This window comes from Papaver somniferum, chromosome 1 (assembly GCF_003573695.1).
Source record: "Papaver somniferum cultivar HN1 chromosome 1, ASM357369v1, whole genome shotgun sequence".
NCBI classification, from domain to species: domain Eukaryota; kingdom Viridiplantae; phylum Streptophyta; class Magnoliopsida; order Ranunculales; family Papaveraceae; genus Papaver; species Papaver somniferum.
Genome location: NC_039358.1, coordinates 65,738,796 through 65,810,884, shown reverse-complemented (window position 1 = coordinate 65,810,884; position 72,089 = coordinate 65,738,796). Strand labels below are relative to the sequence as shown.

At 42.5% G+C, this 72,089-nt stretch overlaps 2 protein-coding genes across 2 annotated transcripts; both read left to right on the top strand.

Moving 5' to 3' along the window:
* The first annotated feature begins 41,059 nt into the window (after positions 1 to 41,059).
* LOC113289647 (lysine-specific histone demethylase 1 homolog 3-like) lies at positions 41,060 to 49,274 on the top strand. The gene is made up of 8 exons (XM_026538974.1): positions 41,060 to 43,305; positions 43,916 to 44,057; positions 44,257 to 46,608; positions 46,714 to 46,807; positions 46,965 to 47,425; positions 47,516 to 48,229; positions 48,347 to 48,421; positions 48,536 to 49,274. The coding sequence occupies exons 1-8, from the start codon at positions 41,468 to 41,470 to the stop codon at positions 48,599 to 48,601; spliced, it is 5,742 nt and encodes a 1,913-aa protein (XP_026394759.1). The 5' UTR covers positions 41,060 to 41,467; the 3' UTR covers positions 48,602 to 49,274.
* Positions 49,275 to 49,709: 435 nt separating this feature from the next.
* On the top strand, positions 49,710 to 51,996 carry LOC113289639 (V-type proton ATPase 16 kDa proteolipid subunit). The gene is made up of 3 exons (XM_026538962.1): positions 49,710 to 49,888; positions 49,986 to 50,271; positions 51,494 to 51,996. The coding sequence occupies exons 1-3, from the start codon at positions 49,810 to 49,812 to the stop codon at positions 51,624 to 51,626; spliced, it is 498 nt and encodes a 165-aa protein (XP_026394747.1). The 5' UTR covers positions 49,710 to 49,809; the 3' UTR covers positions 51,627 to 51,996.
* The last annotated feature ends 20,093 nt before the right edge of the window (positions 51,997 to 72,089 follow it).

Below are 72,089 nucleotides of genomic sequence, written 5' to 3'. Positions count from 1 at the left end.
AAAACGAAACCTAAAGCGAACCTAAGCCTAAAATTTGGACTAGAAAGAGACCTATAGGGTATCGAGCTTAACAGGACAATCATTCGAAAAATATTGGTTACTCTTTTAAGCACACCTCGAAGTTCTTGAAGGTTTCTGCGAGTTGAATGCGTGACTGCGCCGCATTGGATCGGTGAGGTTTTGGGTATCAAAGCTCCACTGAGCTTCCCTCGCCTCGATTCAACTTGCTTAAACTCGGATTGATTCCATAGGGGTTTGCTCAAATTGTAATGAATTCCCTTTCGAAGGATTAGAAGCTGGTCTAGAAACAATCTAAGTGGAGCCATCATGCTTGTTGTTTGCTAGAAATCTTTAGGTTTGCTGTGGTAAAGTCGAGTCAGCCTACTGTGTGATTGCTAGAACCTTCTTGTTAGGATTTTTATTTCTTTTTGAATTCTTTTTAGTGTATGCCCGATTTTGTTAATAGGGCTTGGAAAAGAGATACTCTAGGTCGATTGATTAGCGAAAAACCTAGTAGTTCTTCTGATTTAAGCAGGGAGCTCGAAGACTCTTCTTTGGAGAGCCCTGTTTTTGGAAACTTCTGTTTTGAGAATCTGTCTCTTTGTGAGGATAGTACCGCTAGTACTTCTGTTGTGCCAGCGATGGCAACTTTGAAAGATTACATGTTCCCAACTAGGACCAACCGAGCTTCATGCATTAAATTGCCAGCCACTACGGCTAATTTTGAGATAAAACCTAGTATTCTTCAGATGATCCCTATATTCTTAGGAAAAGATGATGAGAACCCTTATTTTCATATTAGGGACTTTGAGGAAATCTGTGGGACAATTAGGATAAAGGACCTTACCGATGAAGTCTTGAAACTTAAGATGTTTCCCTTTTCTTTGAGAGACAAAGCCAAGACCTGGCTTAACAACCTACCGTCTGAATCCATAGAAACATGGCAGGAACTTATCGCTGCCTTCTATATGAAATTCTACCCTAAGCATAAAACTGCAGCTGTTAGGCAGAAAATTAGTGCTAGTGTGCAACAAGAGGGAGAGTCTCTTTATAGGTTTTTAGAGCGATTCAATGATCTCCTATCTCAGTGTCCTCACCATGGATTTGATAATATGAAACTTGTACAGATTATTTATGATGGTTTAGACTATTCGACCAAATCCATGGTTGAATCTATGTGCGCTGGTGAGTTCACTAGTAACAGTGGGAATCTTGTGTTGAACCCCCTAAAAGACTCTTGGTCAATAGAAGTAGCACCAATATGGTAGATACGAGTTTTGGTTCAGATGCTAAGTTTGCTGCTTTATCTAGAAGGTTAGAAGCTTTGGAAATGGGTCAGTCTAAAAATAAGTCCCTTGTTGAACCTAATAGAGCCTCTCAAGTCTCTAGTTGTGTGATAGAGCCCGATAATTCATTTTGGGAAGGTCAGGTTAGTGAAGAGCAATCCCATGTTGTCTATAACAATGCTAGGTTTGAGAACCGTCAGAAGTTTGACCCATACTCAGAAACCTACAACCCTGGTTGGAGAAACCATCCTAATTTCTCTTGGTCTAAGGGCCAGAGTCAAGGCCAGTCTAGCAATTCTCATCCTCCCCCAGGTTTTGGTTTTAAGAACTCTTCAGGTCAAAACCAGTTTCAGAACACTTCCGAGAAAAAGATCTCTACCTTAGAGGAAGCTATCACTATGTTAGTAAGTAACCATGACATGCTATCAAAGAACCACATGAGCTTTCAACAAGAAACTAGGCAAGAGTTGAAGAATAATTCCCAGAGTCTTGCCAAATTAGAACTTCAAGTAGGACAAATAACTAAGTTTATAAGTGAGAGAGAAAATGGAAGGTTCCCTAGTCATACTGATCCTAACCCCAAAGGAGAGAAATCGTACAATCATGTGAATGTTGTCACAACCCTAAGAAGTGGAAAGAAAGTTGACAACAAGGTCGCCATGCCTGATAGTGAACATGTTGTAGTTCACCCTGCTGAGCCAGAAAATGAGGAGACTGATAGAGTCTCCAAAGAGACCAATGAGGGTCCTGTTGAGCCTCACTTTGTTCCCAGAGCCCCGTTTCCCCAGATGCTAGTTCCGACTAAGAGGGAGTCCAACTTTAATGATATATTGGAGGTTTTTAAGCAGGTTAATATCAACCTTCCATTATTAGATGCAATTAGGCAGATTCCCTCTTATGCCAAGTTCCTTAAGGACTTGTGTACGCGAAAGCGTAAGCTCAGTGTCCAGAAGAAAGCCTTCATATCTAGTCATGTGAGTTCTATTATTCAGAATACCACTAATCCTAAGTATAAAGACCCAGGGTCCCCTACCATTTCTTGTACAATAGGTAAGTACCGTGTTGAGAAAGCGTTGCTTGACTTAGGAGCCAGTGTGAACTTACTGCCATACCATGTGTACCTTAAGCTAGGACTTGGTGAGATGAAACCTACCCAGATAACACTCCAGTTAGCTGATAGGTCCGTTAAAATCCCTCGTGGTGTGATCGAGGATGTTCTTATTGAGGTCGACAAGTTTATTTATCCAGTGGATTTCGTGGTCCTAGATACCCAACCTGTCCCCGACCCAGAGAACCAAATACCTGTGATTTTAGGTCGCCCATTCTTAGCTACGTCTAATGCAATCATAAACTGTCGAAATGGTATTATGAATCTATCTTTTGGTAATATGACTATTGAGTTGAATATTTTTAATGTCAACAAGCTACATTCTGAGCTAGATAGCACATGTATTGAAGAGGTGAACATGATAGGAACCTTAGTTCAGGAGTCATTACCAAACATCGTACCGGAAAATACATTGGAGAGTTGTTTATCCCATTTTAGCCTGGATTTCGACGATGATAGTAACATTGAACAAGTAAATGCTCTGTTGGATTCTGTTCCTATGTTAGATATTGATATATGGAAAGATAGGTTCGAACCATTACTAGCTTCTGAGTCTATCTTAATACCTTATTTAAAAGAGCCTCCTGAGTTGGAGTCTAATTATACATTTTTAGGCCCACCCGAGTCTTTCCCTGTGATTATAGCCTCCGATTTGGATAGTGATCAGGAAAGTAGTCCAGAGACCGTGCTTCAAGAAAATAAGGAAGCCTTAGAGTGGACCATAGAAGATATGAAGCAAGCTGAGGATGAACCACCTGATTATGACTTAGAGAAAGCAATTGACTTTTTTCAAGAACCCGATGGTCTAGAAATTAGGAACATTGTGACTAGTCATTGTAGAGGCACCCAAAATTCTAAGTTTGGGGGTAGAGATTGTCAATTATCCCCAATAGAAGTCCCTAACTTGGGACTCAAGCCTAGTGCATCTGAGGTATCGCTTGAGTGTATTCAGACTCCACAACCTGATCCTCCTGATAATGTCCAGAAAAAAATCCTATATTAGAGACCCGTTTTTCGGATAAAGCTGTTTGCCGAGACACTCATATGAAGCCCAAGTGGTCACCCGAGATAAATCCAGTTGTCTTGCGAGAAACTTTAGATCAGGTTGTGCTCTATCTGCTCATTTTTCTAATCTTGAGCATTTGTCTCCTATTCGTGGCAGTTCTATTTGGTCTTATGGACCCACAATTGTTTCGACTATTGGTATACGACTTTGGAAGGTGAAAATTCTTTTTGAGGTATTTGATGTCTAGCTAATACTATAAATTTAGCGTTTCCTGTGAGGCTCCCGCGTTCATGTGATACGGTAATATCCTTCCTTATTTCTTTTCCCTCCAGTGGTAATAGTTTCTCCTTGTTCATGCTTTTAATTTCATCTTTAGAACATTGAGGACAATGTAAGATTTAAGTTTGGGGGGGGGAAGAAACACTTTTTGTCACCTTTTTGCAATAAATAAACTCCAGAGCCTAGAAATTTATGCCTATTGAGGATTGCACTAACTAATCTAAGTGGATGGAAGCATTTTGATTGTAGGAGTTTGAGGAACCAATCTGATTAGATGGAAACATCTAAAGAGTCTATTCATAAAAGCACAGAGATCAGGTGTTAGAAATAACATGATAGTTTCACCATATCTCGTTGAGTCCTTTTCACTTCTATTTTTATTTTATTTTGTTTTTAAACTATGTTTCTCTAAGTGATACGTGGGGCCCACGATTCAAGTTGTTACCAATGCTAGGGTGAATTAGAGTGATTGAGATACCATGAAAAAAAAAAAAAGTTGAAAAAGAAAAAGAGAAAAAAAAAAAAAAGTTGAAAAAAAGTTGAAAATAAATAAATAAAGAAATTGAGACCAGACCATTTGACCAAAAGGAATAAATTCAATAAAGTCGACCACTGGTACCCTTGTATATGCCAGTTGTGTTAACCTAGAGTTAGGTTATCGACCACTGGTACCCTTGTATATGTCAGTGTGTTGATATTAGTCAGACTAGTATCTCAATCCATTAGGATAGGTTCATTTTGGCGGAGGCCTTCAGACAGATATGGGAAACGTCGTTCACTTAGTAAACATCAAAACCATCTATGTTTTCTATATCCATCTTCTTGATCTATCCATGTGATTAGTTTTGACTCCGAATATGATGTCCATAGTGCAACTATCTGATTGAGTAGAGCTCTGTCACTTTATATGAATTTTAGTATGCTTGAGTGCAAACTCGTGTACAGCAATTGGAATTTCGCATCAGGGTACTTCTTCCTGTAGTCAATAAGTATGCCAACCAAGGAGATTCTTTAGTGCCTTCCAAGGTTCTGCGTAGATAGCTAAGGTCTGGAGTACAGGTTTTGTGGGTATATCTCTGGTAAGCCCTCCCGAGACTATAACTCGGCCACTAGGGACACCTAGGGGTTTAAAGGCTTATTGCATACGCTAAATGCAATCGACGATGCCTGCGACAGTGAGTTAGAATTTTATTTTGTAGTTTTGATTTGCTCGGGACTAGCAAATAATAAGTTTGGGGGTATTTGATAGACGCATTTATGTGTCTAATTTATCTCAATTATATATATTGTTAGTGCTCGATATTGTACTTATTTGGATATTTTATTTATTTGTAGGTGTTTTTAGAAGAATAAAGTTTTGCGGCGAAATTGGCTGAAAATGCGGCGTTTGGACCTCCGTTGATAGAGTACCGGAAGCGTCCCAGAAGTGTACCGGAAGTACCCCAGAAATACCCCGGAGGAACCCCGAAAAAAATGCGGAAAATGCCCCAGAGGACACTTGCTATACGGACCCTTGATTTTGGATAAGGGGTAACCTAATTACTAAGGGGTGACCCATTTCCAGGCATCTGCTAAAGGGAGACCAGCCACAGATAAGGGGAGGTCAACTTCTCAAATTCAAAAGAAAATTTTGGCGGGAAAATTTTCTTTCACCAGACAGATTTAGGGTTGGATTTTCGGACGAGTTTTAATGAGATTCAATCACTGATTTCATGGGCTGGACGTGATATGTATATACAATTCTAGTATGGATGATTTCATGGGCTTAATTGGGCTAGAATGGCCGGGAGAAGTGAATCAAAGTTCAACAGGATACGTACTCTTTCGGTTATTTTCAAAGATTTTGTGAAGAATTTTGGGAGAGTTTTACGCTGGATAAAGATGTACCTAGTCTTGTTCAAGTCTTAAGAGAATTTTGGAGCGTAATAACTGGCCATAGGACGCGTACAAAGCAACAGAAAAGAGATTATTCTCTCAACTGCTCGAGAAGAAAAAAAAAAGAGAAATACTCTCGGATTTAGTCGAGATTTATGGATCTGTTGGGCTATATAAGTGTTGGTTTACATCAAAGAAAAGTTTAGAGAGAAAGAGGAGAGAGTTCAGAGCCGAAACAAGGAAGATACCATTGATTGTTGCTGCTGCTGCTGCGAGGAGGAAGAACGTGAAGAACAGACTCTCCAAGGCCGTCGTTTATCAACAGTGACATCGACTGTCATCTGTGGGTCGTAGTTCTTCAACGACAACAGCACTTCAGTTTTGTCGTTGATTCTGGACGCCTTTTGTGGGTCGCAAAATTCTGTTTTACATCATTTGCTTGTCTTTCTCTTCATTGTAAAACACTTTTGAGCATCAATGAAATATTTTGAGAGGTTTTCCAACATGATGAGCAGCTAAATTCTTGGTGATTGAGGCAATGGAGGATCTATTCACTCATGTTTGATTGGTAAATTCTTTTTATAAATTCTTAATTATTTATTTTATTTAATTCACTTGGATCAATAAAAAAAGAGATAAAAATGGTTTTCTTAATTAGTTGTGAATCAGTTTGATGTTTTATGCTTAGAATTAATCTTTGATAAATCATGCTTAAGGATTACAATTTAATATTTGGACACCTTATAGATTAAGAAGTGATTTAATGGAAAAAGAGCTAGATAATAATTATGAAATATTTTTGTAACCAATCAACTTGAAGTAATAGTGAATCCGGAGCCTTAGTCCATTTTAAATCTTGACATCACTCTTTGAAAATTAATTTGCTTTATTTTTATTAAAAAAAAAAAGTTACCTTCACAAGTTCGAAAAGAACCCCTTTTACCACTACAACTACAATCACTATTTGAAAAACCATCACACCCCTCTTCTTCCTACTACTTTTCCTACTCTCATCCCCAACCAATCTTTTCTGAACCTTCTGATATACTAACACAGCCGACGATAAATATTTATTGACATTAATATTCCAAATGTTCTTATTTACAGATCATTAATGATGCAAATTGACTGTATCACAACCATTTTAAATTGGTAAGATGAAATTATTAAGATAGACCCGTAAAACGAAACAAAATAAGTAAGTATTCCTAGTAGAGATTCATAAATAAAAGTCAATAATCGGAAAGGAGAGATACTGTGAAAAGGGTTTGTGAGAAAAAAAATGAGATACCTCCAAGGAATCCAGTACCAAATTTTTAAATCTAGTTTGCCATGTAATTTACCATATACGTCTTCTTAGAGTAAAAATTTAGTGCTCCTGATTTGCTTAATAATCATTTAAATGTTATGACATGGCTGTATTCATGTAATCAAGAACTCAATATCCATGCAAGGCGCAACCCACCCAAATCCTCAGTGACAACGGGTGGTCTTACCCGTCCTACATAAGGTGCATGTCAACGAAGTAATGGGAGTGTTTCATTTGTGAATCTAAAGGTGAAACTCCTTTACCTATGAGTTTCTCTTGAAAGTGAGATCTAGAAACTGATGAGGGAGGCCACTGCCTCCGATTGTAGCTTCTTAGAGAGGTAGTGAAAAACTCGGAAAGAACTGTAATCCATTATGGTAAGTTGAACTCTGATTGCAGCTTTTTATGATGACCTACATCTTCCTTCTTTGCATAAATCCAATGAGAAAAATCTAGAAAACCATTACTTTAAATTTTTGATCGACTCCTTGATTGATTAATTTGTTTGAATTATAAAGAGATGATAAAATTATCATGCAAAGCATGTTTTCTGAAAGCTTTCATGACATCGGAAGCAGTAACTTTAATTCTTAAGATTCCAATTACTCAGTTAGGCTACTTATAGATAACATGTCTTGTTCATCTTCTTCTGATCATTGGTGTTCAGCAACAAAACTTTTGACACCGGACTCCAATCCACATCATCCAGTATCTTGTTTCCACCACCAATCTTTCCTGCACCCCTCTTCTTCCTCCTACTTTCCTACTCCCATCCCCGACCAATCATTTTTGAACCTTCTGATATACTAACACAGCCGACGACAAATATTTATTGACATTAATATTCCAAATGTTCTTATTTACAGATCATTAATGATGAAAATTGACTGTATCGCAACAATTTTAAATTGGCAAGATGAAATTATTAATATAGACCCATAAAACGAAACAAAATAAGCAAGTATTCCTAGTAAAGATTCATAAATCAAAATCAACAATCGGAAAGGAGAAATACTGTGAAAAGGGTTTATAAGAAGAAAAAAAATGAGATACCTCCAGGGAATCCAGTACCAATACCAACACCAAAAGCAGGACCAAGTTTCCCTAACTCATTAGTCTTGATAACATGCAATTTCCATAGCACACCCTTGTCATTGTAGGCAAGCAGAAACACGAACCGGCGCACAAATATTTCGCCATTCTTCGATCCCAGGGTTTAATGATTCAACGCATTATATAATCTCGAGAAGAGAGGGGATCGGCGGACAGGCTTTGGGGGACAAAATCCAACACGCCCCTAATAGCCATTGATTTAATTATATAGAACGGTTTAAGATGAGAGGATACCAAAACAACACACGACTCAGATTTATTTGGTGATAACGAATCATGGGCGACCCATTTACTAACTTTCATTATTTCGTTATTCCCTTTGTCTTCTTAATAAAAAAAAATATAAACCAAAATCTCGACCCAATGCAGGAAGAAGAAGCCGAAGAATTATATGCTTGGAGAAAGATAAGAGTTCATCTGAGCTCAGTTTCTCCATTGTATAAATTGGTAGAAATCTAAACCCCATTGTTGTGTCTGTTTTTTTAGTTGAATTGAGTAGGAACAACGAACCATCAGAGTTTCTCTAAAAAAATCTTCCTTGTTAAATTGATTTGGGTGAGGGGAGGGGGATCTTATGTTGCTGTTGAAGAATTTTGCCTGAGACATGACTTCACTTTCATCAATAAGTTAAATAGAACCCGTTGTTGTCCTGTTTTAGATGCTTACAAATCACAATATGGGTTTTGTTATTTTATCAAGAGGCGAAGAAGACAAAATGAAAGTTAGTAAATGGGTCACCCCATGATCCGACTCTTTACCGAATAAATATGAGCCGTGCTTATTTTTGATCTGCTATCATCTCAGCCGTTCTATATGATTAAATCAATGGCTATTAGGGCGTGTTGGATATTGTCCCTCTGAGCCTGTCCACCTATCCCCACTTATAAGGAATGTTCCACATACAATTAGTGTCCCCATTAGGAAACCACGTTATTAAAGTTATCGTGACAATATCGGGAAACCAAGGGATCCGACGCACAAAAATATCCCTCGCTCAACTCACGATCCCCGCTGTCGGATGACGAAATCGACGGCCGGATATATCCGGATAGACAAACACCACTTTTTTTTATAATATAGACTAGGTATCACTCCGGCCTACGGCCGGGGCTCAACCTTTTTCGTTTTCGTTTTGTTGTTTGATCGGCTGGTCCGTATTCTACCAAAATCTTTTTTAGTCATTTGCAAAACTAATTAGATTATAACGGTCAAACATCGAGCTTATAAGTTAGTTCGGACTTGCGTCCCTAGTATTTGTGGTTGTGTTAAATTAGCCGGGGCTTACAGTCCCGGCCGTGGTCCCTTGAGGATACCATAGTATTTTGTTGATCGGGTCAAATTAGCCGGGGCCGTGGTCCCTTGAGAATACTATAGTATTTTGTTGGTCAGGTCAAATTAGCCGGGGTTTACAGTCCCGACCGTGGCCCTTAAACATTCCCTAATGTTTTGTTGGTCGGGGTTGTGACACTTAAATCTCGCACATAAATCTTTACCATGTTTTTTATTTTATTTGTTTTTTAAAAATAGCTTTTAGATTAGTTGAGGCTAACTTAAATTTTCTTGAGAAAGTTATGGTACAAATCATCATGTTTATTGGATGATTGAACGTTCGATGGACCAGAGTATATCTGGTGTATACGAATAATCTTCATGAAGGGTCATCCACCAAACATAAGCCAAACAGACCCTTAGCCATATGTTTTCCATGAAGATGTATTAGTAAGGAGATATTTGGTTGCATTAAACATAAAACCTCTTACCCAATTCACTCCTCTTCCTCTATTAGGTTTTCTTTCTTCTCCTTTCCTCTTTAGACCTTTTTTTTAAAAAATCATCAGCTATGTTTTCTTTTATTTCACCGTATCCATCCTTTAAATCATCCATAATAATAACTTAGTATTAATAACTCAGTATTATTATGATATAGAGAGACGAAGTTAAGAATTAGAAGTCGTTAATGGAGGGGAAGAACTATAGATAGAAGACCATCTGTTGGTGAAACCGTTAAAGAATGACACTCTTCTGTTCTATAAATACATCTACTTAGTGTTAGCCTATATTAACGGAAACTTAGTCAAATTAGGAAATCCGACGCTGCAGTCAAATTAAGAAATCCAAGGATCCGACGCCGTTAAATAATCTTTAGAATCATATTTTTATTAGAAAGTCAAGGGATCGGACGGACGTCTATATAGGACATATAACCGATCAATCTCCATCGTGGAATGACGAAATCGATGGTCGGATTTGTAAGGCTACACACACCACTTCTTTTTATAATATAGATAGATATTTGATAGTTTAAGGAGAAAGTATATCTATAAACAAAAATGGAAAAGACAGATGAAAATAAAATAAAGGATAGATAAAAAAAGACAAAGGGAGTACATTATGAACTGAACTTGATATAAAACCTTGAAGTATGAATTGACTTACATAATTATCTATGCTAGAAATATATTGATCTAGTGAGTTGAGTATTTAGCTGAAATAAATCAAGCTGAATAAGCAAAAGCATGAGATTTTTTTTGCATCATTATCCATGGAAAATGAACTTCTTCGCTTCCATAAAAAATAAAATAAAAATAAATCATCTTAGCTGATCTATGAGCATATAATTGAAGTCATATAGCTTAATCTCAAACCTTATAGCTAACAATAAAAGCGCGGGATATGTAATCCATATGTCATCTATTTGAGCTATCTGAGCTGAACTGCCAAACTGAATATTATGAGCTTACTGTCTGAACTATTATGTGTCACCAATGAGCTGACTTATAAATTGCATTTTATTTGTCGCTTAAGAGATTTTTTTTTTTTTTTTTTTGAAGCATGTCGCTTAAGAGATGACATACTCTATGCATCTTTACTTGTCACCTGTGAGTTGACATATTGTTTGAACTTTTTATATGCCACATATGAGCTGACCAATAAGTTGAACTTTTATTTGTCACCCAATGAGCTGAATTTTAATTTGAATAGTTATTTGTCAATGATGAACTAAAGCATGTTATCCGAACTTTTATATGACACCTATGATCTAACACAAAATATTGAACTTTAGTTTGTCACATTTGAGCTGACGTAAAATGTGAATCTCTATCTATCATGCATATGAGCTGAGCTGCTTTAATTCAATAATCTGAAATATGATCTTATCCGTCATCAATGAATTGACATACTTTAGTTCACTATCTTGTTGTCATAAGCGAAGGCAATGACTAAATACAATCCATTGTTTAACTATTTACAACCCTTAAAATTCTTTTATAAACCTTATCAACGTGGGTAGACAAAAACTCCCATTATCAACTTCCTTCACCAGCACCCAAACAGACCCACCTTTCATAATCCATCGTCAATTAGTGTCAATGATTTAATTATTTAATTTAATTTATTTTGTGATGGTGATCATGAACAGTCTCTGGAGTTTCTGGTGTAATAGGAATATAAAAATCAAGAGTGAATTCGAATGAAGCTCCGTTTATCTCTCCACTCATGACCTGTTGACGAAGATCATTATGTAGTGGTACTAAAATTGGAGAGGATATGATATAATAATCACTAAGCAGGTTATGCCCATTTGATGTATCTAAAGTAGTTGGGAATTTCCCTCTTCACCGGAATTTCAATATGTTTGTCAGATTGCACGGGAAATAGGGGGAGACTTTCGACCTTAGCATTTGCCTCTTCTTCGTAATTTTTATCAGTTTCCTCGAAGAGTTAGTGGGTAAATATTTTTCACGAGTTTAAAACTATAAAAGGATATACAGAGGCAGCCTAGCAAAGTATAAGGATATTGAGGATGATAAGTAGGCTGCTCTTGATGATAATTATCGTTATTATAATTCTCGATAATACTAACCCAACCACTTATGATTACCGGTAGAATTAGATCTGAGGTTTTGGAAATCCTGGATAAATATAAGTGAAAAGGATGAGATAATAAAGGTGCTGAGTTTCGTTTACCCACGTCAATAAGGTTTATAATATTTTTGAAAGACTGTATTTTATTTTTGTGTGGGTTATGTTTAGTCATTGCCTAAGTAAATAAGGGCATTGACACCGTACTTAATGTACATGAACCGAAACTCTTGCTACAACTTATACTTGAATATCGTAAATACTTCTTTGAGGCATATGAGAAACCCTCCACCTCGTCTTCATCAAATTTCAAAGAGTATATATGATAAACCACATCTTCAACATTCACATTAAGTCCTCCCCTAACTTTATCAAGTGACTCTTTTTAGACTTCTTTTGTGCGTCCTTGAATCGGTATTTTCCTGTCGTCGATTGGTCATAAATCCAATATTTCTTAGCTAAAATGAATTTTAATTCAGGGAAGTGATCGTACACCCACACCTATGAGAAACCGGAAAATGTTCGGTTAGCATTACATATTTAATTCTTAGCTGAACAGTATATCTCGGCTATCAAATCCAAAGTTCGGTTCAAGTGTCTATTTGAACTTCTGAACCAAATATTTTGATGTGTTCAAAATTTAATCTAGACAAAAAGATTCGCATAACAATAAAAAAGTTCGACTGCACGGTATTTTTTTTCTCAGCCGAATATTTCTCTGTGTCTAGATTTTGGTCTAGACTACAAGTGGTGTTTTTCCCCTTAACTGAATATTTTTTTGTGTTCAAATTTTGGACCAAACTACAAAGTTCTGCTACCTAGTATTTTTTTTTGTCTTAACCGAACATTTCTCTGTGTTCAAATTTAGGTATAAACTACAAAGTTCGTCTACCTGGTAGTTTTTTCTCCCTACCGAACTTCACTATGTTAACAAGGATCTTTTCATATTTTATTTGTTTAACTAGGAGGTTAATGTAGAATGTTACATGAAAGAGAGCGGAATACTCTCCAATTTGAGAAGTTTCAATCCTCGAAGCTTTCCTGACATTATTTTGGAAGAATGCAAGCACCGCCGTCCCCCAAGAGTAGTCATTAACCGCATCGAGGTCCTCTAAAAGTTGGAAATAACTGGCGTTTACCTTACTTACAGAAGTTTTGGAAAAGAAGGCTGCTTAGATGATACAACAAGTAATTAAGTGGTCACTTGATTCTTAACCTTGTCCTTGTCCATCACTAACTTTCTATTTGCTCTCCCAACTCTTTCTTCAAAATTACCAACTTGGATTCCCTCAACTTCTTCAATCGCTTGCCGTTTTTTTTATCATGCTCCATATATTCCATACCAAGTTCAGGCTCTCTAACAAAATGTCTGAATCCTTTTTTTTTTATTTACTCCGCTCTAACGCGTCTTCGGCCAATACTTCAAGACCTTCATAACTCTTCGGCTCTTCGGGTCTTGATAGCCTTATCTAGCGCATTTTCCAACCATTGGGAGACTGGTGATTCTCTTTGCAACATCAAGAGTGATAGCCATGTCTCTAAATGGGAGATGCATGGTATCCGTCTCTGGATCATATATCGCGGCAAATGCACATAATGTCATTTCACTATGTGTGTACTTTATCGCAGACTATAATTTACATTCTTAACTTTCGCCTCCTTATCATCACACTCCTCACTAATATCCCATCTAACCGTTTTTTGACGTCTCAAAAGTCGAATTGCATTAGTATGATCCTACAAAATACTTAACAAAATATAAGTCCAAAAAGTATTTAGACCTAGGATTCAATACCTTTGTGACAAATATTTTGGCAGTCCACGAGTGTTTCCAGCTAAACAACACTTTCACTCTGAAATGAAGAGGGTACTAAATACACCACAATCTTTTCGTATGAACCTACAATAGATACACCTTGTGTAATCTTACAGAAATAATAAATGTCAAAAGATTAGTTCAACAAGAAGTAACTTGGTAAATAGTTTAAATTTGTGATTGAAGCAATCTATGGGGCCATACCAAGTTTGATTAACGTACTAGTGTATTTATATTTTAATTATAAAGACAAGCAATATATTACGGAAGTAAAGTAAATCACACAACACACAAGATTTTGTTAACGAAGAAAACTTCAACGAAAAAAACTCTGGAACCTAGTCCAATTTAAATAATCTTACAATTAAGCCGCAATACAACTTTCCAAGGGACGATCAACAACGCTCTTCCGTCAGTTTTTATGCTTACTAAGTAGATGAGAATACAAATAATAGAATTTCAGTTTTGTCTGTAACACTCATCAAATGCTTTGCATTGAATTGTAAGATAGGGAAGACCATTTTGAGAAAAAAGGTTAAAACACAAGACTATCTCAGTACTACCATAAATATAAACTAGCGCAAGTTGCAGTTTAGTATAAGCAAAATTTACAAAAATGTCAGAAATTTGAAGACCCTCATTAATGCATAGCGACTTTGATTAGTGAAAACAAATCATATAATTACTTGTATGACAAGCCAAACATTGGGTCATGATGATCTAAAATGTTGTTCTTATTACTGTTATCATCATTAATCGAAGTGTCACATGATTTATTTATCAAAATACATAATGTTACATATATCAGTTTAATCGAATAGGGTCAACTTCCATAACCCATAATCCAAACCTACGAGAAAAACTTATAAACGCGTACCTTGTTTACCGATAATCAACTCATAACCGCGTACCTTTTTACTGATAATCATTATTGGTTATTGGATTTTCAATATGATTTTGTCTCTTGTTCTCATGATTACTATCATCAACAACATTTTTCAAACATTCACCTGATTTGATTATACAATAAAGAAAAAAACGATATTTACTCTTGTTTTCATGATTACTGTCATTAACAAAAAATAATAATTATGCATTAGTAATTGTTTTGAATCTTTGGGTAGTCCAAAAAATTCCTTTTACAAAGAATTCCAACAGGTTTGCAAAATCATCTGGCCGATTATGGGTTTTTTGTCTCTGGGTAAAGACTATGTATAGTAACCAAATGAGAATTGTCTAGTCTCATAATACGAATCTCACCTTTTTTATAAGAAAAAATATCCTTGTGTTGATGGTGGTTTTTAGCTTAGGGTTAAAATCGTAAAACTGTACAACTGGCATGATGTCACTATGACCATTAGCACATTTATTGAATCAATCAGCATGCCTACGTAAGAATTACCGGGGTACCCTTTTTTTTATGGGTCATGTTCCATGGCAGGACCCTTAACATCGACTGACATCATCAATGCTAAACCCTAATTCTCATGCTACAGCGCCAAGGCATGCCAACCATGCCAGCCGCACCACTGTGTCGATGGAAAACCATGCCAACCACATCTCCGCGCCAAGGCATGCCAACCATGCCAGCCGCACCACTGTGCCGATAGCAAACCATGCCAGCCACATCTCCGCGCCAAGGCATGCCGACCATTCCAGCCGCACCACTGTGCCAATAGCAAACCATGCCAGCCACATCTCCGCGCCAAGGCATGCCAACCATGCCAGCCGCACCACTGTGCCAATGGCAAACCATGCCAGCAACATCTCCGCGTCAAGGCATTCCAACCATGCCATCCGCACCACTGTGCCGATGGCAAACCATGCCAACCACGTCTACCGCGCCAAGGCATGCCAACCATGCTAGCCGCACCATACGCCAATGGCATGCCAAACCCTTGGCCCCACCATGCCAAGCCAACCGCACCTTGCCTTGGCCCCACCATGCCAAGCCAATCGCACCTTGCCTTATCCCCAACCATGCTAGCCGCACCATGCGCCAATGGCATGCCAAACCCTTGGCCCCACCATGCCAAGCCAACCGCACCTTGCCTTGGCCCCACCATGCCAAGCCGTCCGTGCCAAACCCTTGGCCCCACTATGCCAAGTCGTCCGCGTCATTTGCCTTGGCCCCACCATCCCAGCCTTCCCTATGTGGCTACCAAAACGAATGCGTGCGACGATCAACGGCCACCCTTCAATCCCAGATGCAAATCCTAGTCATCCAAGGTCGCCAAACAATGCATGGTAACCTTTGGCCTAAAACCCTAGTTTTTTCCACGCCAAACCGCGCCAAGGCATGCCATGCCACATGTGCCAATGGCATGCCAACCACCTTGTCGCGCCATACCATGCCGACCTTCCCTATGCGGATACCAAAACGAAGGCGTGCGACGATCAATGACCACCCTTCAATCCTAGATGCAAATCCTAGTTGTCTAAGGTCTCCAAACAACGCATGGTAACCTTTGGCCCAAAACCCTAGTTTTGGCCACGCCAAACCGCGCCAAGGCATGCCATGCCACATGTGTCAATGGCATGCCAACCACCTTACCGCGCCATACCATGCCGGCCTTCCCTATGCGGCTACCAAAACGAAGGCATGCGACGGTCAATGACCACCCTTCAATCCTAGATGCAAATCCTAGTCGTCCAAGGTCGCCAAACAACACATGGTAACCTTTGGCCCAAAACCCTAGTTTTGGCTACGCCAAACCGCGCCTAGGCATGCCATGCCACATGTCCCAATGGCATGCCAACCACCTTTCCGCGCCATACCATGTCGGCCTTCCCTATGCGGATACCAAAACGAATGCCTGCAACAATAAACGACCACTCTTTCATCTAAGGTGCAGATCTTAGCCGTCCAAGGTTACCAGCTAATGCATGGCAACCTTTGGCCCCAGTTTGGTCGCGCCTAAACAAATCCAAAACCCTAACTTTTGTCCGCGCCTAAACTAGGCCATATTAAAGCCATACCGATCATGCTTTCATGTCACTGGATACCAAACGAAGGGTTGCAATAATCAGCGGCTACCTTTCCTCTTAAGATGCAAAATCTCGACCGTCGAAGGTCACCACCGAGCCGGCAAGTCTCCCAAGCTCAACTTGCCAGACAAACAACAACGTGCTACATGTTTTCCATGAAAACACTCAAGATATCAACGCATGTCACAAACTGGGGGATGCTCATTGGGTATTGGTTTGGCGATTTACAGCATGCGGCATACACTACGCCCGTTATAAGAAAGTGTCATAAGGATGAGGCGGTTAGTAAATACAGGGAGTAATGGTGAAACACTTTCTTTTATGGTACATCAATTCTAAGCGTTACCGGTTACCACCTCCTCCCATTTACTCACCCGTTTTCCATTTCTTAATGAGACCAGAGTACGTTTCACTTCGACTTGTATAAATAGGCATTAGCTATTTCCACCGAACAACAATTTCAGGTCAGGAGCATACAACACTCAGAAAATATTTGCTAGCTTTCCATATGTTAGATTCCCACTTTCTGATACAAGTCGTAAAACAACTACTCTTCTAGAATCAATTATTCTGGTCTCAACACTCTCTTCGTTTCCCTCCCTAAAACCAACCCTTCTCCTTCACTTTGTGACTGAAGCAAGTCTGGAACGGCCATTTCTTGGTTTAGGCCGGATTTGTACAGATTGATCTCTCGAATCTAAAGTACTCCCTTGCAGTACATTGTTTAGGGTTTAAACTCGTTTCTCACCCACACACCCGAAATTACCAAAATCAGCAGAAATCTTTTTCACCCTCAAACAATTGGAGACCATAGTGGGAGATTGATCTTTCGGTCACGACGTCAGTTTTCAATCCTCGATCTCATACCTCGACCCAGACGTCAGGACAGTAGAATCAAACGATTCGCTCTGGAATCGACGACTCAGCTACCAGGCGGCTCGATTACCAGTCGTAACGCGGCAATGGACGACTGGGGACTTCCGAGGGGTTAGAAGCAAACGATCCGACCCGGGATCAGCGACACGACAAGGAATGACTGGGGACTTTCCACAGTCACAGCGATGTTTCCCATAAAACTCGGTCTTACATCCGGGAGATTCTTTTTTCACCAGAAGATCCGAAAAACTGAGTATGTCTTGCTAGACAAAATACATGGTATACTACCTCAAGTCTTCACATGGGAAATAAAAACCAATAGCCATATTTTCCCGTGCTTCATGCTTTCTTCTATCACACAACATTCACAGTTCCATGACTCTCATGAGGTACTCATGACACTTATGTTCATAACCAAAACATCATTAAGCTAAAAACGATTCAGTCTAAATAATAATTCAAAACCCTCAGGGTAACATTTGTCTACCAACCCAAAAATTCTGGAAATAAAACCATAAACTAGGCGTTTCATTTGCCTTTCAAAAAAAATAAACCTAAAATAAGAAGTTCAGAAGACAGAAATGCGTTCAAGGAAAGTTTTTAAACAATGGCTTGCTCTTCTTGGAGAAAGCCTCCTTCGTGCTTTGGAGAGCCGCCCTCTTCAACTTCAACTTCCTGGACAACTTTTCGACTTCCGCTTCCTGCTTCTTCACCATATCCGCATAAGGACTTTCGACTGTTTCGGCCAGCAACTTTTCAACCTTAGAGAGACCTTCAACGAACCAAGGAACGTTGAACTCTCACACGTCACGATGGAACCTCCATCTCGAGACTACATCCTCAGAAACAGTATGACCTGTCACGTTGCACATGTCGTCAATCGAAGACAAAGCTTCCTCCACACGCTTAACCAACGCAAATCGACTAGTAATTTTCTTGGTCGTGGCGATATGTCCGTAGCTTTCCCATATCTTAATGTATACCGCCGCATGTTTGGCTGGCACGCTAAATCCCCCGATCAACACATGATCCGGATGAGGAACCAGGTATGGAGGATTGAAAGTGTCGCCCGCGACTGCATCAGCGACATGCAAGGGATTTCTAACGACAATTGCACCTGCGGCCACTGGAGTACTCTCAATTGTCTGAGTCACAACGACGTTTTCATCTCGATCAACATCCATTTCAAGGTCACCCGGTGCGGCTGCCACAGTTGGAGACAAAGTTGTATCTCCGCCAGTCTCCATCTAAGGTCCATCTTCAGAAACGGCTTCCCCCTACGATATCACGGATTAGATATTTTCCAAAGAGAAAGGGAGAGGGGAAAGAAGAAAAACATGAGGGAGACTCACTGATTCGCTTTCAGACCGACTAGAGGAAGATTCAGCATTGTTGTCGGAAGAACTACTCTCGCCATCACTGGACTCTGAACTTTCATCCTTCTCGGGTTCCCCATTACCATGGATAGGCTCAGCACCGCCACCCTCCGTCTTGAGAAGCGATGTTTTCTTACTACTTGCAAGTTTGGTAAAGGCGTTCACGCTGCTGAGACCCTAGGCAAGATACAAATACGGATACTCAGAAAAGAAACAAGGATATACACGATCCAACTAAAGTCAAGAGGAAAATCATACGTACCCGCATAATGGACGAACTGAAAGTCGGTAGGGCTGTCGAAACTGATTGGGAACCATCTGCACAGCTTTTAGATCTTCGCTCCTTCACTTGGGGACTATCTGCATTCGGGCTAACGGATTTTCGCTTGAGCGAAGAAGGATCCCTCAGCAGTGGATGCTACGCTAAAACCGCAGGAGAAGCCTTATCGCGACGGTTTTCTACCACATCATTCACGAATCCATGGAAAACGAGAAACTCATCCTGCCAAAATGTGTTATATTTGGAGGTTGTTGATGGATTTCGTTCCGCAAGCAGGAAAGGGAGATTTTTACCCGACACAAGAATAGTAGCATTGAGAACAGTTGGAAACGAGACTTCTAGAACAACCGGCTGACGAACAAGTGGGACCCCTTGGTCAAAACCCATATGCCGAGACGCCCTATCGATATTGTAAGAGACTGCTTTGCAAGATCCTCGAAAGAAAGACGACACATGACCGGGCGTGCAGCTTCGCATGAACACCATCTCTCCAACACTCACATCCTCTTTATCAGAAGACAAAGACATGCTCGGAGCAGGAGAAAAGGTACTGATCTGAGTTATGGACGCATGCACCGGATCCCATGGACGAAAATGGACCATGTGCGAGTTGTCAAGGAATCCAACCAGGTTCTAACCAATCTTTGGGCGCCTATTCGACCAGTGCAGTAATCTAGAGCCACCCCAAGACTCGGGAAGCACGGCCAACGGTTTTGAAGCATACCTTTCACATCCACGCTTGGACAAAGGCGGCATGAATATACGAATCCACTTTCATATAACCATTTGAAGCGCACATATCCGCGACCAGATGATCCAAGTGTGTGTACAGAGAACCAAGAAACAAGTCGCCAATAGGGAGAACGACACCTTTTGCCAATTTTATGGCAAACTTGATAAGTTCCTGTCTTATCTCCTTCTTACCCGAACCGTCATCAAAAACATCTCTGGATACCAAAGAGCCAAGAATGTCGTGACATGAAGCGTATTATTCTTCTGATTCGGGTCCAACTCATCGGTAAACCACGGAGACACCCACCAGCCGTAGAAGCACCTCGTCTCGTTTTCTTTCCGAACGAATCCTTTTTATTTCGTAACCAGAGCGGCGCGCATTTCTTCTTCATCTGTAGACAATTTGACATCGAGGTTTCCTATTACGGGAAGGTTCAGCAACACGACCACGCTCTCTAAGGAGACAGTCATTTCACCCAACCTGCATATGGCCATGTGAGTGTCTGGACACCATCTGAAAATAAAAGCAACCAAGCCTGGAATATCTTTCCTAATTTGAAGCACTGCGGAACCCGCGACAGCATTAATGATCTGCGCCTTGGTCAAACTGGCTTTTACAAATTCCTGGTTCATCATGAATCGCATTCATTTATCAAAGGGACGCAATGGACTCACAGAGATTTTAAAGTCAATAGGAGAAGCATGATACTCTTTTCTCTGAAGACAAAACCTTATTACACCTCCTGGTCGAACCGACCGGGCCTCTCCTTCACTTTCCGGACCAGTCAGAAGAATCGACACATACTTGGGATGATTTTTCCTAATCGTGGCGGATGTTGTAAAGAACTCATCATCTATGTTTGACTTGGAATTGCCAACATCCTTCGGTACGATAGAACTTTTCTCAAATGACATCTTAACGAAAATTCTCTCACGCTACTTCCACCTTCAAAATAACTACAATGGAACAATACGAAGAGAAATTATTACGGAAAGTGCATGGAAATTATTTTATCAGACACAGGAGATCCATCCTGGACGCAAGCCAATTTGTTTCAAAGTCATAATGCGCATAGGCAAAGAAATGGGGACTGACAGACCCTGCATCACCACCTCATGCCAAGGCCGTACCCTGCAGCAGGAAATTTGCTCCCGACCGAGGAGGTGCGCCCCACCACGGGAATCATACACACGGCCACACCAGGAAAAAAGGAGTAAACCCTAGAGGCTAGGTTTTCACGGGAAGGGAATGACAATTACCAGCGCATGCATGCCTACTTTGCACGGTAATTGAGGCGGCCAACATCACTATTGTACCTAAATGTTACTACAAGTTCGTGCAAAGCATACCTACGGCTACGATTCATACCAACGCAGAAGGACAATATTTCTACAAGTTCATGAAAATGTGCGCCTAAAGCTAGGGTTTGCACTAACACAAAAAAACAAACAAGAAAAGCAAGTTAAAAAGAAGTGTTGGGAGACATACCTGGAATTCGCTCGTCCGCTTTACTGTTACCACGCGGCCAGAATAAAAAAAATATAGGTGTGAAATAAAAGGAGAGGCCGGCCCTCCTTTTCTAGACGTGATACTTGGGAGTTTGAATAAGGAAAAGACTTCCTATTTGAGTCAAGTAAGGAAAAGAGGCAACCAGGCCCGCGAAGACAAATCACCATGCCAAGACCACCGCGCCATGCCTTGGCCCCACCACGCCAAGCCGTCCGCCATGCTAGCCTCGCCAGAACCACGCCATGCCTTGGCCCCGCCACGCCAAGCCGTCCGCGCGTGCTTTGTCTCACCAAACCGTGTCATGCCTTGCACCGCCATCCGCGCATGCTTTGCCTCACCAAAACGTGTCATGCCTTGCACCATCGTACCACGCCATGACTTGTCACTCCAACACCAACAACTCTCCAAGCCAGCGTCATGATGTTCCCTAACAAGGTGATGCATAGCCAGACTAAGCCGACGATCTTCATCTCACCACTTCACGGTCTACACCACGAATAGAATTTGCGCAAGGCCGCCAAACATGAGGATCATGTACTCTCCTTACCTCTCGAAAAAGGTTAGTCGGACCTTCCTGACCATCTTTCCACGACTTGTCGTTTCGATTTTTATCCTTGCATGTCACCATCTTATGCTTACCTCGCAACAATGCTCATGTTCCGAGCTAAGCAGGAGAGTTAATGTTGATGGTAGTTTTTAGCTTAGGGTTAAAATCATAAAACTGTACAACTGGCATGACGTCACTATGACCATTAGCACATTTATTGAATCAATCAGCATGCCTACGCAAAAATTACCGGGGTACCCTTTTTTTATGGGTCATGTTCCACGGCAGAACCCTTAACATCGACTGACGTCATCTATGCCAAACCCTAATTCTCATGCTACCGCGCCAAGGCATGCCAACCATGCCAGCCGCACCACTGTGTTGATGGAAAACCATGCCAACTATGCCAGCCGCACCACTGTGCCGATGGAAAACCATGCCAGCCACATCTCCGCGCCAAGGCATGCCGACCATGCCAGCCGCACCACTGTGCCAATGGCAAACCATGCCATCCACATCTCCCCGCCAAGGCATGCCAACCATGCAAGCCGCACCACTGTTCCAATGGCAAACCATGCCAGCCACATCTCCGCGCCAAGGCATGCCAACCATGCCAGTCGCACCAGTGTACCGATGGCAAACCATGCCAGCCACGTCTACCGCGCCAAGACATGCCAACCATGCTAGCCGCACCATACGCCAATGGCATGCCAAACCCTTGGCCCCACCATGCCAAGCCAACCGCACCTTGCCTTGACCCCACCATGCCAAGCCAACCGCACCTTGCCTTGGCCCCACCATGCCAAGCCGTCCGTGCCAAACCCTTGGGCCCACTACGCCAAGCCGTCCGCGCCATTTGCATTGGCCCCACCATGCCGGCCTTTCCTATGCGGCTACCAAAACGAAGGCATGCGACGATCAACGACCACCCTTCAATCCTAGATGCAAATCCTAGCCGTCCAAGGTCGCCAAACAACGCATGGTAACCTTTGGCCCAAAACCCTAGTTTTGGCCACGCCAAACCGCGCCGAGGCATGCCATGCCACATGTGCCAATGACATGCCAACCACCTTGCCGCGCCATACAATGACGGCCTTCCCTATGCTGATACCAAAACGAAGGCGTGCGACGATCAACGACCACCCTTTAATCCTAGATGCAAATCCTAACCGTCCAAGGTCGCCAACCAATGCATGGTAACCTTTGGCCCAAAAACCTAGTTTTGGCCACGCCAAACCGCGCCAAGGCATGCCATGCCACATGGGCCAATGGCATGCCAACCACCTTGCCGCGCCATACCATGTTGGCTTCCCTATGCGGCTACCAAAACGAAGGTGTGCGACGATCAATGACCACCTTTCAATCCTAGATGCAAATCCTAGCCGTCCAAGGTCTCCAAACAACGCATGGTAACCTTTGGCCCAAAACCCTAGTTTTGGCCACGCCAAACCGCGCCAAGGCATGCCATGTCACATGTGCCAATGACATGCCAACCACCTTGTCGCGACATACCATGCCGGCCTTCCCTATGCGGCTACCAAAAAGAAGGCCTGCAACAATCAACAACCACTCTTTCATCTAAGGTGCAGATCTTAGCCGTCCAAGGTTACCATCTAATGGATGGCAACTTTTGGCCCTAGTTTGGTCGCGCCTAAACAAAGCCAAAACCCTAAATTTTGGACGCGCCTAAACTATGCCATATTAAATCCATACTGATCATACTTTCATGGCACTGGCTACCAAACGAAGGGTTACAATAATCAGCGTCTACCTTTCCTCTTAAGATGCAAAATCTCGACCGTCGAAGGTCACCACCGAGCCGGCAAGTCTCCCAATCTCAACTTGCCAGACAAACAACAACATGCTACATATTTTCCATGAAAACACTCGAGAGATCAACGCATGTCACAAACTGTGGGATGCTCATTGGGTATTGGTTTGGCGGTTTACAGCGTGCGGCGTACGCTACGCCCGTTATAAGAAAGTGTCATAAGGATGAGGCGGTTAGTAAATACAAGAAGTAATGGTGAGACGCTTTCTTTTATGGAACATCAATTTCAGGCGTTACCGGTTACCACCTCCTCCCATTTACTCACCCGTTTTCCATTTCTTAATGAGACCAGAGTACGTTTCACTTCGACTTGTATAAATAGGCATTACCTATTTTCACCGAACAACAATTTCAGGTCAGGAGCATACAACACTCAGAAAATATTTTCTAGCTTTCCATCTGTTAGCTTCCCACTTTCTTATACAAGTCGTAAAACAACTACTCTTCCCGAATCAACTATTCCGGTCTCAACACTCTCTTCGCTTCCCTCCCCAAAACCATGTGACCGAAGCAAGTCTGGAACGACCATTTCTTGGTTTAGGCCGGATTTGCACAGATTGATCTCTCGAATCTAAATTACTCCCTTACAGTACATTGTTTAGGGTTTAAACTCGTTTCTCACCCACACACCCGAAATTACAAAAATCAGCAGAAAGCATTTTCACCCTCAAACACTTTGACAAACTAAAAATAGTTCCATGTGATGGTCTGCCCATCATCAAACAAGGGTTAGAGCTTGCATCCACACTACTAGAGGTATACTGAAAGTCACAAGATAAAGCATTAAGGTTGTGGCCATGCCAACTGGCATGAGAGGAGATATTACCTCTTGCCAGTTAAAGCTAAGTTAAATGATTGATAATTATGATGTCTTTGAATCACACTCAGCTTGAAAAGAATAAAATAAATATGATTACTAAAGTCTTCTTCACTGCTTTGATAGCTAGCATGATAACCATGAGAATATCTACCTTGAACATGATGTTGAGAGAGATCGCTAATTCTCAAGAGGGTGGTTATTTTTTCGGCTGCTAATTCGATATCTATCTGCTGTATTTGTCTAGTCCAGCCAAAGGCTAGTTTAGTTCCTTCTGAGATTGCATCCTCTCACCGTGTTTTTTATTTCCTCTTGCTCTGATAGAATTGCCTGCAAAATCCTCAACTATTAGACTAGTAGTGAAAAAATTATTTTATGGGTCCTATATGGTGCAAACTTTTATTGATGGATGGGTTTCAATAATAACTATTAGTTTCCAGGCTTATACTATCTCAGTATGATATGATTGTTTGTTATCGAAGATAACATGTTTTTAAACTTCTGAAAAATTATCACAAATTAAGTATGCTTAATTACTATAAAAATTTAAGATAAAGATCTTGGAACTATATGTCAAACTTATAAGTTAAGCATTGTGATGGTCTATGGTTTTGTTAATTTTGACATGTTTACATGGATATGTAACCCACTAATCACAACTTGTGTGATAGTGATCTACTTTCATCTCGGTCCATGTAAGAAGTACATATTAGAATGAGTATTGAGCTGTGGAATTTCAGACACTTTGAGTTCATAAATGGGAACTAATTTTAAGCATGAAAATCAGAGATCATCAGTTGCTTTTATTTGGGTTCATCTTCTTCAGTTAAGTATTGAATATCAGAAGGAAACGATAATCTTATGGTTCTTATCAGTTAGGAACGAAGTTGGAAATTATCTTATCAATTGGGAAGGGGGTTGAAAGGCCTATTAAAGTAGATATAGCCAAAACTAACTGATAAACCCTAAATTAAAACCAAAACTTACCAGATAAACCTATAAATCCTTAGTTTGGAGTAGGGCTGCACAAAACCGACTCAACCCACCAACCAAACCCATACCCGCCTGAAATTACCCGCACCCGACCCAACCCACTTCGGAGCGGGTCGACTATGGATCACAGCATCAAAACCCATTATATGGTTGGCCGACTGTGGGTGATAGCTTCCCTCACCCGACCCAACCCACCCACCCGCCTAAATATTTCTAAGTTAATTCTAACCCTTAGATTACCTATCCTAGATGAACCATAGTCGTTAAAGTAATGATATATAATGCCCTAACCCTAGTCATCGCTAACTTCTCTACAGTTCCCTTCAGCGGCAACCTCTTCTCTCCCTCTCAGACTCAGTTTCTTTTTTTCACTTTCTCTTCGTTTTATAAATCAAATCATAAAATCACCAGCAGGAAATAGTAATGCACTGTTTTATCTTATGAGCTTTGAACAGTTGAACTCATTTCTTGTTATTGTTAGCTTTATCACTTTGCAACTTTGCACCAACTTCTTACTTCTCTGGGTTTTTATTTTGTAAACACTTTTAAGTAACTTCTTATGATGTTAATTGTCTACACTTGACTTGGGGTCAGCTTTTTGATAAAAGCCATTATGACTACTCGTTTTCCCGTAGCCTACGTGATGTGTACAACTCAAAGGATATGATACTAAGGAGTATCGATACCTCTGTTGAACTGATTAAGCTAAGCAATAAATGGTATCTAAGATCACAATAATAACAAAGAACATAAGAGTAATGTAAAAGCCTCTAAGTTATCATGAGACACAAGATGTAACGTGGTTCGACATTTTTCTACGTCCACGGGGTAATGAGTGATAGAATCATATTAAGTATGTGGTGGTTACAAAGATCTTAAATGCTTCCCAAAGTAATAGAGAGAACTCAAGTTGAAGTAACTACTTAAGTTCTAAACATTGAAGAAGTATAAGCTTAAGACTAGATCTTCTCTCCTAGATATTGAATCCCCTTAATTTGTTGGTGAAGCTTGGTATTTATAGCCTCTTCTGCTCCTGGTATATTTTTGCTGCCTTTGGGTCCATCATCTGCTGATATACCTTCCGTACCAGTGGTACCTTCGTCCACCGCATGCTTCTCCAGTTGTATCTCGCCACCTCAGTTGACCCACGTTCCTTTGGGAACTACCCAGCCTCAGTGCATGTTGTACCTTCGTTCACCGCTTGCTTCCGCCAATCGGGTTCTGACACGCTTTCTCTCTCCACGTGCTTTGACTCATGCGTGTAGATAAGAATCAGAGCATTTAATGCTGATTGGATGCGTCATCTACCTCTGTCCCTTTGCCAGCTGACCCTATGTAGACTAGCCTTTTTCTTCCTTTATCTTGACCGTTCACGTCCTTTCTCTTGGGATGATATAAAGCAGATCTGCGGAGGTATCCCTTGCTACTCAGGCTCCTCTGTCTAGTGAAGGCTATACAATTTTAGACACGTATGCGGCCACTAAGATCGTGACACGTGCTATGCAAAATATTGGTATTCAGAGTTTGCCCCTTTTCTTTCATCTTCCGCCGTTTGGTAGAAGTGGAAGGAAACTTCCGTTACGCCGCCAATTTTGCACGTACCGATTGGGTGGCCCTACATGTCCTTTTATGCAATAACTTCCCCTTGAATTTCGGGACATCCAAATTTTTTTGGATTTTCCAGCCGCCTATAAGAGGCGAACAAAGAGAAGGGAATTTCATTAACTCCCTTTCCTTCTTTTTTTTTCCGAACTGTCGCTCTCCATCACTTTCGTGGAGATGTTCTTCTGCTGTTAAATGCTCTTCCTCCTGTTTTCTTCTTCGATTCTCCTCGTACGTTGGCTTTACTGTGTCGATCGTACAAGTAAGTAATACTCACTTTCGATCATGATTTTCTTCTTGTAGTTATTGTTATACTTGCATGTGAGAATTTTCGCTCGTTCTTAACTGCTTGTGATGATTGGGAACTTGGGTTTTGTTCTAATTTGGCTTTTGATGTTAATTTTTCCATGATTGTTTCTTCGCCTGCCAGTTTGGTCGCGTGATCAAAGATTTTCGCTTTTGCATCATGATATGTTCAAACGAGTCTTTTTGGTTGGTTTATAAAACCCATGCCCAAAATTTCCCGTTTCTGCCCCTTTATTTGCCTTTTGGAGGTACTGTAATTTTTCTGCCGCCATTGTTGATGATGAAGTTTTTCCTGATGGTGTTAGGTATAATGAGGCTTTCGAAGAAACCTACGCGTAAAGAGCCGAGGGTGTCTTCGTCGACTGATCCTCCTTCGCGGATGGATCATCCTGATGTTACGCCATCCCCTCCTCCTGAGGATACTGACGTGCCTGTGATTGCTGATATATCTACGGTTGCTGAGGAGGCCGCGGAGTCTGGGGCTGAAGAGTTTTATTTTGAAGATCTTCCTCTTCCTCCTCCTCATTATGAGCTGCATAGGCTTCAATTACGTGGCAAAGATGGATACGGTCACTTTTCCCTTGCTGAGATTGCAAAGAACTTTCGTCTTCACAAGTTTGAGATCATTTTGTTAACAGCCCTGATGTCCTCTCCGAGTCTCTCATTCGAGATTTTCCTTACGATGAGAACAACCTTTTGATTAGTGTTGGCCAGCTGGCCGTTGGTATGTTTCTTCCTCTTTATAGTAGAAAGGATTCTTTCTATTATGATGTATTATCCACTAGGGATGACCCGGCGAACAAGACTCAAGTTCGAGGAATCTATCAGTATACTGGTAATTACTGGCGTGCCCTTCGTGAGTGCTGGTACCGTAGTAGGGGCAAGACCACCTTGGAGTCTTATGATCCCTTTGCTGAGGGGAGATCTAAGCGAGAAGACTATACTCCCGCCAACTTCAATGCCACCTATGTTGATGCTATTCAAAAGACTAACCTTCTTCCTTGGAGCGTTGGTCCTCGTCGCATCCATGTTACTGCTAGGCAGATTAGGGAAGGTAACAACCTTCGTTTGCTGGAGAAAATTCACAAAACCGGTTTGACTACGATCCCATACTCCGCTAGGCTGTCTTTGCCAAAGTCTGACCGCATTCGTCTTGTTCATGATGACCGCTGGGCTCGTACTCCCCTTCGTGTGGTTGGTCCTTGGGCCTATGGTTTTACCACTGCGGGCCCTTCGGTTCCTCGCTCAGCTCGTTCTCCGCCTGAGAAGTATGATGGTTATCAGTTTTGGGTTTTCAATCTTGCTGCTTCTCACGAGGTACCCTTGTTGTAGCGCCTTTGTCCTGCTTTGATAGCTTCGTCTGCTATGGTATCTTTGCTAACTTTAGTGTCTTTATTTCGATTGCTTCCAGTCTGCCCCTACTTCTTCTGCTGGGACTGCTCAAGGCTCTGCTGGTAATTCCGTGGCCACCAGGACTAGGAAGAGGAAGGCTTCGTCTGGTACACCTGCGGAGGTAAGGATCATACCTTTGTGTTTATATATTCCTTAGTACCTTTCCACTGATTCTTAGCTATCGCATGTGTTTCTTTGCAGTCTTCTCAGAGGAAGGGAAAGCTGAAGATCGTGGTTGATCTTGATGCCTTGGATGATGACCCTAAGGCCGCCGTTGAGGAACCTGTTGACGAAGATATGGAGGATATCGAGGATACTGGCTTTAGTCCTCACTTGGATGACATTGAAGAGGATTTTCCAAGGATAACCCTAGCCCAGTCCGAGCTGCTTCCGTTGAGGGTGAGAACCTCCCTGCTGGTGCCGGTCCTCAGTTGATCGAGCTGTTAGTATTCAAGCGCCTGCGCCTACGTTGTCTTTGAAGATGCCTTCGTTTTCTCCCTGCAAGGCTTTGCCCACCGTTTCTGCTACTGCTGGAGCTGCTGTTGTAGCTTCGAAGAGCCTTCCTTCGTCTCCCGCTACTTCCCTCCAATCTAGCGGTTCATTTGCTAAGGTGTTGCCCCTTCGGCGAGGGCTGGTAGCTCAGATTCTCAGCAGAAGAAGAAGGTTGTGATTTCACTAGCCAGCTTCTCCTTCGATGCTGCTCCTGCTTCACTAGGAGTGCGGTTGTTTCTACTGCCCCTGCTAGCAAAGCTGTTGGAGTTCCACCTTCGTCACCAGACTGGGCCATACTGGGAAATCTTCCTTCTGCTTGGTGATATGGATTTGGGCGGCTCTCAGGCTATTCCTTCTGTTCCTAGCTCTTCCACCATGCCATCCCTCCGTCGTGGTGAGGGTTCAGCTGTCGTGCCCCTTGCTCGCGTGCAAACGAACGAGGGTGCAGTTGCTGAGTCTAGCCAAGGTCGAATGTCGGAGAGCTTGAGCTTAGTAGCTATGATGATGCTATTCTTGAGGCCATCCTTCGTAATTCCAAGGGTCCCTTTGCTTTGGAGTTGACCATCATCATCTTGGTAGTTCTTTTGAGATAGCTTCGCAGTTGGATGTCTTGTCTGCTCAGTACCGTGCTGCCAAAGACTTGTTCTTTGATCCTGATTGTCTTCGCTCTATTCAAAGCTTTGGTGAGATCGACCGGGGGTAACATTCAAGAAATGGAAGCTTTTATGGATACCTACGCCAGCTTTCTCCCTCGTCTCTCAGCATTCTCGGTAAGTGATTCTTACTTTGTCGCCTTTCTTCTCGATTTACTCCCTCGCCTGCTCTCATACTGCCTTGTTTGCAGCTCTGCAAGCAAATCGATGTTAGTTATACCTTGTTTAAGGTATATAGGGCTAAGTGTACTCATCTGAGTGCCCTGCTGGAGCGTGCTCGTCAAGACTATGCCCTTGCTATTGCTCAGCAGCCTTCGTCTAGTGATGCTGCTTCAATTGCTAGGATATCTTCGTTGGAGGGTGACCTGAGGAAGACGCAGAGGTCTCTGGAAGCTTGCTTATTGGCTCTTGAGAGAGCTAATAACGCTGCTAAGGTTGCCGAGGAGGGTCGTAAAGCTGCTGATTCTGCCTTAGCCACTGAGTCCTCCAAATCTATTGGTTAGTTTTTTCCTTCTCCTTAGCTTGTTTCTTTACTTTGTGGTTGCTTGGTTCTGAGACAACCTTCGTCTGCCAGCCAGTAGTTCTAGTGAACTTAGATATCTCCAAGATCAAGTGGCTAAGCTAACCTCCGACGTCTGGTATTACCAAAAGAAGTCTGATAGGTTGATGAATGTGACCGTTCATAATGAGGCCCAGCTTTCCCTTGAGTCTGCCCATAATGCTGATTTAGTGAAGCAGATGGTTGCGCTTCGTAAGGAGTGTGACGAAGCCCTTAGATGGAAAGAAGGTCTTATTTTAAAGCAAAAGGAGGATATTGCCTTAGTTGAGAAACGTCTCTCTGCTCAAGAAGTTATTCGTAAGAAATATCATGCTGATTTTGAAGATGCTTGCGCTTCTTTAGCCAAGGTCACTGCAGAGCGTAATGTATTGACCTCCGAGGTCTGCTCCCTTAAGAACAAACTTGTCGACGCCGGCTCCGTGCCTTCTTCTATGTCTCATGCATCCTTAGTAAAAAGATTTGAAGAGTTAGAGAATGTGTACCGAGCTTTATCTTCTGAGAATGCGTCGCTCCGCATAGATGTTGACGATCTTCGGACTGAAAGGGATACCCTTTTGGATGATCTTGATACGGCTGAGGTGGACCTTGCTGAAGCTCACATAGTTTAGAAGAGTCCCATATCCATGCCGGAGGTAGCTTAGGATGACTATTCCCTTCGTAGTATTCCTCGTATCTTTAGTTGCTTTGCATTGTCTCTAATATCCTTCGTATCCGTAGGTCTCCAAGAGCAGCTGGTGGGTGCAAATGCTAAGATCAGCAACCTCGAGGGTCAGATATCCCAGTTGGAAATATCTCGCCAGTTTGATGTGCTGCTAAATTTAAGGCTGAGGCTCTTCAGCGAGCTAACGATCAACTCAGTGCTCAGCTTAGGGAGCTTCGTCAGAAGTCGGCTTCTGATCTGTCAGCTCAGGCTTCTGAGATGGAGGCGCGGTTTAAGCGTTCTGCCATCGATTATATCAACAATGCTTTTGCGGAGGCTGAGCTCCAAGCGGAGGGTGTCACCTTTCCTCGTCTTCCTTATCCTTGATTGTGTTATGCTGACTTCGTTTTTAACCGAACTCCTTTGTTGTATTATGCCCCCAGCTGAGGGGCCTTCGTTGTCTCCTTTCTTTTGAAACAATGCTCCGTTATTTGTAACTGTCGGACCTTTGTCACCTGCAACTTTTGGGGTGCGTTAGTCTTTTTGGTAACTCTATTATGGTACCTTTAAATTCATATATATATATATAGACGTATTGTGTCTAATTATTTGCACGTTCGAGTCATCACTAGGTGCTAAGGTATTTTTATCTTTTTAACCTTTGGTGGAACATTCATCGTCCTACGTTAGTATCCTTTGGCCAGAAGGTACCGTGGTGGCGAGGGTTCCTACGTGGGCAATATTTTTCCTGTAACCCTACGCGTTCAGCGTGATTGCTGCTTTACTTCGACAAGGTATCTCTCTTTATGGGATATATTGCTTATTATTTGCCTTTTGGAGGGATTCGTTTGCCCTTAGGATCCGAGATTGACATATGCGCAGTTATGTCGTGCCTTGTCTCATCGTCAATTCTGACGGAGGGTGTCTATTCTAACCCACTTTGTTTTAATCAACATACACTTTCTCTTAGCAAAAAGTTTCTTTCATTGATTAGTTAGGTTTATAATACCTTTGATCAGGGATAGAACATGGTGGGCTTCCGCCCCTTCCCTTCTTCTCCTGAGTGATAACCATTCTCTTACGGGTAATACTTCTTTAGGTACATTGCGTTCCAAGGGTGTTGTAATACCTCCCCTTTGAGGTTCCTTAGGTAGTATGAACCTTTCCCAGCAATGTCGTGTATGATGTAGGTCCGTCCCACGTTGGAGCTAGCTTTCCCCATTCCTTCTTCCTTTGGTATGGTGGTGTTTGACGTAACACGTATTCTTCTACCACAAAGTTTCTAAGGATTACCCGCTTGTTGTATTCACGAGCTAGACTTCGCTTATAATTACCATCCTTTGCAAAGCTACTTCCCGCCTTTCTTCGAGGTCGTCGAGCTTTTCTAGCATGAGGTCTGTTGTTAGGTTCTTTTCCCACGCTTCTGTTTTTGTCGTTGGCAGTATTATCTCCGTTGGAATGACTGCTTCGGCTACGTAGGTTAGTAAGAACGGAGATTCTCCGTGGATGCTCTTCTTGTAGTGCGGTAGGCCCATAGGACATTGTGTAGCTGTTCGCACCATCTCTTCTTGTATGCCCCCAACTTCTTCTTTAAGTTCATCGCTATCATATTGTTAGTGGCCTCCGCTTGTCCATTGCTCTTAGGGTATATCGGAGTGGACTTGTTTTTATGAATGTTGAAGGCATTAAAGAGCATATCTATGTTCTTTCCCTCCAATTGTTTGCCATTGTCAGAGACTATGGATGCTGGTATTCCGAACCTGCAGATGATTTGCTCGAACAAGAACTTGAAGACATCCGTGTCCCTAATTCTTGCCAAAGCCCTTGCTTCCACCCATTTGGTGAAGTAATCCGTAGCTACAATAAGATATCTTCTTTTTGACGACCCTTCTATCAAAGGTCCAACGATATCAACACCCCATTTGGCGAATGGCCAAGGGATGATGACTGAGTTAAGCTCCGTTGCTGGCGCTCTGATTTTTCTTGCGTAGCATTGGCATCTTTCACAACGCCTTGCTACATTCTTCGCATCTTCGTCCATGCTCAGCCAATAGTACCCTTGCATTTTAGCTTTGATTGCTAGTGACCTTCTTCCGCTATGATTGCCGGCCTCTCCGCTGTGATATCATGCAATATCCTTTTACCTTCGGTTTGTGAGAGGCATCGCATCAAAGGTCCAAGAAATGACCTTCTATACAATACCCCGTCTCGCAGGCTGTACATTGCTGCTTTTGACGTGAGTTTTCGTGCCTCCTTGACATCTGCTGGTAAAGTACCTTTGTCGAGGTATTGGTGAATTGGAATTCTCCAATCGTCCTCAGCTTCATCTTCATTTTCATCTGACATGGGTTTATCTTCGTCAGACTCCTCGGCTTCATTGTCTGGTTCCTCCATTCTTTCGTCTTCTTTTTCTTTTTCTGCTTCCCTCATAGCCCTGGTTTGGACAGCTAAGGTACCTTCGGTAGCGGAGGTTAATCCATCTATCGAAGGTTCATAAATTCTCCCAATTTGGATTGAGGTAGTATTTTTGTCCTTCAGCATTGATGATATGAATGCTAAGGCATCTGCGTGTCTGTTGTCTTTTCGGCAGACGTGCCTAAACACGACGTTGTTGATCTTCGCCGCATGCTCCTGTGCCAGCTTTAGGTACGAAGATAGTATTGGATCCAAAGTTTGATACTTGAGTTCTATTTGTCTAATGACCAGCTGCGAGTCACTAGTTAAACGAACATCTGACAAGCCCAACTCATGTGCCAATCGTAGGCCATGTATGACTGCCTCATACTCCGTGATGTTATTGATGTATTGCTCGAATTCTAACCTGAATGCATAGATGAGTCGGTCTCCAGTAGGGGTCGTTATCACGATCCCTATGCCTGCTCCTTCTCCGTTTGAGGAGCCGTCTACGAATATTTCCCACCTTCGTGCGTTCTGCGGTTCCAAGAGGTCTTCTGGTTCCGGCTTTTCTTCCTCCATACCTGGAATGTCGTCTATCTCCGCTTCGTCGTTTAGATCTAAGTCCGCTAAGAAGTCTGCCAAGATTTGTGATTTCTCCGCTTTCCTGGTTTCGAAGATTATATGGAACTGTTTGATCATGGCATTCCATTTTGCCACTTCTCCGTGCTGTCAAGGATTTGGCTTATCTGAGATTTTGTGAAAACTCTGATGGTGTGCGCATCGAAATATATCCTTAGCTTTTTTGTTGCTACTACTAAGGCATATATGAGTTGCTCCACCTTGGTGTAGTTACGCTCCGCCGAACTGAGTGTCTTGCTAACATAGTATATGGGCTTTTCTCCTTGCCCTTGGTCTCTTAACAATACTGCGCTTACAACGTAGCTCGTTGCTGCTAGGTATAGGGTGAGTGTCTCACCTGGCTCCGAATTTTGCAGGATGGGAACTGATGCTAAGTATTCCTTGATCTTGTGAAGAGCTTGCTCACACTCTTTGGTCCATGTAAACCTGTTTCCTTTCCTTAGCGTATCGAAGAACGCTTTGCACTTATCTGACAATCTGGATATGAATCTTCCCATGGAAGCTAAAATTCCGTTTAGATTTTGTACTCCTTTTAGCGTTTGCGGGGATGGCATCTCCATTATCGCTCTGACCCTTTCAGGATATACTTCGATTCCTCGTTTGATGACCAAGTAGCCTAAGAATTTTCCTGAGGTAACGTCGAACGTACATTTGTCCGGGTTTACCTTCATGTGAAATTTTCTCATGGCTTCAAATACCTCCCTTAGGTATGAGAGATGGTTTTTTACTTCTTTGCTTTTGACAAGCATGTCATCTACGTAGACCTCCAGTATCTTGCCTATCCATGGATTGAAGATTTTGTCTACTAATCGTTGGTATGTTGCCCCCGCGTTTTTTAGTCCAAAAGGAATCCTTGTATAACAATACAATCCTCGTGGGGTAAAGAACGCAGTGTGCTTCTGATCTTCTTCTTCAAGGGCTATTTGGTTATAGCCTGAGTATCCATCCATGAAGGATAATCTTTGATGACCATCTGTTGCATTGACCAGTTGGTCGATATTTGGCAGTGGGTAACTGTCTTTGGGGCACGCTTTGTTAAGATTGCTGAAATCGATGCAAAGTAACTTTTGGAACGATGACCATGATGGATATCCACGTGGGATATTTGACTTATCGTATAAATCCTTCTTTAAGTAACTATTGCAATTCCTTTTCTACCCCTTCATGGTAGATGTCCGCCACCTTATGTATGCGTTACTTGAATGGTGGTATCTCCGGTTTGAGCCGAAGGTGGCGTGAGATAAAGTTCGGATCAATTCCTGACATGTCTTCCATTGACCATGCAAAGACATATGTGTATTCCTTTAGTAACCTTTGTATCTGCACTTCCTCTTCATCTTCAAGCAACGTTCCGATGCTTAACATCTTTGGTTATGCCTCCGTTCCGATGTTGATTTTCTTTGTTGGTTCAATTGGCGAGGAGATGTGAGGAGTGCTTTTCTGTAATTGTTATTTGGTGGAGATGTCTGCACCTGGATTGGTGGCGGTGTTTGATTCTGGTGCTGAGACATCCTTGTGTGCGGAGGCGTCCTTGTGTGCGGAGGGTGTTGCGTTCTGCACTTCCTTAGTATTTGCTTTACGCCTCTTTCTTTCATGCTGCTGAGCAGAAACTCTTTCTTCGTTGAGTCGGATTTCTGCTAAATTTCATAGCCTCGCGTCTTGCTGGTCACCTTTGATCTCCATTTCTCTCATAGGTGTCGGGAAGCGTAGGTACTGATGATCGTTGAAGATGTTCCTCGTAATCTATGAACCCATAGTTTGCCCATGATCACATTGTATGGGCGAAGGTGCTTCTACCACGCAGAAGCGTGTGCTGGTTACTAAGGGTCCCACGTGTCCCTGCAAAACAATTTCTCATTTTGGTCTAGAGACTGCTCCGTTAAACCCATATATCGTGCAAGTGGAAGAATTCATCTGCTCTGCTGTCAGTCCCATACGTAGGTATGGTTCGTAAAATAGCACATTTAACGAACTTCCTCCGCCAACGAGGACCTTCGTAACATTCCATCCATGTATTGGGAGGGTGATTACCAGTGGATCGTTGTGCATTTCCACTTCTTGGTTGACATCTTTTGTTGAAAAGGTTAATGGTGTAGCCATCCAGTCCTCCCAAGTGCTAGAAGGTGGTCCGCTTAGCTTGAATACTTCGTGGGTTTCGACCTTCTTTCTGTTTCGAGCTAATTCGAGGATATCTTCGAGCATCTCTTCTTGACCTCCGTTGGAGAAGGTGATCATGTTGATGTATTTCCCATCCTGGGGTAGTTCAACCCTTTTCTTTGGGATGTCCTCCGTCCCTGTTGGCTGCAGTTGTACGTACTCCATGAATTTACCTTCATTAATGAATCTTTGAATCACATTGTGGAGGTGGTAGCATGAATCAGTGGTATGCCCATAGTATTGGTGGTATGCGCAGTACTTCTTAGATTCCTTCGTTCTGTCAGGCTGCTTCCCCTTAGTATTAGGGTAAGGAAAGCCCGGCTTTGATCCCTCCTTGCTGAGGATGTGAGAAAAAGTTGTGTTCATCTTCGTGTACACTTTATCTGCAAATTCTTCTCTTCCTTTGCCTCTTTTTCCATCTTCGTGTTTGGATCGCTTGTATCGAGAGCTGGCTCTGCCCCCTACTTCGTTGTGTCGCTTAGGTATCTCCGGAATTGGTTCCAGAGAGTTGGTCCTTTGCGGAGCTGCTACTGTCTTTGTTTGTGCCCTGGGGTTGTCCTTCTGGATTTTTTCGAGTCTGATGTATCGGTCTTGGACAACTCTGAGCTCGCCTTCAGAATCTAAGGCTTTGTTGTGGAGCTCCACGAAGATGGCCGAGGTTCTATCAAGTCCGTACTTATAGCAGTTTATGCTAATTTCTGGATTGACTTTCCCAATTGCTTGGCATGTCTTTTGCCATCTGTCTGTGTACTGCATCAGTGTTTCGCGGGGTCCGATGGCTAAAACAAATATCCTATCTAACCCAGCCTTTGTTGATTTGTTATACATGTACGTCTCCAAGAACACCGTGGAGAATTTCTCGAAGGAGTCAATTGAGTTTGCTGGTAAGTTGTCATACCATGCTAGTGCTGATCCTGTTAAGCTTGCTGGGAAGTATCCGCAAAGTACTACCTCGTTTTTCTCCCAATGGGCAAGAACACAAGTGTAATACCGTAGGTGTGCTGCGGGATCGGAGGTACCATTGTATGCTTGGAACGTAGGTACCGGGCATTTCAGAGGGATGGACTCCCTCAAAATGCGAAAGGATAGCAGAGACGTAGTTGCTTCCTGTAGTACCTCTTCCAATCGCGCGCCTGCGTGACCATTTTTTAAGCCTTGGATTTCCTTCCGCATTTTCTCCATTTGTTCCATGACCATGTTCACATTGTGAGCATCTTTAGAAAATGCTTCGTCGTAGTAGCTTTGGGAGGGTTGTATGTTGAATCCGTCTCGTCTGGATCGTGATGTGCTTTGTTTGCTCCTCTAGGTTGAGTCGCCTTTGGTGGTTTGGTATCCACCCTTCGTCTTCCTGAGATAGCTCCGTTGTCACGCCTCCGTTGCGGGGGGTGAGTTTGGGAACCTTCGATCTGTGTGTTTAACATACCTTTGAGGTTCTGATTCTCCTGAGCCATGTTGTGCATGGCATCTTCGTTTTCCTTGTTATGGAGTAACAAAGCTTCTATTTGTGCCGCCATTTGATCTTCATTGTGGGCTCCACCTCCCTGAGTAGTGCTATCGTCTGGATTTTCAGAGTTCTCCGCTCCTTATTCTATAATTGGCGCGTCTGGATCTATCTGAATTGGAGTTAGGTTTCCCAACCCTCGTCCCCTAGGGGCTAAGGTTCTGGACAACCCTGCGTTGGCCGCAGGTGGCTTTGTCGTAGTTGCATGCTCCGGTAACGGCATGCCGTATATTGGTTGAGCTCCTGATGTTTGCCCCATCCCTTCAGCAGGAATAGGTGATTTGTTAGCAACTGTTCTTCTTGCTATTTCACTTTGGCCGTCCTCCGTTTCATTTCTTTGGTTTGCTTGAGATGGCTTTTGGGATCTCCCTCTTGTGATAGCTGGTCGTGAGTTTATTGGTGCATCGGTTGGTTTATACATACCTTTGGTTCTTGGTAACCTGCGGTGACAGAAAAGACGAAAAATTTCTGCTACTTAGGTGCCTTCGTTAAAGTAGCAATTAATGCTCTGACACAGAAGATTGTTAAACAACTTTTTCAGAAAAGGACTGAAATAAAGCTTTTGAAAGACGGGTATTAAATGCTTATGACACCCTTGGGAAAAACAACCTTAAAACGTCCAAAACCAATGAAAAAGGGGTGTCAGATCTTGTGAAAAACAGGGCTATTAAATGTGTTAGAAGATCTTTTATCCTTAAAATCTTACTGAGATTCCTCTGTCAGTCAAAGGTTCTCATATCTGAAACGTGGTGTGCTGTTTTAGTAAAAAAAAACATTTTGGCGTTTTGTGAGTGTGTTTTTTGAAAGTTTATTGCGGATCTGTAGCGTGGCACGATTTTAGAGGCTATGAACTCCAAAAACATACACAAGAAATGGATGAATGAATCATTAGATAGTGAAATTCACCGCTGAAACACAGACCCCTTCGTTTCAGAAGATGTATAAGCAAAATATAAACTGTGTCTAAACTCCGGTGCGTGAGCAAAACACGGTGGGTGCCAAACTGGGACTACTCGTTTCCCGTAGCCTACGTGATGTGTACAGCTCAAAGGATCTGATACTAAGGAGTATCGATACCTCTGTTGAACTGATTAAGCTAAGCAATAAATGGTATCTAAGATCACAATTATAACAAAGAACATAAGAGTAATGTAAAAGCCTCTAAGTTATCATGAGACACAAGATGTAACGTGGTTCGACATTTGTCTACGTCCACGGGGTAATGAGTGATAGAATCGTATTAAGTATGTGGTGGTTACAAAGATCTTAAATGCTTCCCAAAGTAATAGAGAGAACTCAAGTTGAAATAACTACTTAAGTTCTAAACATTAAAGAGGTATAAGCTTAAGACTAGATCTTCTCTCCTAGATATTGAATCCCCTTAATTTGTTGGTGAAGCTTGGTATTTATAGCCTCTTCTGCTCCTAGTATATCTTTGCTGCCTCTGGGTCCATCATCTGCTGATATACCTTCCGTACCAGTGGTACCTTCGTCCACCGCATGCTTCTCCAGTTGTATCTCGCCACCTCAGCTGACCCACGTTCCTTTGGGAACTACCCAGCCTCAGTGCGCGTTGTACCTTCGTTCACCGCTTGCTTCCGCCAATCGGGTTCTGACACGCTTCCTCTCTCCACGTGCTTTGACTCATGCGTGTAGATAAGAATCAGAGCATTTAATGCTGATTGGATGCGTCATCTACCTCTGTCCCTTTGCCAGCTGACCCTATGTAGACTAGACTTTTTCTTCCTTTATCTTGACCGTTCACGTCCTTTCTCTTGGGATGATATAAAGCAGATCTGCGGAGGTATCCCTTGCTACTCAGGCTCCTCTGTCTAGCGAAGGCTATACAGTTTTAGACACGTATGCGGCTACTAAGATCGTGACACGTGCTCTGCAAAATATTGGTATTCACAGCCATTACATCCAATCTGTAAGAGTCTTAGTTATTTGTATACAAGTAAGTTTAACAGTGAGACTGTAATGTAATGTTCATTGTATTTTATGGTGGGTAACCCACCACCCACCCGATTCAACCCACCGTCAACCGACCCATTGTAATCTTGTGTTGGTTGCGGGTGACAACTTCTATTACCCACCATCAGTGGATTGGATGGTGGGTGAGGCCAAAACCGACCCAATCCAACCCATGTGCAGCCCTAGTTTGGAGGAGATGTTCGCGAAAAACTTCATTTAACAAATTTCTTCTCATCTATGAGAATCTCTTGCAAATGTTCTTCACTTTAATCTCCCATTTCTTACCAAAGAGATTTTTTAATATCTAGGTTAATCATTGATATCCATTCTTATTTTCTTTTCCTAAATACAATATCCCTGCTTCATGCGAGCACCTGTATCCATTCTTATTTCCTTTTCCTAAATACAATATCCCTGCTTCATGCGAGCACCTGTATCGGTTCTAAAAGTTTCAATATATTGCCCAACTTTATGACCTAGACTTGGAATACCTAGTTTAGTTCAGTAGGGGTGTTCATGGTTCGGTTCGGTTCAGTTCGGTTTTTCCCAAACCAGAACTGAAACCATTACTTCCGGTTTCTAATTTTCCTATCCAAAACGGTGCCATAAACCAACGGTTTCAGTTTTTAGTTTTACCATTCGGTTTCGATTTTACCATTGTTTTGTCAGTTTCATGTAACTGGTAGTTAAAAAATGAAAATAAGCAAAAATGAAATAAAATGAAGGATAAAAACATAGCGAGACAAAAAATTACACATAAAATTAAATATAGACTTTTATAGTGTAAGCATACGGATAAGATTAAACACATTTAATCTAAGGTAGATCTAACAGTTGATATTAATTACATTAAAACTAATTGGCTTTATGATTGGTATTCGGTTTTGTTTTCACATCAAACCAAAACCGAAGCCATTACTCTTAGTTTTTATCTTTTTAAACTAAAACCAACCATTAGTAAATGGCTGGGTCCGATTTTCCCCTAATCGGTTCGGTTGTAGGTTCTGTAATAGGGCAGCCGTGACACCCTTACGCCGTCTAAAGTATAGTGAACTGAGCCCAAAAATTATTCTGTTGTAGCAAGCCCTAGTTATTTGGACTACCAGTTACCCGAACCCAAAAACAAAAAAAGAAGAAAAGTTTTAAAAGACGAGGGCTTCTTTTGCTAACGACTAACGTGCGCACTTCATCTGTTCCCTACAGATCCCAACACCATTGACGAGACCAGACCGGAAGCTTCAAGCTCCGAACTCCAGATACACACAATACAGGTGTAGTAGTTAGTTAGTGTTTCATATATTCTTCACAACACACAAATAATTTATTGTACATCAACACCAAACCCTTTCTTGAAAACCCTAGATTTTTTATATATATATTTTTTTTGTAAGTTAGAAAATATCGATATCCTATTTCTTATTGGTGTACGTGTAAGATTTCAGATATATTTGAATATAGCAGTGGTGATGGGAATTGAATCTATTGATTTTATTTGGAGGTATTAGGGTTGATAAACATTTTTGTGTGTGGATGTTATAAAGGGGGATTGATGGTTATTGAGCAGATATTTACGAATGATGAGAGTTATTTGGTTGGTAAAGGAAGTATGGGAGTTGAAACTTTGCATGTTAATTCAGACATTAATGGTGGGTTAGTGTTAGAAGGAGAGGAGTTATTATCTTCAAATAAAATTAGGGTTGATGAAGATGATGTGAAAATGGATAAAGAAGCTAAGAAAAAGCCAATTCATGTTATAGTTGATTCGGGTGATGATGAACCAATAGGATCTCTTTTTAAGAAGCTTAAGAACCCTAAGAAAGTTAAGGCTGGATTAGGAGATGTTGGAAAGGTTGGAAAGGGTGAAGCTAGGGTTCGTGTTTCTAAGCACGACGATTCTGGTGAAATGGAAACTACCTTGGCTAGTTTTAGGAAGAAGGTGAAAAAACCTAAAGTAGGTCAAGATGATAGATCTGGGACAGGGAAAGGAAATGGTTCTGGTTTCAGTGATGTTGGGTTAGGCTCAAAGGAGGTGAAGGAAAGTTTGGTATGTAGTGGTGATGATGCTCTAGATTCATCTTTGGTTGAAGAGATTTTACAAGATAAGCCGAAAGGGAAACGGAAGAGATTCAGGGATCATGTGATGCAGAAGAAGAAGGGAGGAGATAATTCTAGTTTAGATGATGGGTCAGATCAGGGATCTGGCATGCAAAGATTACAAGAGACATCTGCGATGGAAGAGAAAGAGGGGATTTTATGTTGTGACAATGCTTCTGGTGATAGGCTGGATTCATTATCTGGATTGCTTAAAAAATCACAAACTAGTTTAGTTAAGAAACCTTTGTCTTCAAATCCTCAGAAACAAAGGGACGGAATTCCATCTTCTGGTGCTGGGTTGAGCTGTAGCTCTGCAGGGGAGGATTACAGAACTGATATCAAATTCTCAGCACCCAAAAATATACGGTCTAGCGATGGTTTAGTTAGCGTGCTTGCTTCTGTCCCAGAGATTAAGAAGGATGTTGATGAGTTTGCTACAGAGTCTGAAGTGATTCCTGAGGACCATACAGTGAAGCATGAGGGTGAGGGTTTCGGTGGATCCTGTTATGATTCTATGACACAGACAGAAGAAGCTCATGATCACAAAGCTTTATTGAAGCAGCGTTTGCACGGGGAGACAATTAAGACATTAGAATATACTAGCAAGAGTACATGTTTACGAAACACCAATGGCGATGATGATCATTCATCTGAATGTGTTCTAGAAACGTGTAAAGGGACCATTTTAGACTCTGGGGATTGTTTGAATCAACTTTATGAAGATACCATCGAGCAACGGCATGTTGAGAAGTTATCTTCTATGCACTGCCGAAGTCCATCCGAGTTAACAGCTAAATATGATCATGTAATACAACCTTCTGGAGAAGTTTTGGAGCATTCCTTCTCGTGTGCCACTAAAAGTCACTTTGCGGATTCTATCACAGAAAAGATGGAAAATACCGATAAATTTGGGAGTAGGTTTGATGAACATTCTGATCATGATGAAGATTCAGGGAAGGCGCTTCATTCTAGAAAAAAGGATAAGAAACAACTGTCACGCAAGATAAAAAAGCGTAGACATGGGGACATGGCGTATGAGGGGGATACTGCTTGGGAATTTCTTTTGCACGAGCAGGGGATTTTCGAAAATAACCGAATGAGTAATGGGGATCGGCCTTCTAAAACAAAAGACGAGTTCAGTGACCCCACAAATGCAGTTTTACAGTCCGATGATGGTCGTGCAGCAGCAGTATCGGTTGGTTTAAAAGCTTGTGCTGCTGGTCCAGTTGAGAAAATTAAATTCAGGGAGGTCTTAAAGCGCAGAGGTGGGCTTCAAGAATACTTGGAATGCAGGTCTGTTAACCTGAAGCCTATTTCATCATTTACTTTCCATTGCCGTCTTCATTTTGCATCATTTTTCTTGTTCAAATGTTTGTTCACACTCCAATGGAGTTCTTCCTTTTTCTGAAAGACTCTACTTTTAGGTTCAGATTAAGGCCATTGTGTAAATCTTTTACTTATATACTTATAGTAGATATATACTATATCAGGTGCAATCATTTTTTGGTAGAGGAAATGTCACACCTTTGCCCATTTCTTATTGGCTGCTGGAAACTTAAACTCTGCACATTGTTGGTTGAATATATCTAATTTCTGATTATTGTTACTTGGTAAATTTGGTGATCTTCCTGTAGTTTACCGCAATTTGCAATATGGCATCCCTTTTATAACGAACGCTTTGTCTACGTTCTTTACATTCTGAATATTAAATATCACTATTCCATTATTATTTTTTGGTTGGCTTTGGTGTCTTGGATGAGATGACTAAACTGAATCCTCAATGATCACGCGATAGTGGTTCTTCTAGCTTGCAATCCTTTTTGTTTGTATAACTCAGACTTCTTGAAGATAACAAAAGATACAAGCTTTAATTTTCTGAGATATGTTTGATTGTCAAATGCAGGAATCTGATCTTAGGCCTGTGGAGTAAAGACATGGGCCGCATATTGCCTCTTGTAGAGTGTGGTGTTCCTGAAGTTCCTTCTGAGGAGGAGCTACCGCGAATGGCCCTTATCCGTGAGATCTATGCATTTCTGGACCATAGAGTAAGTTTTGTACTTTTACTAAATATCTTCATTTTCTTTTTAATTTCTGTACTCTTTTAAAATGGAGTAGAGACCTCAATATCTTTGATTTCAAGGGCCTCGAGGCTCAGTTTGTTGAATATACATTTCGTATGGAGTACTTGATTCTACTCTTTCAATCTTCCAGCTCCGTTTTCTATTTCTGACAAGTTCTCTACAGGGTTATATAAATGTAGGCGTTGCTTCTGACAAGAAGGAAAGAATGTCTGAATCGAGATTGCTCACTGAAGCTCTAAAAGAAACTGTAATTGAGGAAGAATCTGAAGCTCCCCTAGTTGATTTGGATAATCAAATTGCCCTCGATGTTGGTCCATTCCAGAGTTTAAAGAACCCCATCGAGGCAAAGAATGACGCGTTCATCCAGCATCAGAGTTTGGAGAACCCCATGGAGGCAAAGAATCACGTTTTCATCCAGCAAGCAGAAGAAGTCCCCAAAGATAATAACCTTCATGTCCTAAGCTCAGGATCAGAATTGTCCGCTCTGATAGAATTCGAAGAATGTGCAGTTGATCGTGATCAGGAAAATGATTTCATAGATTCGAATCTGCCTAAAAAATTAGTCAATATAGAGACTTTGAATATTGATGATCCATCTAGTGAAGCAGTGGAATTCAGAGAGCCTCATATTATCTCTCCAAAGCAGATGAAAGATTCCTGTGGGGTTAACTCAGTTGTAATTGACCCTGTTGAGGAAATCACTACACAGTGTGATCTGGAAGCTCAAAAGAGAATAATTGTGATAGGAGCTGGTCCTGCTGGCCTAACTGCAGCTCGTCATTTGCAACGCCAAGGTTTCTCTGTTACGGTGCTTGAGGCTCGTGAGAGGTTGGGAGGTCGTGTTTATACAGATAGATCATCTCTATCAGTTCCTGTTGATCTTGGAGCTAGCATCATTACAGGTGTGGAGGCTGATGTTGCAACCGAGAGGAGACCAGACCCGTCCTCATTGATTTGTTCCCAGTTAGGACTTGAACTGACTGTTTTGAATAGCGACTGCCCACTCTATGATATTGTGTTGGGTGAGAAAGTTCAAGCTGATTTAGATGAAGCTCTTGAAGCTGAGTATAATAGTCTTCTTGATGACATGGTTGTACTTGTTGCTCAGAAGGGCGATCGTGCGATGAAAATGTCTCTCGAGGATGGATTGGAATATGCCCTTAAGAGGCGCCGTACAGCTCGGTCAATATCAGATGCTGAAGACCGGATTCTCGCTACATCTGAAGGTGGCTTTCGGACTAGAGTCAATGGTACTTCGGAGGATGTTTCATGCAGGACTGACTTTAACGAGGAAATTCTGAGCCCTCTTGAGAGGAGAGTGATGGACTGGCACTTTGCACACTTGGAATATGGTTGTGCTGCTTCACTAAAAGAGGTGTCTCTTCCTTACTGGAATCAGGATGATATTTATGGAGGATTTGGTGGGGCCCACTGTATGATCAAAGGGGGTTACAGCAATGTTGTTGAATCTTTAGGAGATGGGATCCAGATACACCTGAACAATGTGGTTACGGAAATCTCATATAGCACTGCAGAAACAGGAGGGCAACGCAGAAGTGTCAAGGTTTCCACAAGCACTGGTAATGAGTTTGTAGCAGAAGCAGTTCTTATTACTGTTCCGCTGGGTTGCTTGAAGGCGGAGACTATAAAATTTTCTCCTGCTCTACCTGAGTGGAAATCTTCGTCGATCCAGCGTCTTGGCTTTGGTGTTCTGAACAAAGTTGTTTTGGAATTTCCTGAAGTGTTTTGGGATGATTCAGTAGACTACTTTGGAGCAACTGCTGAGGAAACTGGACAAAGGGGCCAGTGCTTTATGTTTTGGAATGTCAAGAAAACAGCGGGAGCTCCAATTCTTATAGCCCTTGTGGTGGGGCAGGCAGCCATTGATGGCCAAAGTGTAAGCTCCTCGTACCATGTGGGCCATGCGTTAAGTGTTCTTCGTAAACTATTCGGCGAAGCTTCGGTACCTGAGCCAGTTGCATCAGTAGTTACAAATTGGGGCAATGATCCTTTCAGCCGAGGGGCTTACTCTTATGTTGCTGTTGGGTCATCGGGGGAGGATTATGATATTCTTGGTAGACCTGTTGAGAACTGTTTATTTTTTGCTGGTGAAGCTACCTGCAAGGAGCACCCGGACACTGTTGGTGGTGCAATGATGAGCGGTCTTCGAGAAGCAGTTCGAATAATTGACATCCTTAATACTGGCAGTGATTATACAGCTGAAGTTGAAGCGATGGAGTCTGCGCAAGAACAGTCAGATGGTGAAAGAAACGAAGTGAGGGACATATTGAAGAGACTCGAGGCAGTTGAATTCTCAAATGTACTGTACAAGAATTCTTCGGATAGACGCCAAATGTTGTCTAAGAAGGTATTGTTGCGGGACATGTTCAATCATGCAAAGACTACTGCCGGTCGACTACATTTGGCTAAAGAGTTGCTAAATCTTCCAATCGAATCTCTTAAGTGTTTTGCGGGCACAAAAGATGGACTTGGCATCCTCAACTCATGGATTTTGGTACATCTTTATCCTTGTATTCCTTTCCTTTTTATTCTTGTTTTGTATAATGTATTTAGATTTTGGAGAAACTTATCTTGAATCATCTGTTGCTTTCCAAAACAGGATTCAATGGGAAAAGATGGGACTCAACTCCTGCGTCACTGTGTTCGTCTCCTTGTGCTTGTGTCAACCGATCTGCTTGCTGTTCGTCTATCAGGTACATATCTCCTATTTTCCTTTGCATATAACAGCATGATCATATAAGCTTGATGTCCTTATCTTTTTGATTTCTGTTTAGGCTTCTCAATTTCTTCATAAACATTTTTAATATGTTTATAATCTGATAGTCCGTATACCTAACATTATCCCTACAGGTATAGGAAAAACTATAAAGGAGAAAGTTTGCGTACATACTAGTCGTGACATCCGAGCTGTGGCAAGTCAGTTGGTGAGCGTCTGGGTTGAAGTCTTCCGCAAGGGGAAAACTTCTAATGGTAGATTAAAGTTGTTAAGGCAGACAGCTGCATCCGATTCATTGAAGGCTAAATTATCTAAGGACACACCTTCAGGGAAGCTGTTACGCATGACTCGGGGTTCAACTTCCCCAGGGGACATTTCACCATCTGATGTAAACAATAAGAAGGCAAACTCTAAGCTAGTCAAACTGGATGCTGTTACCGACTCGAAGTCTGAAGTCAACTCGCTACGATCCCAAGGCACTGCAGTCAGCCTGGATTCTAAGGTGGAGGATGACATTGTTTTAATGTCAGAAGAAGAGCAAGCTGCGTTTGCTGCTGCTGAAGCAGCTCGAGCTGCTGCTCTTGCAGCTGCACAGGTTTGTTTTTTTATTTTGAACTTTCAATTAGCATTTCTCTATGGTTGCAATATCATGTAGTCACAGTTTGTTGCTGGATATTCCCTTCAGGCATATGCCTCTTCAGAAGCGGTTTGCAGCTCACTGCGCGAGCTTCCTAAGATACCATCATTTCACAAGTTTGCTAGAAGAGAACAATATGCACAAATGGATGATGTTGATTTTAGAAAAAGGTGGCCAGGGGGCGCTTTGGGAAGACAAGATTGTATATCAGAGATAGACTCTAGGAACTGCAGAGTTAGAGATTGGTCAGTTGATTTCTCCGCTGCCTGTGTCAATCCTGACAGTTCGAGAATGTCCGGCGATAACTATACCCAACACGGCTATTCGAATGAGGATCCTCACCAAGTGGACATGAAAGAGCATTCAGGAGAAAGTGCGGCCAATGACAATAGATTAACACAAGCTTGGGTTGACAGTGCTGGATATGGAGGGGTGAAGGACTATCATGACATTGAGAGATGGCAATTCCAAGCCGCAGCAGTCAGTTCTGATTTCTATCATCCAATGATGGACGCAAGGGACGAAGAGGATTCAAACACAACAATGAATGTACACAACCAGAAGCATGAGAAGAGGGTAGAAGAAAGTTCCGTTTCTCAATCTGCCGCAAACAACCTGATGTTTGATAAACACCCAAGAGGGGCGGAGCGTATTAAAAAGGCCGTTGTGGATTACGTAGGATCACTGCTCATGCCTTTATACAAAGCTAGGAAGATTGATAAGGAAGGATACAAGTCAATAATGAAGAAAAGTTCGACAAAGGTAGGTTACTTTGTTTCATTCCGGGGCAGTAAACTTTATATCCTTCTCTTCTGTAGGAGGTAGTAGCCACTGCCATTTTCCTTCTCTCATGTTTATTTCGTGGTATCTTTTTATCAGGTCATGGAGCAGACCACCGATGCAGAAAAATCCATGAGCATATCTGTGTTTCTCGACTACAAGCGGAAGAATAAGGTATGCTGTTATCAGTTTCATCTTTATATCAAAAGCTATCAACATTTGGTTATCCGATATTTCTTTTGTTGGGAATATCTTAACAGTATGATTATTATATATATGAACTTGTAGATACGTTCTTTTGTGGACAAGTTGATAGAGAAGCATATGGCCTTGAACCCAGTTGACAAACCATGAGGTTGCTGTTGATTGTTTGGTGATGATGACCATTACCCCTGGCCCTTCCTCAGACACATGAAGAAATGTGTGCTTGGGTTGTTCTTGTGTAGTTTGACCACATTTTGAATCAGGGTATGGCATGATGAATGACATCTTTGATATGGGAAGGATGTACAGAAGCATTACCCCAGCTGCCATCAACTGTTGGCAGCGGAGATCACTGGGTTCAGTGGAAAAGTAAGTTTGATGCTTGGTTTGCTGAACTTCAGGACCAGGGCAAGTCATTCTGAAGAGTCTATCTCTGATGATCTCAAAGCATCACTTTGTGCCAGTTTCTTCACTTGTGGAAATTGCTTAAAATTTTGGTGGATCGACCAATTGTACAAAATCTTGAAAGCCACCAGATTTTGGGCGTGGCATAGGTGATATCAACCAAGGAGTTTCCTGCAAATGATCACAAAAGCAAGTGTTGGGAGTACACTGTTCCTGGTCACAAAAAATTGGACACCTCCCATCCATATTGTATTCTTGCTTTTTACTAGGTTAGCAAATTTCCCATTTTTTTGTTTTGGGGATCACCATTATAATGGTTCAGCAATTAGCTTTCAATTCTTCCCCTTATCAACTTTTGTACAGTTTGACCACAATCAGCTAATATAAAATGTCTATTTCTCCGCCCTTCAGCTGACAATTCGTACTGTTACTTTCATTGAAACCATTGCATTATCATTCTTTTTTCTTTTCTTATTAATTTGTAAGAACTTTGTCAAAAATGTGACCAGTGATGCAGGCCGGCAAGTAACTTGTTGCCTTTCGATCTTAAAAGCGTGGGATCTTACCATTTCAAGTTGCTTGACGCTTTGGAATCGGATGGATTGAAAGCCAAAGTAAGTTCCACAGAAGGGTACTAAGAGTTGCACCAAACGGCAACTGTTTCCTATCAACTGAACGGTGAGCGTGAACCTGATCGATTTCCAGAGGACGTTTCAACTTTCAACTTGGTTTTACCGAATCCTAAGCCCATCAAAAAGCCCATTAACACCGTCCGGAGTAGTTGACGACTCGATGCCGCTGGTGCCAGGTGGAGAGCTAACAATCATTATAAAACTCACGTAGATGATTGATTTTTTTCGATCATAAAAAATCGGAGAGAGAGAAATCCCAAATCTCTCAAAGAAAAAAACAAAAAACGCAGAAAATTCAGATCCGATCTCCTGTAAATCAAAATGTCTTCAACATTCAGCGGTGATGAAACTGCTCCATTCTTCGGATTCCTTGGGGCTGCAGCTGCCCTTGTTTTCTCATGTAAGCCCTAATTAACTCTAGATTTCATGAATTTCTCTTTGTTTTTGTTGATTTTGACTTTAATTTTGTTTAATGTGGATCTGTGTTTTGAATTAAGGTATGGGAGCTGCTTATGGAACGGCTAAGAGCGGTGTTGGTGTAGCTTCAATGGGTGTAATGAGACCAGAATTAGTTATGAAATCAATTGTTCCAGTTGTTATGGCTGGAGTATTGGGTATTTATGGTTTGATTATTGCGGTTATTATCAGTACTGGAATTAACCCTAAGGCTAAATCTTATTATCTATTTGATGGTTACGCACATCTTTCATCTGGTCTTGCTTGTGGTCTTGCTGGTCTTTCTGCTGGTATGGCCATCGGGATTGTTGGTGATGCTGGTGTTAGGTATGACTTTCTCTTTGTCTCTCTATTTAGCATTTATTTTTCATAATTGATTTGTTTATATTGGATGGATCTGGTTTGTTTGATTTATTACGTTGAGAAAATGGAAATAGCTTACAATTGTTTATGTTGGGTTTCATAAGTTTGATCTTGTATCTTAAATTGTTTTAGTTTGAGTGTAATTAGTCAATCTAAATTTCGGTCCATAAATACTGTATAAATGTAATTGCTATTCTGAACACATTTAAGGATCTTGTGAAATTTGATCGTGGTTTTGTGAATGTGAAAGATGAGGTTATCGTGAGCAAAATGTTCTGTTATGTTCTTTTTATGGTCAAGTAGTTTAATACTCCTTTCAATTCATATCAGTTTAAAAACTCGCTTTTGTTGAAGTACTTGTAGACAAGTATTGTACTATCTCATCAAATTGCTAATATTCTTGTCCCTGTCAGCTTCCGTTGACCTTGTCTTTGTTTTTTCTTGATAACTGATGTTTTGAGCTTCCAATACTATGTCCTGGCTGTTTCTATTCACAATTTAATTAAACCAACTTAACCGCTTCCATGTATCAACTCCTTTTGTATATTCAACTCCATGTGCTATTTGCTTGCCCTGCTCTTGTTTCATTAGGTACCGTCAACAGTATGGTCACTTGCGATTTTCTAACATGTTGCTGAGACTTGTATGTTAACCTGATATGAGATACTACTACAGGATGAATTGATTCTTTACTGAGTAATGCTGCTTAGATATTAAATTTCTGAGCAACCAATTTACGTTAGATGCCAACTGAATTACATGAGGTTTCAGGTGTGAGAATTATCCTAGCCAATTTGTTGATGCTTATATATGCTAATGTTTAGCACTTCTACCTTCTATAATAGTGTTATGTAGGGCTTTTAAACGGAACATTTATGTGGCTGGTTTAATGAACTTCTGCTCTAATTAGGACAAGCATTTTCCAAATTCATAACTAGCAAATCTTGGAAGAACTCATTTGGAGATAAATGATGTGTTAGTTGTGTGCTGTGCTGTTATTTCTCTTGTCCTACATTTACCTACAGACACTCAGTTTCTAGCCTGGTCCATTTTCCTTCCATTTTGGTCTGACCTAGCTGTAATTGTATGAGTAGTCTGCACACATAATATTTCTGTGTTTTCTTGTTGTTTAATTTGGAGTTATCAGGAGATCTTACAGTTGATTGTGGTATCCTTTTTTTCGCAGAGCCAATGCTCAGCAGCCAAAGCTCTTCGTTGGGATGATCCTTATCCTCATTTTCGCTGAAGCCCTTGCGTTGTACGGACTCATTGTTGGTATCATCTTGTCTTCAAGAGCTGGTCAATCTAGAGCAGACTAGAAAGAGAGAGACCATTCTGGCACTTATCTTGTGTGGTTATCAGTGTATTATTTTGTCTGTTTTTATTCATCTTCAGGTTTGTAATGGTTGTTCAATCCTCACAGTGCTCTGAAAAATTCTTCATTCTGAACACAATTACACCATCACCCTTGCACAGGGGTGATTGGTCAGTTATCGGCGGCTTAAATTAGGAACAAATTGATTGGAAAATAAAGCTTAAGCTCTTTTCTTTCTTTTCTCTGTTCATGGATTAATTTATGTACGTTTGCAGATATTAGCTCTGTCTGGTCTAGTTACTGGGTGTTGTCTGGATCTAGAACCTGATTATTTTGTATGTGTTATATTTATTGCTCATTTCTTTAATTGTTTACTTTGATTTTTTTCTGTTCACTCTACTATGATGTGAGCAGAAGTCTGAAGGCAATATATCTAAATTGCAAATGCAAATTACCACAGCATAAGATTCTAGATAATCTTAAACTATAAGGTTATCCAGAAAGGGAAATAAAACAAATGTTTTGTTATCCTGGTTTCATAACCCCATTTCTAAAGTAGCATGCTTTTCTTAGTTTCTTTTAGATTCTTGATTTGGCTTTGGCAATTTCCCTGTGAAACTTCTGGTCCAATTCATCCTGCAATTGAGATGATCTTCGGTTGTCTGGTGAATAGGCTGTTCAGCAGTAAGCTTTCCAAACATTATATGGTGAATAAGCTGTTTAGCAGTAATCTGGTGAATAAGCTGTATAGTGCCAGAGTTTCATCGGTATAGAGGGCTATAACATTTCATGGGGGTTACCAGTTCAGTGGTAATTATTTTGTTTTAAATGGATTTAGTAACCCCATAAAATTTGCAATCCTGAAACTGTAACAGTAGGACACCTTCACATTGGTTATATTGAGTTCCCATATGATCCATTCTCTGATTTTTCCATCAATATTGTTGGAGTTGTGTGTACATATTTCACCATCAGCCACATGTTTATGAAGAAACATGTGGAAGGCATGCGAATCAAGTCATCAAAATATGATGAGACACGCTTACAACCAAGAAGCATATCCCACCAACATCAGATCTTCGTCCAGATAATCCGATGGCAGAAAATTAAGGTGTACCGAAGTATGATGTTACTACGGAGCACCAAATAGCTCCCAAAGATCTACTTTATCTTATCCCAGAAAGAGCCAAGATCAACGGCGAGGAGAAATCTGACTGACACGGATGTGACAGGGGTAAAAGACACTTGTCTGACACGAGCAAACGTCTCAACTACCCGCATTAAACACTCTGAGAAGTGTACGTGTCAATCAACCCATGGAACGAACGAGGACAACCCTTCGTGATCAAGCATGGAGCACAGGGGGCATCGTAAAGGACGAAGACCGCTGCGTGATGGACACAAAGCACAAGAAGATAAGGTTGCAACGACTCTCAGAAGTAGGCCCCACGGTCCAACCCTATAAATACCCCTCTCCACCAAGAGAGAAAGGGAGGTCGACCAAGTTAGAGCAATTAGAGGAGAAGATAGGAGAGAGAGAGAAATAGGAAGAGTAAGTATATCCTTTATCTCCGCAGACCTATGTACACTCTAAAGTCATTCGACTATCTTTGTAACCGTTCAATACATAGTGAAACACCAACCCCCGTGGATGTAGGCCTTAGTGCCGAACCACGTAAATCTCCATCTTATTTATATTTCAGCACTTTTATATTCATCGTATATCCCTTATGTTTCGTATTTATGTTCGTGTTTGTATTCTTACTCCTTATACGATCAATTCCTGATATTACTCGACTAGGCAGTGATGAGCCCGAAGGCTTTGAGTCGATGAATCGATAGTATTATCCATTCTATGCATGTGTCATTTAATTCAAGAGTTTTTTGTATGTGCGAACATTGTTTGTGAACACGTGGATTCCTCGTGATTTATGTGTTCACAATCTGGCGCTAGAAACAGGGACTTTATCTTATCTTGTGATTTCACCTTAAACGCGCACTATGACTTTGCTCTATTATTTTTAGCAGCACTCATCTGTTTATTGGCCAATTAATACTAAGGCTTCATCGTGCTTTCAAAACCTTTTTTTATTATGGATTTACTGTCTTTATCTTCAAGGACACCATTTCAAAACAGACAAATCCACGGCTATCTATCACAGATCTGCACGTTCGGTGTATTTTAAACTGGTTAAAAGACTTAATAATCAGATTCAAGGGTATTCGCTACGGATCTGCATTTTCAATAGATTTCCTATTTTTATCTTCACTACGGATATAGATCCATGATCGTTTATTAAAGGATCTGTACTTCGAAAACAAGACCGTTGAATTTTTTATTTTTTTCTTTTATTAAGGCCCTCGGGCAACTCTCTTCTTTCTTAAGGTAAACATTTTTTATTCCATACATTTTACGAACACGAATAACACTAACCCGATCCACGCAGATATCTCTGGTTCTCTTTGTTTGAAATTCCCCTATACAGAAGGACCCAAGATGGAAAAGACACAAGAGGCAGGAAAACCAAAGCCTCATCAAAGGAAACACCGAGGACTACCCCGGTCATGACCCTAAGTAAGCATAAAGGAGACAAAGCTAAGACAGCTAATCAGAGGCAGGATACTGCGGAAATCACCTCACCTATGAACACTAACTCCATTGCAGCCGCGGCTCTCAAAGCAGCAGTAGCAAAGAGTAGTGCGGCTGCTGCGGCCCTCAAGGCTGCAGAAGCTAACAAAACTTTGGCTACGAACCAAGTCCATCAACAAAGAGAAGGGATGGCAGAATCTATGACACATCAGCCCGCACACCCGCCAGCCTTCGGAATGCCGTCAAAGAACGGTCAGAATCAAACTATACCAGCGGTTCTAGCACCGCGGGTGGATACTCAACCGACGGGGCCAAACTTGGAGATACCAACAATCGAAGCTGATCCTCTACCACGCTTAATACACATAGTAGATGAAGGGGGCACCATGGCCGTAGGGGTACAAGCAGGAACTCCCAATCAGGGATCTAACCAGTCCCATCGACTGATGGCTGAGCTCGAAGAATTGAAGAAGAGCCAGCAGGTCTACGCAGATGCCGTAGCTCTGCTGGCAAGAGAAAATCAAGACTTAAAAGACCGGATTGCCCAAAGCACGAAGACCAGCCAACAACTTGATGAAGCAAATTCTAAGGCACTAGAACCTAATCGAGACCGAAGAATCATCCTAGCAAACGCCGCTAGGGTAAGCAGTGCATCTGATCCGGATTATGCCGCCGAAGACTCAGATTATTACGAAAGTGAGGATCGAAGAAGAAAACGCTCAACTGAGTATGAGAACGTGGGACATCACCGCGCAATGGAAGAGCTGCGTGATGAGATGATGGCCGAGAACAGGCAGCTAAAAACCAGACAAGACAGAGGAAGGCTAGAAGAGGTGATGAGAGAGGCTAACTCCACGCCCCTAACTCATCACATGGCGAAGACCCCCATTCCGCTGAAGTGACCTGTCCCAACTTTCGAATGCTATGACGGGTCCAGTGATTCCGCGACACATATCCGGTATTATAACCGTATCTTAGCCTGATGGAGTCAAAACGACGCTGTCCTCTGTAGGTATTTCCCATCAAGTCTGAAGGGGTTGGCTTTGTCTTGGTTTGACAACTTTCCGCCTGAATCCATCAATTCCTACGATCAAATCGCAGAGAAATTCTTGAGAACCTACATGTACAACAAAGCTGTCAACACCGGAATGGATAAACTCTTTTCGCTGGCAATCGGTTACAAGGAGAATACAAGGGACTGCACCAACAGATGGCATAAGATCTGCCAAGCTATAGGGAGTGTAGATCCCGTAGTGAGCATCAACTGCTACAAATGGGGATTAGACCGAATAAGTCCATTTTTTGTTGAGATCTACGGAAGCGTACCTAAGACCGAAGGAGATCTTCGAATAATTATTGAGAAGCATGCTCGTCTTGAAGAAATCCAGCGTGATAACCCGAGGGCACAAACGCAAAGTTCTCACCGTACCAATTCCGCAGAACAAACCAGCGGGGCCAAAAGGAATAGTTCAGTGGAACGACCGCACGAAGATAGGAAGGGACGAAGAGATGATCGACAAAAAGACGATCGAAAATTCGAAGATCAGGTCTATACGAAGCTCAATGCTAGCTACGCTCGGATCTTGCGAAAGATCAAGGGACGGGAAAATTTGGAGTGGCCATGGTCTAAGGGAAAACAGCCCCCAAGGACCGAGAAGTCAAAAGATTACTGCGAGTATCATTGCTCCAATGGTCACCAGACCGAGAAATGCAAAAACCTCAAAATAATGATCCAAAAATTGATTGATGCTGGTGAACTCAAGCAATACATACAAAAAGAAGTCATCAAGGATAGATCCAAACGAAGCAAGCAAGTCCAACTACCAGAGGAAAACCGCACAATCAACACCATTTCATGTTCCGAAGCCGTAGGACCCTCACTTACAGCGCAGATAGGAAAGAGGCTAAGAAAGCAATTCGAAGATTACTGCGAGTTATATAAGATTAATGGCGTAGAGGTGGACGAGCACGAAGAGTGGATGGACGCACCTATCACCTTCGATACTGAAGATATCGAAGAAGATATGGAAGAACATAATGACCCCTTGGTCCTCACACTACCGGTGGACGGATGTGACCTCAAAAAGATCCTCATCGACGGGGGAAGCTCAGTTAACGTTCTATTCTACGACACCTTCAAACGGATGAAGCTCAATGATGATCAGCTGATGTCCTCTTATTACACCATCTACGGGTTCAACGGAGCACCCACAAAGCCATTAGGAGACATCGTGTTACAGGTGAACGCTGGTCCCATGAAGGTAGAAACACTTTTCAACGTGGTAGACGCCCCATCCCCATATAACGCCATTATTGGCCGAAAATGGGTAGACAAACTCAAGGGAGTGGCAACAACTTACTACCAATATCTCAGGTTCCCTACACCCGATGGAGTAATGGAAATCAAGGGAGATCGAGTCTCTGCAAAGGAGTGCCAGGACACTCAAGATCGTATCAACAACGAACAGGAAGAGCACCGAAAAACCCGAAGGGCCAAAAACAAAGAAGCTGCGAAAGAAAAGGCCATAGACCTGTTCCTCAAGGAAACTGAGGGGAAGAGCTTGAAAAAGAATGATAATGTTCTTAACACAGAGGAAAGTACTTCAGCAGCCAGCGAAGAACAGGAACCTACCAAATATAAATTAAAGAATGTCCCTGTCCTTGGGGACCCAAAGCCGATGTTCACACCAGTGGAGCCCGTAAAAGTAATCAACATAGGAAAAAAATAAAATCCGAAGATGATCAAAATAGGGACCATAATGGACGAAGAAAGAGAAGCTTACTTAACTAAACTACTTAAGGAATACGCGGATGTATTCGCATGGAAGTTAGGAGACATGCCGGGGATTGATCCAAAAATAATCCAACACGAGCTACGCATCAAACCAGGCACGCCGCCTTTCAGGCAGAAAAAGTTGCACCGGAGTATCATAAGGCAGTAGAGAAAGAGCTCCGAAAATTGCTAGAAGCAGGCTTCATCAGGGAAGTCAAGTACCCAACATGGATCTCGAACATGGTCATCGTTCCCAAAAAGAACGGAGGGGTTAGAATATGCATCGACTTTACTAACCTCAACAAAGCATGTACAAAAGATATCTATCCACCACCGAGCATAGGTCAACTGGTTGAAGCAGTGGAAGGGTACAAAGAGCTATCATTCATGGATGGATATTCTGGTTACAACCAAGTAGCCCTGGCAGAAGAAGATCAACAACACACAGCATCCTACACCCCCCACGGCCTTTATTGCTACACAAGAATTCCTTTCGGACTTCGAAACGCAGGGGCAACTTACCAAAGAATGGTCGATGCTATCTTCAAGCCATGGATTGGTAGTACCCTGGTAGTCTACGTTGACGACATGCTCGTCAAAAGCAGGCTGCGCAAAGATCACCACCAAGATCTGAGAGATATTTTTGAAGCAATGAGAAAACATCACATGAAAGTAAATCCAGAAAAGTGCACCTTCGGTGTCACCTCAGGGAAATTTCTCGGATACCTGGTAACAAAAAGGGGCATTGAGGTAGACCCCGCAAAGATTCAGACCATAGTGGAAATTCCATCTCCGAAGAATTTGAAAGAAGTGCAAAAGATCAATGGATCCTTAGCAGCCTTGGGAAGATTTATTGCCCGATCCTCGGACAAATGCAAACATTTTTTCAATATTCTCAAAAAAGGGAGTAAGTTTGAATGGACCACAAAGTGTGAAGAAGCCTTCCAAAAACTCAAGGAATACCTGGCTTCAATTCCTATCCTACAAAAACCTGATCCCGATGAGGTTTTGGCGCTGTACATAGCAGCGAAAGAAGACGCAGTAAGCGCAGTGTTGGTCAAAACCAATACGAAGATAGAACAACCTATCTATTATGTCAGCAAGACCCTCAATTCTGCGGAAAGGAATTACACGAAGATCGAACAACTCATCCTGACACTAGTATGGGCTACTCAAAAGCTGAGAACCTATTTCCTAACTCATTTCATCCGCATCCCATGCAAAGCACCATTGGAAGCAGTCCTCAAAAGCGCGGGGAAAGTAGGAAGAATAGCCAAGTGGAACACCCACCTGGACCAATTCAACATCATCCATGAAATTCAACACTCCCAAAAATCCCAAGTATTGGAGGATTTCTTAGCAGACCTCCCCCTGGACAACGATGAAGAGATTAGGGGCATACCAAAAGCTGACGAGGAAAATAAGGACTCGGTTGACGTCCTCGAACCCGCGAGTCAAAGACGATGGGAAGTCTTCGTCAATGGTTCCAAAAATAAGGAAGGTGCGGGAATAGGCATTGTCATCACCACCCCGACCGTAGAAAGGATCGTACATGCACTCAGATTGGAATTCAAAGAGCATACTAACAACATCATCGAATACGAGGCAGTCGTACATGCCCTTCGCTTGATAATAGAGATGGGGGTAACTGATGTAAGACTGACAAGTGACTCGCAGCTTGTCATACGGTAGATAGGGTTCGAATACAATATATACGAAGATACCCTCTCAGCTTACATGGCCTTGGTCCAAACATTGGCATCGCAAATACCGAACATCAAGTTCAGGCACTTATGCAGGAGAGATCTCAGGCACGCGGATTCCCTAGCATATATATCATCCATGCTAAAGGACAAGAATATCGAAGCTATCAAAATAACAAGATTATACGAGCCTTCAATTGCATCACAATTTTCCTTTGCTACCAATCAAGATACAGTGGAAGAAAATATCGAGGATCAGGTGGGAGAAGACATCCATAACGATTTCGACGAAGAAGAAACCCTGTCAAGAGAAAATCAAGACGAAGATTTCAGCAACGAAGATGATTGGAGAATGGTGATTCATGCATTTCTCAAGGATATGACCTTACCCGCGGATCATAAACAAGCCAGGAAAATACTCTCCAAAGTAGGAAGATATGATCTTCGGGATGGGGTCCTGTACAAGAAATCTTTCCTCGGACCGTTACTATGTTGCTTATCCAGGAAAGAGGGGCATCGAATTCTGAACGAAATACATTACGGTGACGCACAGAATCATAGCGGCATGAGGTCACTAGCCGACAAAGCGAAAATGCAAGGATATTACTGGCCCACAATGATACAATATGCCGCAAGAATGTCCCGACGATGTGAAGAATGTCAGCGTTTCGCCAAAAAGATACACGCGCCAGCAACAATGCTAAATTCTGTGGATAGTCCGTGGCCATTCGCAAAATGGGGCATAGATATCGTTGGGCCTTTCATGGAAGGGTCAGGGAAAAGACAATTCTTGATAGTATCCACGGACTACTTCATTAAATGGGTGGAAGCTAAAGCCTTATCCAGGATCAGACACGTGGATGTGTTTACTTTCATATTCCAAAACATCATTTGCAGGTTCGACATACCAGCAGAAATCGTGTCCGATAATGGTAAGCAATTACAAGGGAAAAATATAGACATGCTCTTCGACACTTTCAAAATAAGGAAGAACAAATCCACACCCATATACCCTCAGAGCAACGGACAAGCGGAAGCTACTAATTAGACCCTCGCCCTTATCCTCAAAAAGCAATTAGACGAACATAAGGGGCGGTGGTGTGAGCAGCTACACAATGTATTATGGGCGTACAGGACAACACGAAGATCTGCCACCTGGGAATCCCCATTTCTCCTCACTTATGGAGATGAAGCAGTCATCCCAACGGAGATCCTCATGCCAACCACAAATACCGAAGCATGGGAGAAAAATCTCACAACAGACATGATGTTAGAGAGACTGGACGACCTGGAAGAAAGGAGGGAAGCAGCATTGCAAAAGATGGAAAATTATCAACGAAGATTAGCGAGAGAATACAACAAAAAGGTTAAGCTTCGAAATTTTGTAGAAGGGCAGTATGTTCTAAGAACAATCCCGCAGTATCAACGAGAGAAAAAATGGGGCAAGTTAGCACCTACATGGAGAGGACCTTTTATAATACATGACATTGCGGGAAACGGTTCCTACTATTTTCGCAATCTGAAAGGCGAGGTCCTCCGACACCCTTGGAATGCTAAATGGCTCAAGCCATACTACCCATAGGAGCAGTGCAACTTTGCATCTGCGTGAAGAATACCATAAGAAGAAGGCAGCGTAACCGCTCTACATGTTTCTATCTCTGGGCGAGGAGTAGCAGGCCTCAATCTATCAATCAAACAAACTTTTTGATAAATCTTCGAGCAAACGAAATGGTCAAAAGGCCCGCTGGGTGAACACATGTACATTACACAATAAATTATCAATATTGGGGAAAGTAGTTAATCTACAATCTCTCAGGGCTCCCCTATCAGTGTCTATGAGTGTAAGATCATGGGGAAGGCACCAAGCAGAAAGAAATACCCAACCAATTTTAAGGCAGCGGGTCGACGGAATGGGTGCATGTAAATATTTCAAATAAGCATCCCATATCCTAGAACGCTTCCTCGGCCCTCACCGTTTGGGAATCCTCTGGCCCAGGATTCGCCAGCGGGGTGACAGGTCTCAAGACGACCGCGAAGGTACCTACCTTCGGTGTCGCACCCAAACACTCGAACCTTTTTACAAAGCAAGTTATTTCTAATTTAACGCCTCACAATACTTAAAATAAAAATAAATTGATAACGCGGGTATCCTAAAAGGATGATCCATTCCATAAAAAGTTGATTACAAGTTCAGCAAATAAGATAGAGCAAGAAACACATCAAAAAATGATCTGAAACTGTATAATCAACGAGGATCAACTTTCTATGACTAATAAGAGAAATCTACTTGGATGAGACAGCTCCATCAGCAGGGTTGTCTTTGCGAGATGAAGGTACGCTACCACCTGAAGAAGGCCCAGAAGAACCAGGCAAGGGCGCGGGTGGGAGACGACGCGGATAATTCTTGACAAGACCGTGTTCGGCTTTAAGATCAAGTTCAATCTTGTCTAGGATTTTGTTGGTCTCCTCATCTAACTGACATCGAGCTTTATATGTGATAGCAGCAGTCCTCTGGTGGGCCTGAAACAACAATGAAGATAGGTGTTCCGCCTCTTTGGAGGTAATATTTTCTGCTTCCTCACGAGACGTGGCCAACCCTTTAAAATAGTTGGTTTGTCCCTCCTGCCGCCCTAAGGCAAATTGAGCTTTTTCAAGCTCATTATTTGGTGCGTGAAGCTGTCCCTCGAGCGTTGAAAACAAGAAATACCTAGGGGTTAAAACAAAAAATTGACAGAATCACACTCGATAAAAACGAGGTTATACCTTCGACATTAGCCGAAGCCTCTTCATACTCATTAACAACTGCGTCCCGTGCCTCATCAAGAAAGTCATACTCGTCGGATAATTTCTTATAATCCATTTGAAGGTTTGTAAGAGCAAATTGACTCGCATATAAGTCTACCTGCTTCATTGAATCCAAGTGACGAAGATGGTTGACTTCATTATTCATCTCCCCCATCCTTTAATGGAGTCGATACATGTTTACTTCGAGATCTCTCTCAGACTCCACTTGGCGGGCAACATCATCTCGGGACGCTGCTAGGGCTTTACTAAGAACGCCGACCTCGGCCATAGCATTATCTCTTTCTTTGGTAAGACGTAGCATACTGTCCCTAACCCCGGGGCCTAAGAAGGAACGAGCCTGCCGTAACTCTTCTTCCAAAAGGCGCACTCTAGCCTCTAAGTCCGAAGCATGTCCTTGAGCTTCCCGCAGGTTATCACGCGTCCATAGCAGCGTACCATTGAACAGACGACGGTCATGGTTGTACTTATTTTGCATATCAACAATTTGTGTTCGCTTTTCGCGCCACTCAGCTGCTAAGGCGTTGTGCTCATCAGCACGGGATTTCGCTTTTCATCTTCTCCACCAATTCTACAATACGGGATTTCTGTCGTTCCCTTTCTTTCCGAAGCCATATCAGCTCGGGGACTCCACCCACTGAAGATAGGGCAGGGAGACTCAGACAGAACAACAAAGTACAAGTAGGGAATCACGAGGAGTGAAAGATTGGTAAAATACGAACCTGTGAGGGACGAGACATTTCTGCGAGTCTGCTCCAATTCGTTGCGGACTGCAGCAAGCTCTAAACGAAGACTCTCCTCAGCGTTACTCAGCTGTTCTTTTTCCTTAAGGCGGCTCCTCAGTCCATTTATCTCCACCTCAGCCGCAGACAGTTCCTCTTCTCTATGACGAAGCTTAGCCTCCAACTTTAAAGATTTTGCTTTGAAGAATTGGTACATAACATGGTTACAATGTTCGCTCCTCATTATCTATGTTTCAAACGACAAACATTATTACACCGAAGGGTTCGAATATCACGAAGAAAAAAGTACATGGACTTACCTCCAAGACACGCTGCTGGGGAAAACCGTACTGGTACCCATCAGCTATGGCCATCATATCAGCAACAGAGGATGGAGGGTCAACCACGAGGTTAGCTTCTGAAGCTCTCAAATTCTTCTCCCACATCTCCGCAACACGATCCTCAGAAGACAATTGCATCATCTGACGAGTATAAGCGTCAGAATTCTTCTCACCAATAACCACTGGGGCAGGATTAGGGACGAACATCAGATTCTTATTCTTAAGCCAAGCCAAAAGGGCATCTTCACCCTCAAGCATCAGCGAGTGAGGGAAATCCTCTGAAGGAGACTCAACCGCAGACTTCTCCTTGGATGTTGTTTCCTCGTCCGCGCAAGTTTCAACATCATAACCCCCGGCGTGACCACCTGCACTTTCAGCCTGCTGACCAGTGGCACCCTCTTTACCAAGATTCCCAAGCACATCCCAATCATCATTTGGGGAAAGCAATGAGAAGTCTTCGGCAAGACCCACGGCAAAGTTTACATCAAAGGATTACCCTGCAGAATATATCCTACCAAAGGAAAATTCTGGGGAAATAGCAGGCAGAGTACCCACAACCTCATTCCCACCAGCAGCAAATCCTTCACCACCCACACCACCAGTATTATCGCCAGCAGAGGCAGATCCCTCCTCTCCGATACCACCTGCGGTAATATTTCCCTCAGTTTCACCATCACCACCCGCAACAACTTCTTCCTCACCTATACCACCCTCGTCATCAGGGGGAGAAGTATCAGTGCGTTCTTCTCCATCGGACATTTCTTCATCCTCAGCAAACCCTTCGTTCACAGGACTAGTAACCTCCTCATGGACCTCAGCGTCACCAATCACAACAGTAGAAGATTTCTTGGGCCCAATTTTCTTCTTCTTCGACACCTACAAACTAGTACACGTTCCAACAAAGGCTCATTTTCTCCCTCACTTAAAAATTTTCAACCAAGGAAAAAAGGGGGAAAATACAATATAAGAAGAAACCGTACCTTGGCAGTAGCAGCACTCTTCGGAGGAAGGGTAGCACCAGAACCCTCCTCCCCATCTCCATCAACGACATCAAGAGCGTAAGGAAAATTCATGCCCGCAAAATTCAGACGCCAAGGACAGAATTCTCCATAACGAGCAAGAGGAGTTTCACGAGGTTTGTTGTTTTCAGAAGGACGCCAACCGCGCGGACCGGGAATCCAATCGTAATCCTAAGGGCCAAAAACTTCAATGACAGTGGCATGCCACTCATAATCATGATCACACTTAATCCTTTCACGAGCAGGAAAGAGTTTCCGTTTAGCAGATCCCTCGGTGCTAGGAACATACTTCAGCTTGGCATCGCTCACCTCACTTAAAAGACGAATTTCACCCCAAAGAGCAGCAATGTTACGAAGACTAACACTCCACGGTTTACGGTTCCTTCCGTTGACAAAATCCCCAAAGGAGCTATTAAAATTTTGAGGAGTGTACCACTCTAGCTCAGCAGGATTTGGAACGTAGCAGGTCATCATCGTCTCCCCCTTGCTCCGCAGATAACATTTCTTCAGTGCACGAAGATAATTCCCAGACAATTGCGACACAGAACGATTATGAGTGTTTGTGGAAGAACCTTCACGACCAGCCAACACATCATAATAAAAGGAGTCACCCGACTTATACAGGGGAAACATGAGACCCGCCTCGAAGGCTCCAACCGTAGTCAACAGATTAAACTCATCAAAATGATACTTTGAGATGAGTTCGTAAGTGATATCATCATCAGGGGCATAAAAGCGAACATCAAAGGCTTGAAGCTCATGTTTTTCCTGGAACATCTTAAGGTCAATATGCTTGAATGTGACCTTCTTCTTACCAACTGAAACGCTGCGAATCACTGGGGCAGCCTCTTCCTCATCTGCGGAATCTGACATGAAATCTTTAGGGGGACTCAATTCTGAAGCCTTCCTTTTGGAAGGAATATTTTTAGGCGGATCAACTTTCAACATAGTACCCTTGGAGTACTTCCCCTTGAAAGAAATTGTTGGAGGAGGCGACAAAGGATTCTGTAGGGGCACTGAAGGAGGAGCCATGGAACGAAGGGGCGGAACATCCAATGTTTCACTACGAGGAGGAGGAGCCTGCGTACTCCTAGAATCATCACGAGGGGAAGCCTGCGTACTCCTAAAATCTTCACGAGGACGAGAAGGAGCGCGGTTAACAGCGTACCTAGACCCAGAAGGACCCTTCGGCAGATCCCCTTTCTTAGTAGGCAAAGCCTTCGTACCAGAAGAAGATGAAACCCTATGACCACAAGGATCCGTTTGCGAAGATTTAGAGGAACCTACCCCAAGTGGAGATACATCAGAGTCTCTACGTGGAGGGGTCTTGGCGGACTAGACGGCGGTGTCTGGTAAGGAACCCGCGGACGATCAGACATAGCTACGAAGAAACACAAAAACAGGTTAGAGGTGAATACGAGGGGGCCACCAAAGATAAAAAAACCAATAAATTGACAGTTCATCTTAGCCTCTCCCAAAAACCCTAAAACTAGAGAACAATCAATCAATCGAAATACTGGCCTATTCGCTTTGTAAAGAAGCACAGGGGCAAGTTTATATGCTTCGACATTTGTGTTCTTCATCACAAAGCAAACAAGTTACAACAGCAGAAGATAAACAAATCGATACAACAACGGAAGATGGACAAACCAACAACAAAAAAAGTGAAAAAACCCCATACCTATATAGAAGGAATCCACATCACCACAAAGAAGAAGACAAAAACCAACAAACGGGCAAGAGCAGAAGAATCAGAAAGAATCAGGAGCAGGGCGTGATTAATGCTAGGACATGAGCAGTTAATATCTAGAGAACAAGGAGAAAGAACAAAAATCTCTGGAAAAATGAAGACTGACAGAAAGAAAATGAAATTTTTTTCTAAATTTTTTTTCACATTCTCTCTCTTATTTATAAGCTTGGGAGAAAAACCATAACCGTCCCATCCCTTTAAGAGAGCAGTTATTGCATAGGGTGGGAAACATGCCCAAATATTTAGGGGAAGTTATTAGGAGAGAGATGAGGAATATGCGACGTTATTTTTCTTCTAAACTCCCACTAACACCCGAGTCAGAAGAAAAGGGGCAAATTGTGTGTACATATTTCACCATCAGCCACGTGTTTATGAAGAAACACGTGGAAGGCATGCGAATCAAGTCATCAAAACATGATGAGACACGCTTACAACCAAGAAGCATATTCCATCAACATCAGATCTTCGTCCAGATAATCCGATGGCAGAAAATTAAGGTGTACCGAAGTATGATGTTACTGCGGAGCACCAAATAGCTCCCAAAGATCTAATTTATCTTATCCCCAGAAAGAGCTAAGTTCAACGGCGAGGAGAAATCTGACTGACACGGATGTGACAGGGGCAAAAACACTTTTCTGACACGAGCAAACGTCTCAACTACCCGCATTAAACACTCTGAGCAGTGTACGTGTCAATCAACCCATGGAACGAACGAGGACAACCCTTCGTGATCAAGCATGGAGCACAGGGGGCATCGTAAAGGACGAAGACCTCTGCGTGATGGATACAAAGCACAAGAAGATAAGGTTGCAACGGCTCTCAGAAGTAGGCCCCACGGTCCAACCCTATAAATACCCCTCTCCACCAAGAGAGAAAGGGAGGTCGACCAAGTTAGAGCAATTATAGGAGAAGATAGGAGAGAGAGAAATAGGAAGAGTAAGTATATCCTTTATCTCCGCAGACCTATGTACACTCTAAAGTCATTCAACTATCTTTGTAACCGTTCAATACATAGTTAAATACCAACCCCCGTGGATGTAGGCCTTAGTGCCGAACCACGTAAATCTCCATCTTATTTATATTTCAGCACTTTTATATTCATCGTATATCCCTTATGTTTCGTATTTATGTTCGTGTTTGTATTCTTATACGATCAATTCCTGATATTACTCGACTAGGCAGTGATGAGCCCCAAGGCTTTGAGTCGATGAATCGATAGTATCATCCATTCTATGCATGTGTCATTTAATTCAATAGTTTTTTGTACGTGCGAACATTGTTCGTGAACACGTGGATTCCCTCGTGATTTATGTGCTCACAAAAGTCACATATTTTTAGCGGCATTGAAGAATTAACTATTTTTATTGGCATGGTAGAATCACTTTGAACTTATTGGCATGGTATAATCACTTTGAACTTACGGAAGGAAGTTGCTTTTGCTTAACCCGACTCTGCGTTTTTGTTTAATATTCTGGCAACTCCATCACGAGAAGGGAAGGAAAAGTGCTGCACAAGCTGGGGGAGGCCAAGTGTTACGTGTTACTGCCGCGAGAGCTTTAAACCCGCAAAAAGGCATTGCATAAAAAAAGGGTAGACATCAGGATCGTAATCCCCGTTCAGTTAGTCCGTCCGGACCAAGTGAATAACTGTGTTATACGGCCAAGGTTGCTACGGAAAGAGATCCAGGATCCACACGTGTCTCAGCCTTTTTTTTCCGAAGACAAAGTGGACCTTTTTGCGCGTAGCTTACTCGTTTCCGAGCCCGTATCTCTACGGTCTAGGGCCCGGGGACTTTCCTGGGTCGAAAGAAGAACCCGCTCACTTCGTCCTGGTGTCCGGTCAAATTTGGCCGGAGAGCACTATATGAACCATAACAAGATTGTATTCCTCCTCGCTGTGGGACTATACACTAACCCACTCACCGTACTACAGAAAATGAATGCGCAAAACTTGACAAAAATATAGCTTCTCTATTCTTAAAGTAGAGGTGAATTGGACCGACACTGGCAGTTCGCTTAATTTCATCTTTCGCTCTCAAGTTGGATCCAACAAATATCATTTCAATGGCGTTTACATATATAGAAACATTCCATCCTAAGTGAGTTTTCACAAGTGTAAGAGGGAAACCCAGACACCACATAGTATTGAATGATAGATATGTACAAACAACTGTGAGATCCATTACTAAGCCCCTGAACAGGATTGTGTGCATATATTTCATCATCAAACACGTGTATATAGGAACATACGTGGAAAGCATGCGGACAAAGTCATCAAAGCATGATGACATGTTCCCACAGCTAAGATGCCCATCCCTCCGACGTTAGATCTTTACCCGAACAAATCTAAGGGCAAAAGTTAAAAAGACGTACCGGTAACACGATGTACTGCGGAGCACCAGATAACTCCCGAAGAGTTACTTTATCTCATCCCCAAAAGAAGCCAAGATCAACGGTAGAGAGAAAATGAACTGACATGGATGTGACAGGGGCAGAAGACACTTGCCTGACACGAGCAGGCACCTCAACTACCCGCATTAAACACTCTGAGCAGCATACGTGTCGATCAACCCGTGGAACGAACGAGGACGACTCTGCGATATGAAGTAATAAACGAAGACCCCCGCGTGATGGACACAAAACACAAGAAGATAAGGTTCCAACGGTCCTCAGAGATGGGTCCCACACTCTAACCCTATAAATACCCCCTCTCCACCAAGAGTAAGGGGATCGGAAAATTGAGGAAGGGAAGGAGAGAGAGATTGTGAGTGTAAGTTAGTCCTTTACAATATACAGATCTATGTAAACCCCAAAGTCACTCGACTATCTTTGTAACCATCAAGTATATAGTGAAACAACAACCCGTGGATGTAGGCCTTAGTGCTGAACCACGTAAATCCCAGTCTTATTTATATTTCAGTACTTTATATTTGCCTAACGCTCCATGAGTTTTACTTTTATGCTTCGTTTTCTTTATCTTCCCCTACGTAAACGCCCCTCTCGATGTTATTGGATGAGGCTATGATATACCCGAAGGTTTGGAGCCAAGGAATCAATGGCATTGTATTATCAGTGCGAGTCCTTACCTAGAGTGCGAATATTGTTTGTGAACATATAGATGCATTCGTGATTTACGTGTTCACAATTTGGCGCTAGAAACAGGGACTTCGTCCCGGTAAAAGATTTATCTTATCCTGTGATTTCATATTAAATTAGCATATGATTGCTCTATTTCATCAGCTCTAGCAATATTTACCTTTTGTTAACTTTACTATATTCAAAAACGCACCCGTTATCTTCGATGGTCCTGGCAGTATCTGTCGAAGCAATTTAAACTGGTTAAAAGATTTATCGCTTAGATCCATGGATTTACATTTTTTAGATCTCGTACGGACCTGGCGTTCCAGTGGGTCGCTTTCAAAAAATTTCAAAAAGATTTACGTGCATTTTCAAGGGGATCCTTTCACGTTCCCGCATACCTTCAATGAACCCGCATTTTTAAAAGTTCTCTGTGGCCCTCGGGCAGTTTTTCCCGGTCTTGGAGTAAGGAATTTTGTAAACTAACCCGATCCGCACGGACATTTCTGTTTCTCGCTATTTGAAATTCCCTTGTGCAGAAAGAAAACGAAAGCGACAAAAGGACCCACGATGGAAAAGATGCAGGAAGCAGAAAAATCCAAAGTCACGTCAAAGGAAGCACCAAGGACAACCCCGATCATCACCCGGAGCAAGCAGAAAGGAGACAAAGCCAAAATGACCAGTCAGAGGCAGGACACTGCGGAAATCACTTCGCCTATGAACGCTAACTCCGTCGCAGCCGCGGCCCTCAGAGCAGCGGCAACAAAGTATAGTACAACAGTGGCTTCCCCAAAGGCTGCGGAAGCCAGCAAAACTTTTGCTACGAATCAATTTCACCAAGCAAAAGAAAGGGTGGATGAATCCAGAACACACCAACCCGCGCACCCGCCGACCTTCGGAATGCCATCAACAAACGAGCAAAATAAAATTGTGCCGGAGGCTCTAACGCCGCAGATGGGCACTTTTCCCGATCTGGAAATGCCGACAATCGAAGCTGAACCTCCCCCACCTTTAGTGCAAACCATAGAAGAAGGCGGCACCATTGCCGTAGTATCACGAGCTGGGACTCCCAATCAGGGGTCGAACCAATCACATCGATTGATGGACGAGCTTGAGGAATTGAAGAAGAGCCAGAAGATTTACGCAGATGCTGTAGCTCTGTTGACCAGAGAAAACCAGGATTTAAAAGACCGGATTTCCCTAAGCACAAAGACGAGCCAACAACTCGATGAAACAAGTTCAAAGGCACCAGAACCAAACCGAGACCGAAGAGTCATCGTAGCAGCAAATGGAAAAGCGTCAAGGGGTAGTAGTGCATCCGACCCGGATTATAACGACGGAGAGTCAAGCTATCACGAGCAGAAGAGCGTAGGGCACCACCGCGCGATGGAAGAGCTGCGTGATGAAATGATGGCAGAGATCATGCAGTTAAAAAGTAGACAAGGCGGGGGAAGGTTAGAAGAGGTCATGAGAGAGGCTAACTCCAAGCCCCTAACTCATCGCCTGGCCAGCACCCCTATTCCACTCAAGTGCCCTGTCCCGACATTTGAATCCTATGACGGATCCAGTGATCCCGCTGCACACATTCGGTATTATAACCGTGTCTTGGCTAGATGGAGTCAAAACGACGCAGTACTCTGTAGGTACTTCCCATCGAGCCTGAAGGGATCGACATTCTCTTGGTTTGATAATCTGCCGCCAGACTCCATCCACTCCTACGACCAACTCGCAGAAAAGTTCTTAAGAACTTACATGTACAACAAGGCTGTTAATATTGGAATGGATAAGCTTTTTTCGCTAGCAATCGGCTATAAGGAAACCACGAGGGAATACACTAACAGATGGCACAAGGTCTGCCAAGCCATAGGGAGTGTGGACCCGGTGGTAAGTATCAACTTCTACAAGTGGGGATTAGACCGAATGAGTCCACTATTCGTTGAGATTCATGGAACCGTACCTAAGACAGAGGGATATCTTCGAATAATTATTGAAAAACACGCTCGTCTTGAAGAAATCCAGCGTGAAAACCCTAGGGCATACACGCAGAAGTCTCACCGTACCAATTCAGCAGAACAAACCAATGGGGCCAAAAGGAATTGTTCAGCGGAGAGGCCTCACGAAGACAAGAAGGAACGAAGGGACGAACGACGAACAGGCGATCGAAAATTCGAAGATCAAGTTTACACGAAGCTCAATACTAGCTATGCTCGGATCCTGAGAGAGATCAAAGGAAGGGAAAACCTGGAGTGGCCATGGTCTAAGGGAAAACAGCCCTCGAGAACCGAGAAGTCTAAAGATTATTGTGAATATCACTGCTTCAACGGACACCAGACCGAAAAATGTAAAAACCTCAAAATAATGATCCAAAAATTAATCGATGCTGGCGAGCTCAAACAGTACATACGAAAGAATGTCACCGAGGATAGATCCAAACTAACCAAGCCAGTCCAGCTTCCAGAAGGGAACCGCACAATCAACACCATTTCGTGTTCTGAAGCCACAGGGCCCTCACTTACAGCACAGATAGGAAAGAGGTTACGGAAGCAGTTCGAATACCGCTGCGAATTGTATAAGATCGATGGGATAGAGGTGGACGAGCACGAAGAGTGGATGGACTCGCCTATTATTTTCGATGCTGAGGATATCGAAGAGGACATGGAAGACCATAACGACCCCCTGGTCCTCACACTACCAGTGGCCGGATGTAACCTCAAAAAGATCCTCATAGACGGGGGAAGCTCAGTAAACGTTCTATTCTACGACGCATTCAAACGAATGAAACTCCATGAAGAACAACTGATGACCTCTTATTACACCATCTACGGATTCAATGGTTCACCCACGAAGCCATTGGGAGACATCGTGTTGCAAGTTAACGCCGGACCCATGAAAGTAGAAACACGATTCAGAGTGGTTGACGCCCCATCCCCCTACAACGCCATTATCGGACGAAAGTGGCTACATAAACTCAAGGGAGTGGCGGCAACATACTACCAATATCTCAGATTCCCTACACCTGAGGGAGTAATGGAAATCAAGGGATATCTGGTCTCTGCAAGAGAGTGCCAAGCCACTCAGGATCGCATCAACAACGAACAAAAAGAGCAGCGAAAAACCCGAAGAATTAAAAATAAAGAAGCCGCGAAAGAGAAGGCCATAGACTTGTTCCTCAAGGAAACTACAGGAAGGGGTTTGACCAAAGATGATAATGTCCTAAACACAGAGACAAGTACTTCAGCAGCCAACGAAGGACAGAAACATACTAAATAGCAATCAAAGAACGTCCCAGTTCTCGGGGATCCGAAACCGGTGTTGACGCCAGTAGAGCCCGTAAAAGAAATCAACATAGGAACGGAAGAAAACCCGAAGATGATCAAAGTAGGGACCATAATGGACGAAAAAAGAGAAGATTCTCTAACCAAATTACTTCAAGAATACGCGGATGTATTCGCCTGGAAATTAGGAGATATGCCTGGGATTGACCCAAAAGTAATCCAATACGAGCTGCGCATCAAACCAGGCACCACACCTTTCAGGAAAAAAATAAGAAAATATGCACCGGAGTATCATAAGGCCGTGGAAAAATAACTTCGGAAACTACTAGACGCAGGTTTCATCAAGGAAGTCAAGTACCCTACGTGGATCTCCAATATGGTCGTCGTTCCTAAGAAAAATGGAGGGGTTAGGATA

Bases quoted from the DNA above. Each gene is read 5' to 3' on its own strand.
- LOC113289647 (XM_026538974.1), top strand. From the start codon at position 41,468: ATGGTTATTGAGCAGATATTTACGAATGATGAGAGTTATTTGGTTGGT. The intron at 43,306-43,915 runs GTCTGTTAACCT...TGTCAAATGCAG, and splicing joins CAAGAATACTTGGAATGCAG to GAATCTGATCTTAGGCCTGT. The intron at 44,058-44,256 runs GTAAGTTTTGTA...AGTTCTCTACAG, and splicing joins ATGCATTTCTGGACCATAGA to GGTTATATAAATGTAGGCGT.
- LOC113289639 (XM_026538962.1), top strand. From the start codon at position 49,810: ATGTCTTCAACATTCAGCGGTGATGAAACTGCTCCATTCTTCGGATTC. The intron at 49,889-49,985 runs GTAAGCCCTAAT...TTTTGAATTAAG, and splicing joins AGCTGCCCTTGTTTTCTCAT to GTATGGGAGCTGCTTATGGA. The intron at 50,272-51,493 runs GTATGACTTTCT...TTTTTTTCGCAG, and splicing joins GTTGGTGATGCTGGTGTTAG to AGCCAATGCTCAGCAGCCAA.